The sequence below is a fragment of the Panicum virgatum genome, chromosome 3K (genome assembly GCF_016808335.1).
Source record: "Panicum virgatum strain AP13 chromosome 3K, P.virgatum_v5, whole genome shotgun sequence".
Classification (NCBI taxonomy): domain Eukaryota; kingdom Viridiplantae; phylum Streptophyta; class Magnoliopsida; order Poales; family Poaceae; genus Panicum; species Panicum virgatum.
In genome coordinates, this window is record NC_053138.1 from 18,151,440 (window position 1) to 18,214,362 (window position 62,923).

The following is a 62,923-nucleotide window of genomic DNA, read 5'->3' on the forward strand; positions in this document are numbered from 1 at the left end:
GTGGTGGTCCTGAGCAATTCCGGCAGCCGCAGCGGCTGGGAGTCGGGGCAGCGGGCTCGGGAAAATTCCTGGAGTCGCGGCAGAGCTAAGGCGGGGTCTGCGAGGGTGCAGACATAGCATGGCGTCGGGTCGGCGATGGCGCAGGACCACGGCACGGCGGGGCTACGCAGAGGCGGTGGAGCTGGGGTGCAGGAGCGGCGGCGTGGCGAGGTTCCGGGCACAGAGGTCTCAGGGAAAGGTTTAAAGGCATGCGGGGCGGTGATCGTGGCGTGTGGGCGAGGAAGGGGATCCCGGCGATCTCGCCGGTGATTTCGGGCGTGGGCGGAGCGGATCGCGCCAACTGCTCGGCGTGATCCGGGCTCGGGGGTGGAGCTTCTAGAAGGTCTGGGGTGTGCGCTGGCTGACATGCGGGCCACGGGGCAGAGCTGGTCCATGGTGCAGCGGCGGGGCGAACTGGGCCGGCGTGCTGGGAAACTGGGCCGGTGCGAGGGGAGCGCTCCACGCGGGGCTTGCTGGCTGCCAGGTGGGGTTAGGCCGGCTGGGTGAAGGGCGCGCGGTGGCTAAGCCGCTGGCAGGTGGGCCTGCTCGGTTGGGTGAAGGGTGCGCTCGCTGGTTTCTAGTGCTTGTCGACTGCCGGTGGACCAAGGGTGCGTGGGACACTGAGTTGTGGGGCCAAAAGGGACGCGGGTAGTGAAGTTCGCGTGCGGTTGCTGCTGCGTCCGCGGGGAGGGGCGCTAACAGCTGGAGCCACTCGGTCAGGGAAGCAGGGCGCGCTGCGCGGGGGAAAGAAAGTGAGCTGCTGCAAATGGGACCGGCCGTAGGGAGGAGGGTGCTGCGCGTGCGCTTGCTGGGCTGGCACCAGGGAGCGGAACGGGCCGCGGGGAGAGGGAGTGAGCTGGGCCCGTGTGGAAGAGGGTTGGGCCAGCTGGGCTGCTTTGCTGTTGGGTTTGGGTTTTCTATTTCCTATCCTTTCTTCCTTTCTATTTCTTTCTCCTTTCCTATTTCAAACTAACTCAAACTAAAATTATTTGAATTCAAATTCAAATTTGAATTCAACCCTAGCATTCAAACAAAAAAAACAATACACCAGCATGAATGCAACAACAAAACTTAAACTTAGACAAATTTTAATTACTTGTGAAACAAAAAATAGATTAAATGCAAGACTAAGCAAATTAAATCCTAGAAAATTAAATAAAGCCAATTAAATTTATTATTAAATAGAAAATTTAAATTAGAGTGTTACACCAAATATCTTATTTTTCAATCGGAAGGAGATGCAAGAGCAAGTTCACTTGCAGCGGTGCAGCACACGTACTCTGGTGAAACGGCAATAGCCAACGGGTGTGGTGCCCGTACTGGTAAAACTGCAATAGCCAATGGCTGAGACTACAGAGACAAAAACTAAATCGCCGTTGCCGGGGATCGAACTCGAGTCGCCCGCGTGACAAGCGGGAATACTCACCACTATACTACAACGACTTTGTTGAGCATCTATTCATTTTTAATTTATTTCTATGATTTATTTTAATAAAATTACCTCACATAGATCGTGTTAACCGTGGAACGGGACCCATATCGAGTGCGCGTGCGCGCCATAATCGAAAAGTGTGCCAACCATTTTCTTAGGAGAAGACAAATCTTCTCTTCGATTTTGCTAGAACATTTGCAATTGCAATACGCTCAAAAGAGCCCTTTGTTAGCCCCAGGGGCGAAGCTACGTAAAATTGGAGGGGGGTGCAGCTACCTCGTAGATATATAAATTTGAGCTATTTACATGATAAAAGTTTGTTTCTAATCACTGATTTTGAAAATTTTGGGGGTGCAGTTGCACACCCTAGCTTGAATATAGCTTCGCCACTGGTTAGCCCAAAACATTAAGCACCAACCACTCTTCAATTAAGTTCTTGGTTGGGCATTTACATGTCATATATTCAAACCAGCCTCACGATCCGAACGTAGAGCTACCGAAGTACCCGTATTGAGATTGACGTTAGCCGTTTCTTGACAACATGGTAGGCTTTTGAAATTGATTTGACCTTTGTGCTTCTGCCCGAGTGCCTTCCTACTCAGGTTACTCAACTGTTTCAAAAAGTTGTGCGACTGAGGGCGCGTCTAGTTCCCAAAAATTTTCACCCAAAAATTTTCACCTCCCCTTTAAACATATGTATGAAGCACTAAATGTAATTAAATAACAAAACTAATTACACAGTTTGGATGTACATGACGAGACGAATCTTTTAAGCCTAATTAGTGTATGATTAGCCATAAGTGCTACAGTAACCAACATGTGCTAATGATGCGGTCAAAGGCCTCAAAAGATTCATCTCGCGGTTTCCAAGTGAGTTCTGAAATTAGTTTTTTAATTAGTGTCCGAAAAATCCTCCCAACATCTGGTCAAAAGGGATGATGTGACAACCAAAATTTTTTGATTTTGCAACTAAACGCGCCCTGACTTTTTTTTTCTTTTGCTCCGTAGTATAGTCAACAGAAGGAAGTTCTCGTTTCCTTAGCCTAAAAGACACCAAAATTTACCTTTGATAATAAGAAACAAGGGCCAAAAGAGTCCATTTGCTTGACTACAAAAGCTAAGTAAGATTGGACTTGGCCCGCAAGAACAGGCCAAGAAGCCCACGCCTAGAATCTTCTGCGTGCGATTGGACTTCCCTTCTTCTTGGCCCACGCCCCGACCCCTCCGCTGCGCCCGGATGCCGGCGAAAGTCCTGGCACGCCACGCGTCGTCACGTCGCCGTGTCGCCCTCGCGATCTCCACCCCCGCGGGCCCCACGCAGGACGGCCGCGACCCAGCTCCGTCGCCGTGGACTTGGAGACTCCGGCGGCGTTACGTTGCCACGTAACCGCGCGAATTAATGACGCTAGATTAACGCAGGACGAATCGCACGGCCCGGCGCGACGGAACCGACGGCCGAGATCGCGCCGCGCCGCGCCGCGCATAAAGCACGCCGCCCGAGCACGGCGTGGGGCGGAGAGAGAGAGAGAGGCGAAAAGCAGGCAGGAGCTTGTTGCTGGTGTTGCTCGTACGCGTCCGGAGAGCGAAGGGGAGGGTGCGAGCGAGCGGTGGCCATGGCGGAGCAGCACAAGGAGGAGTCGGTGCTGGAGAAGATCTCGGACAAGCTCCACGGCCGCGGGGGCGGCGGCTCATCGTCGTCGTCGGACTCGGACGACGACCGCTCGTCGGCGACGGCCGCGGTGAAGGCCAAGATCTACCGCCTCTTCGGCCGCGAGAAGCCCGTCCACTCCGTCCTCGGCGGCGGCAAGCGTAAGCCCGGACCTCAGCGCTCTCCCCCGTTCTCCCCCCGTGGGGGTTTTACCCGTCTGGTTTATGTAGATCCAACCGCGTTGGGGGTTTGCTTCACTTGTGGAAAGCGTTGATGGGCTGTTGATCTGTGGCCGCATTAGTTCTTCTGCGCGGAGAAGTTCTTTTTTTGAGGGATCTTTAGCTTGTGGAAAACGTCTGGACTCCCGATCCGCTGGGGTTTGGGTCAAGTTTATGCGGCATTGCCGCATTGTCTCCGCGATGTGATCAGATTACTACTTATAGGATTTGCTTTTAGACCAGAATCGAAGTGATCCTGTAAAGCTTGCATCAGCAGCATGCGTGACGCTTAAACCCTGAGATACTTTGTTTGTTTGCTGGCGAGCATTGTTCCCAATAGTTTATTTTGGGCCCTTGTTCTGATGTGCTTGGGATCATGCTTGCAGCTGCCGATCTGTTTCTATGGAGGAACAAGAAGATTTCTGGTGGTGTGCTTGCTGGCGCAACTGCCATCTGGCTGCTGTTTGAGGTCATGGACTACCACATGCTCACCCTGTTATGCCACTGCCTCATCCTCACCCTGGCCATCCTGTTCCTCTGGTCGAATGCCACCACTTTCATCAACAAGTGAGTAGTGGAATCCCTTAAACTTCTTCTGTTCTTCACCTTAAGATCATAATTTTGCTATTAATGACAGGTTAACACAGCTTACATGTGAACTATCATCTGCACCATTGTTCTGTAGGGCTACAGCCATTATTATTTTCATATGGAATTCATACTTTTAAGAGCATATATCACCTGCTGACCTGTAGTTGATTAGCATAGTACTTGGAAGGTGACATCTTTGCAATGACTGTTTAGGTCTCCTCCTAACATCCCTGAGGTGAAGATCCCAGAGGACCTGGCAGTGAATGTTGCACGTTCACTGAGATACGAGATCAACAGGGGCTTTGCTACCTTGAGGGAGATCGGTCAGGGCCATGACCTGAAGAAGTTTCTGATTGTATGTTGACTGCTGGATTTTGTTCTCTTTAGGCTTTTGTTAATTAAGGGTAATTCTTGCTCAATGCATATAATGTGCTTCTTTTTATTGTCAGGTAATTGCAGGACTGTGGATCCTTTCCGTTCTTGGGACCTGCTGCAATTTCCTCACCTTGTTCTACATAGGTGATTGTTGTTTTTTGTTAACAGTTCTCCCAATGAGTACACATTTCAGCAACGTTCACCCTCTTTCTTGTATTGCAGTCTTTATGGTTTTGTACACTGTGCCGGTCCTGTATGAGAAGTATGAGGATAAGGTTGATGCTTTTGGAGAGAAGGCCATGGTCGAGCTGAAGAAGTACTACGCCATCTTCGACGAGAAATGCCTATCAAAGATTCCGAAGGGTCCGTCAAAAGACAAGAAGCTGCATTAGAAGAGTAGAATCAGAAGATGGTCTGTGCACTGATTTATCATCTGTCAATCACTACATGTCGGTTTTGAAGTATGGTTGTAATTCCATGTCTCCATGTAATGGTAAATATTTAGAGATGAACGCACGTGTTCTAGTGTGGTCAGTAGTTGCGTTGTGCGAAATTATTCCAATCTGAAACTTAATGTTTTAACATCCCGCCTCTCCAAGTGGCTGGTTCCGTTACATGGCCAGACTTAGGGTTATGATGAAATTTTTATTTGGTTATTTACGTCTTTCTGCATTTATGCCTTTTTGGTAGCTTTGGTTTGACTCAATTGCACAATCTTTTTGCATTCATATTGAAAACAGTATGATATTTACTCACAGTAGTATCCATACCAGTTGAAATGAGTGCCAGTGCGAAGGCATTGTGATTATTCACAGGAGCCCACGAATTTAATTTCCCATTTTTGGGGGAAAGTCACCACACACAATGTTATTACATTAAATTTTTCATTTTCACTTACGAGTCAGCTTTGTCTGCTGAAGGCGAAGCTTGCTTGTCTGCACTGAAAGCAGCAATGGATGCTGGGATTTCAAAGGTGATCGACTAACTTGCTCTCGGCCATCCAAACTGCAAAGTTCGATCAAGCACCTGGTGGTGTCATCTTCAGAGAGATCCAGGAGCTTCTGTCGCTGCATTTCGTCTTTGTAAAGTTTAGTTTTATTCCTCGTTCTTGTAATGGAGGAGCACATGAGCTTGCTCAAGCTGGTTTCGTATGGGACCCGGGTCAACCATTTGTCTGGTTTGATCCCCTCCCAAGCTTTGTAAAAACTCTGTTGGACCGTGATCTCGTTGTCCAGACTCCTAAATAAAGTGTGAGCAAGGTTCTCTCAAAAAAAAAGAAAGCTTGTAATTACTACAACAGAAACGGAAATGTAAACAGATAGAAACGGAAATGTAAACAGATCAAATACGGACGGATATTACCGATATAGTATTTGTTTTTATATTTTTGTTCGAATATGGAGTCAGATACGGATAGTGTTAGTTTTTGCCGGATAAGATTGTAATGGATATCGACATCATAAAAATATAACTTTTAGTATACGGATACGAATCGGTTACGGATATTGAATACCCGGAATCAGATACGAACGGATAAAAATCACTCCAAACTAGATTGAATTCAAAATATCCATACCATTTACATCCACATAACCGCCACAGTCCAAATTTAATTTTGTCTTAAAACGTCCAAAATCTTGGGAGCCCATTCTCGTAGTCGGAATCATCTGTGTCATCACTTTCGGGTGATGAAGCTGCTAGGCCGTCATTGTGCAATATGTATTTAGCAACCTGGTCCAGGACAAGGTCAAGCAAGGTTCAGTGTATACTGTATACAACCCCAATTAAACGGCAAACAAGTTATGATGTTACGTGGATAAAATTGTATGGCTGATTCAAACAGACTACAGCTAACAGTGTTGGAATTAGACAAATCTGTGATGTATGTGCAGTGTGTTAGCCTGCTAGGTACAAACCACATAGTAGTTAGACAACTTACTGTATCAGGTAACAGAGGTCGTAATTTTACTTCATCTCTTCCTTTCCTACGGCAATGGTGTGGAGCAGCACATGTCAGGTTGCTCAGCCAAATAACTGATCTGCAATGCCCACATAGTGCTCTATTTGATGCGAACTGCCATGATGCACATTCTGCAATAATATGCAATCCACTCCTGTTTTAGAGGATAACCATGGAATTGTGCAGTCTGGTTGTATTGAATAGTATGCAAAAAGAGGAATACCATTGCTACCTGCATATGTACTGTGGAAGGACTCTTTCCACCTAAAATTTGGATCAATTGACTCTGAGTCGATGCTACTTTGAACAAGCTCACAACTTTTCTGTAGACCAGATACAGGAATGCTGTTGCAACTCAAATGGCAGAGACCGAAGAAAAGGGAGTAATTAATCTTCCACAGGTTGTTGTCATTTGCAGCTGAATTCCAAGACCTAGGGAAGACAAAAATGTGATAACAAGAAACTAGTATGTTTTGAAAGAAGTTGCAGACTAGACAAGAAAAAAAATACCAGCAGACAAGACCCGCTGCCACCAAAGAACGCATGTCAAGAAAAGTGAAGATATGAACAAGTACATCCTGTGGTATGTGTGGTAAACCTGTCAAAGGGATTAAAAATAAGTAAATAACACGTCACAATGACTTGTAGCAGGAAGTACTGAGTAATGACTTGAAAGTTCATCCTCCTAAATCTTCAAAGGAGGCTGCATCTTAAGTCACTAGTTACTTAGTAATGGTCAAGCTCTGATCCTTTTGGTCACAAATGAATAAAGGGCATTTGGACGCCTGAAGGGTGAAGATATGCAAAGACCATTTATAAGCTTTTACTTAAGCTAAAGTAGTTTTACGAATTCAGTTCCACAGTGAGTTCACAGAACATGGAACAATAAATTTCTGAAGTTAGAGCATGGAATAATAAATTAAAACATAGCATGTGAGTATGTCATCTATGGTACTGCAGCAGAGAAGAAAATACACAGCAGGTACAGTAGGTTCCTACTCATCAAATATGTCCAAAAACTAAATGGGGCCAAAATATTAAGTCCGCACCAAATAGGGGGTTCATTAATGCAGTTGCACCATGGAGAATGAACCTATTACGTACCTGAATTTTCTTGAACTCTTGCACGCCTTTTATATGCAATAACAGAGTGCTTGAACTCTGAAACAGCCTGTGCCTTCTTTTGCTTTGGTAGGGCAACTTCTACCACCTGGAGAAGAGCATTAGCTGCACTTAGTGCATATCCTGTCTGCACACTAAGGGAAAAGAACCAGTTAATACAGAGTATTCTGTAGCAATCCCATTGAGAAATGTGGTTAAGTGAAAAATATACATACTAGTGAGAATAAATGGGCATTGGAGCAAGTAATGTAGTTTAACATAAGGAAAAAAACACTAAGTTCTATGCATTTTGTAGCTTTATGAAACATGAAATTAGCCTTACTAACCATCTAACAACTTATTGGAAATTACATGAGTGTGACTTTGGAAGCACAGGCAGCTCCAAATTTTCCAGTGAAAAATGGAGCAAAGAATCAGTGTAAGTACATACCATATATATATAAACATCAAAGGCATTAAAAGCAATGCAAAGCACTGAGCCACTGACAGAAACAATACAAATTAAAACAAGGGAGGGGACACTATTAAATCATGAGTCATGACCTAGAGAACTTGTGCACAAGCACGAAACGATTTTTTTGGTACAGTACTTGGATGGTATTTTTACAATCTCGTTGGCAAGACCCGTAACATAATGGTATGAAGGCAATTTTTCCTTTTGTAAACGCATAAACTGAAATGATAATCTCATCTTATTTATACTTCGTAAAGCCTTCTATGATGACACCCAATGTTTCTCTACATGTACACATTGGCCATCCACATTGGCTTTGTTTAAATTGTTTTCCTTCATAGTTCATGGTTCATACCATTGCTGGTCCATTAACCATCCCAGAACTATGCCTGTCAAAGTTACATATTACATCCTTTACTGGCAGCTATATTTTCAGCAAAAACAACACCAGAACTACTTGAATATCAGCATACAAGTCACAAGTGACCTGTGATAGGTGCTACGAAGTGAAGAACCGAAATAGGGTTATGGTGAAACCATGCGCAACATTGATGAGAGATTCTATTGTAAGGTTGGGGCAGCGTGACGAGCAGATAAAGATCTGCGTGCACACAACCTCTATTGTTCTAACTGCCACAAAAGATACAATGTGTATTCTGCAGATAAAACAAACTAGCTATAAGGATCTCGGACAAGCTAGCATGAAAAGGAACACAATTGGGCAGATCCATCGTCATCATCAACACATATCTACGGGGCTGTTAGCTCTCCATGCGGCAAGCCATCACCAGCGGTCAGTAATCCGACAAAATATGGCAATCCGTAGCACATCGGTGATGCATGATCGGAGGGGAGAGGCTTACTCGGGAAGGAGGCGAAACGCGAGCAGCACGTCTGAGGCAACGAGCGCCTGGGCTGCCTTGGGAAGGTCCGCGTATCCGAGGCGCAGGAGCGCGGCCAGCTCGCCGCAGGCCGTGAGATAGTCCCAGGGCCGCGACAGCGCCGCCGCGATCCCCATCTCCCCGTACCTCTCCGCCGCCCCCGTCTCCTGTCGCCGCGGCTGCCGCCGCCTCACCGGCATCGCTGCCGCGCGGAGACGGAATCGCGAGGTGCGGAGCCGCCCCCTCGCCTCGTGGATCCGCGACGAGCCACGCCCCCCGCCTCTCACCGTCACCGTCGTCGCGTCCCGCCGCCTGTCACCACACGCCGCCAGCGCCACGGGTTGGGCTCGCGGGCTAGGACTATGTGGAATGTGGGTCGGTGCGCACTGGGCCGTTGAATCAGATGCATGATTGGGCTGAATGGTTGTCGTATGCCCAGCCCATTAGTCAGTTTGAGGCAACCCATATTTGATCTGTAGCTGTATTCTTGTTTTTTTTTTGGAATATGCACGGTAACATCAGCACATATAGTCATATGCACCTGTAGTATCTTGCTGCTGGAATCTATGTTAACCTTTTGCACTCTTAAACCAAATGATCCATGGCTCCGCATCCAAAAAAAAATGATCCATGGCTGTTCATTTTTTGGCTTCCTGAGAGCTAAAAAGGATTTTCCCTAAAAAAAGAGCGTTAATAAGGATTTTCCCCCCTAAATGTCTCACAGCTCTGTCTTACAAGGCAAGGCTCTGATACGTCTCACATTTCTGATGCCATCTCAACACTATATCGACAGCAGCAGTGCAACATTACTTTCAACTTGTGCACGTGAGTATATAACTGCAGGGGCGAGCACTGCATTTTCTTTAATTTCTTTTTCTCGAGTACGCGCGAGAGAGATAGGGACACGGTCCATTCGCATATTCGAGGAGTACGCCAGCGCTGAGAGGTCGCGGAGGCCACGGCAAGCGCGTGAGCTAATGCGGCGGCCGGCCTTGCCTGATCCCGGCAAGCGGCACACGCGTGCCGTGTGCCCCGCCCGTGCGCGCGTCCTTACTCCTCCGCACGTGAGATCCCGCGCGCGGCGAGCCTATCCAGTAGGAGTATCCCACCCCGGGCGCGCGTGCTGGACATTTGGCAGGCGGCGAGGTCTTATCCGATCGTCATCGGCGCCGCCGCTGTTTCCTTCCAGTCTGCCGGTCGAATGAACCGGCGGCGCCTGCTGGGAATCGAGCGTCCCGTCGTGTGCGCGGGCGCGGACGCGGCCGGTCGTCCGGCCCTCCTCGAGCGAGCCTCGTCAAGGACGCGCCGCTGAGCGCCTGAGCAAGAGAGCTGCAAAGCACTGGAGTGGGGAGTGGCCGGGGAAACCGCCGCCCCGAACGGATGAGCTCGATCGGTCGGTCACCTGCCGCCGTTCGTTCGCTGCACGCGGGCTGCGGCGGACGCGACAGGCTCTCTCGCCCAGCCACTCCACGCACGCAGCCCCAGCGATGGGGAAAGGGCTCGGGCCGCGGGCGGAAAATGTCCGAATGGAAGGCTCGTAAACTCCCGAGTCAGCTGACGCGCCCGCCTCGGCGAGGAAACTCACGAGTCATGAGTCCTGACGACCCAGCCAGCAGGCAGCAGCATTCAGGGCGCACGGAAGCGCATGCCCTCCTCTTCTGAAAAAAACCAGAGAGATGAGATGACATGCCCAACTGCCCAAGTGCCTCGTCCCTCGGGGCCGAGCCGATCGACCGACAGCGGCCGTGATGCATGCAGCGGTGTACGTGTCCCGTGCCGCGCAGCCGGGGGCCAGACCACGCAGCGGCGGACAGCGCATGCAGTTGCGGCTCGACCTCTCCGCCCTGCCAGAATGGGCGTGGCGAACCCGCCGCGAGTCGGCCGCAAAAGCTTTAAAGAAACCCAGAGAGAGAGAGGGGGGGGGGGGCAGGCGCGCCCACGTCCATCGCCGGGCCGAGAAAACAAACTTCCGTACGAGACCGGCCGGGGCCGCGACGTGTCGGGCAACATGCAGCGGCGGCCTACGCGGCGCTCCACGTAGCCGCCCAGCGCGCCCACGTACCCCCGCCCGCGCCGCGCCAAACCTACCCCCGCGCGGCCACCAGGCCCCCGATAGCTCGGCAGCCAACGGAGCCCGCAATACCGCCCATGCCCCGTGCCATCCTGTCCGTCCCAGGCAGTCAGGCACCACCAGCAACCCAGCGGCGCGGCGTTTCCGCTCTCGCCGACGCGACCTATAAAACCCCGCGCCACCCGAACCCCGCCTGTTACCTCAAGGCACAGCCCCCCCCCCCCCCCCCCCCCCCCCCCCCGCAGTCCGACAGCAGGAAAGATTTGTCTGAAGAGCGCGATCGGCAGTGATGGTGAGCCGTGAGCAGCACAGCCACAGCTACGAGCACCTCGTGCTCGACCCGGCGGCGCTGGGCGGCTCCGCCTGCAGCTGGGCCGAGCCGCCGGCCGGGCTGGAGATCATCCCGCCGCAGCTCCTCGCCGCGCTGGGGGAGTACCTCTCCGCCGGCCGCGGCGGGGGCGGGGACGGGGACGCCGCCGAGGCCGAGGCCGAGGCGGAGGCGGACGACGAGTTCATGATGTACGAGTTCAAGGTGCGGCGGTGCGCGCGCGCGCGGAGCCACGACTGGACGGCGTGCCCCTACGCGCACCCGGGCGAGGCCGCGCGCCGCCGGGACCCGCGCCGCGTCGCCTACGCGGGGGAGCCCTGCCCGGACTTCCGGCGCCGCCCGGGCGCCGCGTGCCCGCGCGGGACCGCCTGCCCCTTCGCGCACGGCACCTTCGAGCTGTGGCTCCACCCGTCCCGGTACCGCACCCGCCCCTGCCGCGCGGGCGCCGCCTGCAGGCGCCGTGTCTGCTTCTTCGCGCACGCCGCGGCCGAGCTCCGCGCCGCGCCCAAGGACGACGGCGGCGCGCTCTCGCTCTCGCCCAAGTCGACGCTGGCGTCGCTCTGGGAGTCGCCGCCGGTGTCGCCCGTCGAGGGGCGGATGAGGTGGCTCGACGCCATCGACGAGCCGTCCGACGCGGACGCGGAGGTGGAGGAGCTCATGCTCGCAATGCGGGAGCTCAGCTTCAGGAAGGCCGCGGCGTCGTCGGCGCCGGTGCTGCCCCCCGTCACGGAGGAGGACGGGCCGGACTTGGGGTGGGTGTCGGAGCTGGTGATGTGAGCATGCATGCCGGCGCCCCTCCCGGCCCAAGGTCGACGCCATCTCTGCCGCCGCCGGCAAGAGGCGCCTCGCGCGCCATTCGGAACAGCTTCATTATTAAGCAATATTATTGTTAATTCTAGCATTTTCTCGAATTGCATCATTCTTCTGTGGATAAACAAAAACATGGTGCAAGTATCCATACAGCGATCTTGTAAGCGTGGCGAGGCCGCGTGTGTTCCCCTCTTCTTTTTGTCGGAGATCTTGGGCGTTAGTGTGCGTGCCCTGCCGCCACCCACGGTTTCTCCGATTACCAAGTGTATGTACTAGTAGATACCTCCAAGTACGAAGTGTAATTGGCTAATCCCTCGCTGTTTTCGTGATGCATCGCTATGGCCATGTTTGGTTTGAGGGACTTTTGTAGAAGTCTCTAGGACTTTAGGGACTTTTAACCCAAATAGGGTGGGACTTTTAGGGATTTTTTTTGGTAAAGATTTTTTTGGAGAAACCCTCTTGAGGAGCTTTTTTGAGACTTTTGGGCTATATTCCCACCTACTGCCCCTACTCTACCCCCGGTCCGCCCCTCCCCCACCCCGACGCGCCCTCCCCCATCCACATCCTCTGGCTCTCTCCCCTCCCCCACCCCGACGCGCCCTCCCCATCCACATCCTCTGGTTCTCTCACCCTCTCCCCTACCCGTGCCCTTCCCCGCCGCCCTAGATCTTCGCCGCCGCCGCCACCCCCGCCGCCCGCTGTAGCCCCCACCGGCGGCGCAGCGCATCCCTCCGCCGCCCGCGCGTTCCTAGGCATCCCCCGCCGGGTCCGACCATGAAGCTGCCGAGCTCGGCGTTGCAGAGGCCCAGTGCCGCGCGGAACACGCCGTTGACGACGTCCTCCTTGCGCCTCTCCACCTCCTGCGCCGCACGCGGCGCTCACGGCAACAAGGACGCGCACGGCGGCGGAGATGTGGCGGCGGAGAGGCGGCCGTGGGGCTGGTCGAATGGGAGGGAAGGGAGCGGGGGCGGAGGGGACGACGAGCTGCGGTCGTCGTGGTCCGCAAGCGCCGCGCGCGCCTGTCAGCCGCCGCCGCCGCCGCCGAGAGCAGGTGCAGCGCGAAAGCGGGCGATTCCCAACATTGTGACGTGCCATTGCGGCTGTCGAGCTGATTCGCAAGTTTCCGTCACCATCAGCGAGGGAAGTACCAGAAACATCTCCCCTGGACCCCTTGGTTGAGTGAAGGGGAGGACATATCGAGATAAGCCCTTTGGTCCCGGGCAAGCTCTCGCACCTTGCAGTAAGCGGCACACAACATAAGACCATCATGCCGTCAGCCAAAGCACCGGAGCACTGACTCTTCTCTCTCTGCTAAAAACAAAGAATTTAACGAACCTGGAAAGCCCACATTGCAAGTGTCAATTCACTACAATTTGGCAAGCTAGCTTGTGTCCGTTGCTTTTGTTCCTTGGGTTAGTATACAGTGACCTGCACAATCCATCGGCACGGGCAGAGGTTTCGAGGACCACAGAGGACAAATCGGAAGCTAATCCTTTGACGAGGCGGACAGCCGGGCCACGAAAGCGAGGCGCCGTCGGATTACAGCAAAAACACCGGGGGCGCGCTTTGACTCCTCTGCGGGGTCGGCCCGCAACTTGCGTTGCCGCGCCCGCCCGGAGCCCAGTTGCCCGGGGGGGCACGCTGGTGCGCCGTGCGCGTCTGCGCAAGTTGCCCCAGCCAGCTTTTCTTCTTCGCAACGGGTTCCTCGCCCGGTCGCCCCCACGCCGCGACCACGGTTTCGCTCGGCCCCCGGAGGCCGCGGGTGCCGTCGCTTTACGTGCTGCCGCGGGTGCGGTGGTGCTCAGGTGGCGGGCTCCCGTTGTTCGGCTGCCAAGTTGAGCTGCGACTTGCGTTTCTTTTCTCTTTTTTTATTTCTTGGGGGGAGTGGTTTCTCTTCTCGGTTTGCTTTCGCTTTCCCCGGTACCGACGCGGCTCGACAGTACTTGGTGGTTGGTGCTTTGGTAGGACGAAAGGTTACCTGGGTGACATGCGAGGATCTGTCGGGGAAATATTGATTGCGAACCCCCTTCTCGGTTTAATAAATTATAGTTGCAAGTATTCAAAAAATTTCAAATGATGTACATCCATAATGCATCATTTGATGTATTTTTTATCAAAATTTGAGATGCAAACTCATTTTGTAAAAATTCAAACAAAAATGACAAATTCCATATGCAAGTGCACTACAAGACAAATTTGTCTTCTAGTGCTCTATGCACTTTGAGTTTTTTCATTTTCGTTTGAATTTTTCTAGATTGAGTTTGCGTCTGAAATTTTGATACAAAGTACATCTAATGATGCACTATAAATGTGCATCGTTTGAAATTTCTTATATACTTGCAACTATAATTTTTAAAAGGGTTTTCACGTTTCCACCGAGAAACTGGTTTGCAGCAAATATTTTCCCGGATCTGAAACTTCTGAAAAGATGCGAGGATCTGTGGGTGCGATGTTTCAGTATCTGTTTTTTTATATATAAATATAAAACAGTGACCGGTTTGTAATTTGACAAGCAAAGGCTGCCTAGAACAGTGCGGGATTCAGATCAATACTAAACTCGGCAAGCAGGTCAGAACACCGAACTGAAATGGACAGGAATAATATCGAACCTAAAGGCCGGGTAACAGACAGAACTTACCCAACAAATTTTAACTCACCACAACTAACACCCAAAGTTCAGTTCGAGTAGCAGGAGGATATATAGCTTTATCCATTCATGATGCGTAAGAGTTAAGACTAACAGATCTTCTCACTGACATCGACCCTTCTTGACATGAAAAATGAAAACATGTCAATTTTTAAGCCTCCATGAGGCCGGGGGCAAGCGAGCTCCTCTTCTAAAAAAAAAAGTCAATTTTTAGATATAGTTCAGTTCTGTTAAGCATAAAGCAAACAAAATTTGATGGCTGCTGTAGACGAAGTGTTATCCTCACCTCTAGAAGAGCGGTGTACTAGTGTGGGCAATTGCAGTAGGAAAAGATGCAAAGAGTTAAAAAGAACTTTCAAGCAATTCATGGACCAAGAAAATACCATGTAAAAGTTCATGAAGAATTACTGCATAAATATTATAAGCTTTAAAACCAACCTCTCCAATTTTCCATCAGCAGCTGCTGCCGGCCTGCAGGTGTACAGTTTCTTGAGTAGCATTCCTGCACAGTCCATGCAAAAAACAAAGATAACTAGCAATTCTTTGTTACCAACCTCTAAGGAACATAATAGTCATGATCTGAAAGATTACTGCTACACAAAGATTGTAGAAAAATACAACCAAGCACCACAATATCTTCGGTAAATGCAACTGGAAGTTTATCTAGGATTTCATTTGTCTCTATGCTAAAAAGATGAAGTTACCTAATTGTTCCAGCAAATATGAAGTTTATGATATACAACTATTTTAAAGTCTGTATCAATGTATGCTAAATTAGGAAAATTTCACATTGGCATACCTAACGAAAATGTAGATGACAAAGTGGCTGGTGGCCACTGAATTTACCAATGAGGTATTGTCAATTTTGATATGATATCCACCTCTATAGCTCGATTACTCCTGCACTGCACCATCAAAGGTGGAAGCATCACTTTGCCTCAATCTGCCTGCACCTGCAAGAAAATAAGCAATAAGAACAATTCACAAATGCAATAACTAAAACCATAAAGCAAGAAGAATATTGCATGGAATGAATAACTAGCATTTGCTTGATTAAAAACTTCCACTCTTATGCCATCCACATATGGAGAGCTGGAGCTTGCATGTCTTAGGTCTAATCAAATTCACGCAACATTGGTTATCAAATTGAAATATATAAAAAAATTTGAATAAAATGATGCAAAAAATCTCAAAACAAGAAAGCAACTTTCTACAGTCTACCTGGCAAATCTGTTAGCACGAGCAAAAGCCATACCCTCAAAGAACATATTTCAAGCTGTTATTGCCTATAAAAAAACTAATATATGTAAGAAAATACATAAACCATTTTGTACATCGACAAGCGAACCTTACAAATCAAATTTTTTTAATACAGATTCATGTGAATCTGCATCATGCTTCATATACCTAGTCAAAGAAACAAAAGTTGCACCTTCAATATTCTCAGGTTGAGATGATCTTTTCTTAAAGCAAAAACACGTGCAGCAGCAGGAAATGCTCTCCTTTCCCTTGTTCTAAAAAAGAATAAAGACAGCTAACAGAGACAATTTTTCATTGAACAAGGCAGATATGCATGTGTATAACACTAACCTGCTCAGCCTTACTGCAATGAAATTGGCCGCCCAGTGCCATCTGGCTCCTGTCATTACTGGTCATCACCGCCAATAAGGTACGGCACGAAACCATGAGACTGCCTTCAAAACCTCCCCTCAGCCGTACAACCAGTGTCTGTGTTGCTCCAGGCTCCAGCCACCTCCATTCCAGATGTAGCCATGGTAGCAGATGGCTTCAACTCCATTCCACAACTGTTGCTCAATACCTCACTGGATTGCCCCAAAGGCATCAGAACAAATAAGATTGTATGCTTGTCTGTGATATGTTGCTACACCAACCAAAATAATTGGCCATTTTCATGTTGAGTATGTAAAATTGTTATCAACAGGAAGAAAGGATGGGCAGATGATCCTAAACAATGGATGAAAATGGCATAAGTGCGTGCATTCAAAAAAATAAAATAGGCTAACAGCTATGTACTAAATTTCTCCATACAAGCATGCCAGATTCTAAATTCTAACAAATCCAGCCTCCTATTAACATCATGACAAACATTTCCTGTGGACAAGCACAAATTTTCTAGTGTACCAACCCATCATTTAAGTCAAGTTTGTGCGACTCATTGAGGATATCACATAGCAAAATCCTCTTTGATATATGGGATAATGTGAAGAAAGATTTATATACAGATTGAAATTAAACAGAAACTAAAACATATGCGAAGAGATTAGGCAACCTGAATGTGAGGGGATAGTGTGAAGGGGACCTGTTGGTGGTGGAATAATTTATCACCAAAAATCACCACATGAACAATTTCCATTCCTAAAATGATGGAATCGATTCCCATCCCTAATGTCAATTTCTCTCTTGGTGACATGGGAAACAAATTTGACGAAAGCATGACAGTCACCACATATTCTAAGGTTCTTCATTATCTGGATGGGCATGCCCTTGGGTGTAACAAGAAGGCCATAAGCAACAGCAAGCTTCTCACTGTGGTACAGAAGTGAGCTCTCCTTCTGCTCTTCATCTATGTCATGGAGAACAAATTCTGTGTCAGGCACATATCCTGTAGCCTTTAATAAAGTGTACAACTCCCAGAGGGTAGCATGTATATCTTGAATTTGTTCATGTTCCTCATCACCAGTGACAAATGAGTGCATTCTGTTCTTTATCTGCATCCAGCTACAACCAGGTTCCTTGTTCACACCTTGTTCTTTCATAAGTTTTCGCACCTTCGCAACTTCATCCCACATCCCCTGGGAGGAGTATATATTTGACAACATTACATAATTGCCAGCATTAAATGGCTCAATAGAGAAAAGTTCCTCAGCTGCCCTTCTCCCAATTTCTACGTTCTTGTGAATCTTGCATGCCCCAAGAAGAGCACTCCAGATCACTGCATCTGGCTCAATAGGCATATCATAAATAAACTGTAAAGCTCCTTGCACATCACCAGCTCGCCCAAGAAGGTCCACCATGCAAGCATAGTGCTCCAGCAGAGGAGTTAGTCCATAATCACTGCTCATGGATTCGAAAAACTGACGCCCTTCATCTACCAAACCAGAATGGCTACATGCATGTAAAAGCCCCACGAAAGTGACCTCATTTGGCAACACTCCTGCAGATTCCATTTGTTGATACATTCTGATGGCTTCTCTTCCAAGGCCATGCTGAGCATAGCCTGTAATAATAGTATTCCATGTAAAAATGTCTTGTTCCTCCATTGAATCAAAAACCTTAAGGGAATCTGCAGAACCACACTTGAAATACATCGAGATGAGAGCATTAGCCACTATAAGTCCTGAATCCATACCAAGTTTGACAGCAATGGTGTGAATTTGCTGTCCGAGTTTGGAAGCACCAAGATTTCCACCAACACCAAGAAGTATCGTTAATATTGGTGAATTGGGTAACTCATGCACCTGAAGCATACTTCTGAACATCTCTACTGCCTCATTCCCCTGGTCAGCCTGTGCGTATGCAGATATTATAGTAGTCCAAGAAACAACATCTCGATCAGGCATGTTGTCAAATGTATCTCTTGCTTGTTCCAACATATTGTTCTGCACAAGTGCAGCAATTAAAGAGTTATATGATACTGTATCTTTAACTGTCATACGATCAAAGATTTGTCTCACAAAACCTATGTTTCTGCACTTGGCATACATAGTAATCAGCGCATTACATACATAGCTATTGTACTGACAGCCAGCCTTTACTGCAAGCGAGTGCACCTGCTTTCCTGTCTCAAGAGCTTCAATATTTGAACAAGCAAATAAGCTACTGGTCAAACTAGACAGGCTAGGTAACATCCCATTCCGGTGGAGCGCCTGGAGCAAAACCAAAGCTTGTTCACTCCTCCCATTTTGTGCATATCCAGCAATCATGCCAGCCCAAGATATTGTGTTCCTAAAGGGCATCCTGTTAAAAAGCTCCTCTGCCTCATCAACCATTTCATTCTGCATGTACCCAGTAATCATGGCATTCCAGGATACAATATTAGGCTCGAGGATCTGGTCGAATAAAATCCTCGCATCGTTAATCCTTCCACATTGAGCAAGGCCTGTGAGCATTGCAGTTCGACTAGGAACAGACTTAATAGGGTCTCTTTGGTAGACAGCAACAGCATCATCTATTCGTCCACCCTGAGATAGTGAAGCGATCATGGTTGACCATGTGTACTCATTCCTCTCTGTCATACCTTCAAAGAATTTTACCGCAGTGTCAAGCATACCCACACCCCTAGTGTATGCATTTAGTATGGCAGTGCTGATTACCACATCCCTCTCAAAGCCAGCCTTATGGACAAAAGCATGGATACTCTCTAGAATGTTGAGATTACCAAGATTACTTATAGCTGAAAGTACAGAGACAAGGTTTGGTTGCTCTGGTGACATTCCTTCATAGTGCATCATTCGAAATATGTCCCAAGCCTTACCATGCTGCTCAATCAGAACATACCCAGAAATCATCACCATCCAAGAAACCATGTTGCGTTCTGGCATCTGTTCAAATAGTTTCCTTGCATCCATCATCTGTCGGCTATGGCAGTACCCAGTAAGCATCGTGTTCCAGGAAGATACATCCCTGCTCGGCATTGAGTCGAACAGCCTCCGCGCAAGGGGGATGTCCCCGTTCTGGACATAGCAGGTGACCATGGCATTCCACGCCACGGTGTTCCGCAGGGGCATTTCATCGAACACCCTGCGAGCGTCGCCCACGCGCCCGGCGCGCGCGTAGCCGGACAGCAGGATGGTGCCCGTGCGCAGGTTCCCGCCGGAGATCGTGTCGGCGAGCGACCTCGCCGCGTCGGGCATCCCGTTGTTGCAGTAGGCGGATATCATGGAGTTCCAGGCGATGATGTCGTGGAAGGGCATGGCGTCGAACACCTCCCTGGCCTCGCTCAAGCGGCCGAGGCGGCCGAGCTCCCGGATTCGGGCGCTTTGCGCGGAGGTGCCGGACGACCGCGGCACGCGCCGCGCGGGGATCGGCGCCGGGGCTCTGACGGTGGCAGATGAGAGGAAACGGCGGAGGTGCTGGCGGTGAGGCATTGGTGTCGTGCTCCATTTGGTCAGAAACACCATAGGAGCGCCGTGTTGTAGGGGTGACCACTGACCAGCAAGGTTCACCAAACCGGTGGGAACCGGTCCGGTACCGGTTTGGTCCGGTACTCAACCGGTCAAAATTCAAAATTTAAATTTAAATTCAAAAAATGAAAATTTTTAAAAAAAATTTCTAAAAATACTTCAAGATGCAATGAATCTAATAGTGTCAAATTTTCTCAAAAAATCGTTCATTTAGTATAGTTTGCGGGGATTTAAAGTTAAATCAAAAAAGAAAAAAGAAAAAATGGGCCGGCCCATTAAAGCCCACCGGTCAAACCGGTCGGTAAACCGGTAAAACCGGCCGGTAAACCGATTGCACGGGAGCTTTTGAATTTGAATTCAAACCGGTCAAACCGACCGGTAAACCGGTAAAACCGGCCGGTAAACCGGTCGGAACTGGTTGCACGGGATTTTTTGAATTTATTTGAATTTGGATTTGAATTCAACCAGTTTCCATCGGTTACCGGTCAAACCGGTCCGGTAAACCGCTACCGGAGGGCGGCGGTTTGACCGGACCGGTCGGTTCGGTTAACCCTGCTGACCAGTGGCTGGCGGGTACGCAGGGCCCCAAACACCGCTACGGCCGCTGAACTTACTCAGAAGCACTATGGGGTATGGGCCATACGGCCGCCGCCGCCGCCGCCGATCGACTCTAGGAAGGAACAATGAGGTTTTACATGTATACCATTATGAAAAAGTTGGCCCTAACATCTATATCACTAAAATATTCAAAGACATCTTTATACTATCACGCTTTTTTTACCTCCATACTATTTTGGACAGAAGAGGTGCTAACAATGGATAACGAAGCTGCAAAAACACCTTTATACCCTTGAGTGCTGAAAAATTGCTTAACTCTCTCCTTTTAATGACGACCACTCGTCATATTTTTCTTCTTCCTTCCACATCGTCGCAAGTTCCCTGACAACGCCCTCGTCGCGGCGGCCCCGCCCGGCCGTCCTCGTGCGCGACCGCCCTCGCCGCGCGGTTGCTCCGCCCCGGCGGTCCTCGCCGCTCTGCCGTCATCGCGGCCGTCCTCGCCGCGCGGTGGCCCCACCCTGGCTGTCCTCCGCGCGCCTCGTTGCGGCCGTCCTCGCCACACCGCCGTCGCCGCGCCCGTCCTCGCCGTGCGGTGGCCCCACCCTGGCTGTCCTCCGCGCGCCTCGTTGCGGCCGTCCTCGCCACACCGCCGTCGCCGCGGACGTCCTCGCCCCGGCGGAGCCCGCGCGGCACCTCAGGCGGCCAGCGCGACGCCCCCACGTGGCTGGCACGGCGCCCCCAGTGCGGCGCCCACCCGCGCGGCGGCACCAGGTGCGGCCGGCGTGGAGCCCGGCCGGCGCTGCGCCCGCGCGGGGGAGATAGCGCGGAGCTGTCGAGTGCGGGAAGGAGAGATTGGGAGAGCAAAACAGTCAATTTACTAGATTAGGTCTATATTTCAGAGCTATAAATCTGTTAATTGCTAATGGATGGTGGATGGAATGGTACATAAGTCAAAATGAAAAAAACGTGATGGTACAAAAATATTATCAATTTTTTTAGTGGTACGGATATCAGTGTCATTTTTTTAATGGGTAAGTATACTCCAAGGAAGCCGCGCGAGCACAGCAGAAAGATTTTAGGGGGGGGGTGGGGGGGGGGGGGGGGGGTGAGAATGCGGCGGCATGCTGGGCTGGTTGCTTGGATCGCTGGCCCAAATCAGCCGGACCAGTCGGCCCAACGTCTTTGATCGCGGTCATATTCCTTGGAAACAAAAAATAAAAATAAGAATTGAAAAATCGCGCAGCCTATTCGTCGATGGACTGAAAGGGAATTCGGTATTCTTTTTTTCTTACCAAACTTGAATATTTGCATTGTGATATGAATCTAAGATAAGTTAAGGGGGGCTAAACAGAACTAGCTTGTAAATAAACCAACAAATAATGAGAAGGGTGAGATGTGTAAACATTTGTATTTTCACCGCATCTTACTAAACACCAAAAGAACTTGAAGAACAACAAATAATGTCTTGAGGCTGGTCTGGGGTGCCGAGTCCCGAAACATGCGCCGCTGCTCCGCCTTCGTCTGCACGAAATGGTCAGCGGCGGCCTTCCTCGAGCTCGAGGCACTCCCGCAGCTGCGCCACGACGTCGGTCATGGTGGGCCGCTGCGCGGGCGCCCGCGCGGTGCACCTGAGCGCGACGTCAGCGGCCTCCCACGCGGCGTTGGCGTCGTAGCCGCCGCGCGGCAGGCCCGCGTCCACCACGTCCTCGATGTCCCCGCGTGCCAGGCGCTGCCGCGCCCACTGCACGACGCTGGTCGGCTCCGGGCACCGCAGGATCGGCGGCCGCCCCGTGATCGCCTCCAGCAGCACCACGCCGAAGCTGTACACGTCGCTCTTCTCCGTCAGCTGCAGCGCCGCCGCGTACTCGGGCGCGAGGTAGCCGTGCGTGCCGACCACCCTGTCCGTGGACACGTGGGTGTCGCCGTCGCGGCGGAAGGCCTTGAGCAGGCCGAAATCGGCGATCTTGGCCTCGAGGTTCGCGTTCAGCAGGATGTTGGACGTCTTCACGTCCCTGTGGACGAAAGCTGGGCTGCACGCCTTGTGCAGATACTCGAGCCCTGCGTTCGTTCATGCAAGATGGCCGGGATCATCGACAGCGAGTCAGCAACTACATGCACCAGAGTCGATGAGATCAATACTAATCTGAATTGATATTTACCTTGTGCAGACTCCAGTGCAATGCGGAGCCTCTGTCTCCTGGTGAGAGATCCAGCTTTGCCATCTTTCCCTGCCGAGGATCGTCAAAAGAGGCTTCTGGAGAGAAACTTCTGACTGAGCTCTGACAAGGGAAATGGCATACAAGTTTGTCTTCCAGGGTTCCTTGACATATGCTCGTAGACAAGTGCCAAATACTCTCCATCCTTGCAGTAACCGATCAAGGAGACAAGATTCTTGTGATGGATCTTTGTTAAGGTCTGAGCCTAGAAACGAGAACTCAAAGTGAGCTACAAATTTTCAGCTACAGTGTGTCTTGGTACACCAGCTGAACCTTATCACACTGTGTTACCTCTGTCAGGAAATCTCTGACACCTTGATTGGAAGACTCAGATCGCAGCTTGACTGCAACCTGGGTGCCATCCTCCAGGAAGCCATCGTAGACAGATCCGAAGCCTCCTCGGCCCAGGACTCGCTTGAAGTTGTCCGTGATGGACTCTAGCTCCTTGTAGGTGAACCGACGGTTCTCCAGCTGGGGCAGCCCGTGTCCATTGCCGCCGTTCTGTGAGCGTGGCCGTGCGTCGGTCACCTCGTTCTGTGGCTTCACGCTGCTCTCTGGCGAAGGTACTAGCTTAAAGGGACTGTTGCTAATAAATGGACAGGTTGAGCATCAAATTCACGAGTGGATGCTGAAATTGACCTTTCTTTCTTCTTAGTAAGCAGAGCAGTAGTACTAGTGTTGCAACCACCACAAATGCCACTATTGGAACAGCAATATATACGGCATTGCTCTTCTTTCTTGTGAGCTGGCAAGAATCGCCGTTGCTGCAAAGGCTTGGATTGTCTCCATACCTATTGAAACCAAGAAGCACTTATTGTTATAGCCCATAAACGAAACAATTGATGTTGACAAAACCATATGGAGGCCAAATAATGAAGGATTAACCTCAGCTTTAGGGAGCCATCTTGTATCTTTTTCAGAAGCCCGGACGGAACCGATTCATTAAGGTGATTGCCTGTCAAATCTCTAAAAAGAAACAAATATATATTCTGAATAGTATTCAATTCAATGCGTTCAACAACAATTTCTATGAGTTTAGTACATACTAAAATATACAGGATCAGCATCGGCTATATTTACTTACATAACCTTTAGAGAGGGTAGTTGTGAAAGGATGTCAGGAATTGAGCCTGTCAAGTTATTGTGGGACAAATCCCTGAAAAAGAAATTACATGCATGTCAAATATCCCTTTCATTCAGTAAAGCTCAATGCTAAAATGGATTTGAAACTTTATACTTACAAGTACTCTATTCTTGTGAGTTTGGAGAAGTACAATGATATAGCACCACTCAAGCCACTGGATGAAAGATTTCTGTAATACATCCACCGTTTCAGAAATCAGATTCCATACGTTCTTTGCTGTAAATTTACACTTCTCGTGCTGTAAATTTGAACTTACACATTTGTGATTCTAGGAGGACCGGAAGTGTCATTGCTGCAGCTCAACCCATCCCACGCAAGTGTCTTCGGAACGCAGGGGTCACCCATCCAATTCTTCTTTAGCTGATAGTTGGCCTTGATCACCGTAATTGCAGAAACTGTTGGAATTTCCAGGAGCAAGACACAGAACAGGTGAGGCCATGCTCTATATCTATGTATTCTCAAGTGTACATCTCTCGAGCGATCATGTACTTTACCATCCTGTGCGTACGTGCCAACGTTTGCTGTAGAGATGACCGAGAAAATCTCGGCGGCGTTGATGACCGGCGACAGCGTCGAGTTCGCCGTGGCGTTCAACGTGACGTTATACTGGTTGAAGCCCCAGTGGGGCTCCTTGTTGTAGACGACATTGGTGAAGAGGTGGTCCGGCGTTATCGGGAGACGGTAAAAGGGCCTGCCATTGATCGTGATGTAGAACTGGCGCGTCGAGTTCGCGTCTAGACTCTGCAACTCCGCGAAATGGAAGATGCAGATGTACCTGCACAAGCACAAATTAAAGAGCTCAGCAATGGAGGAGAACACACTGTGCCCTGCCCTGCCCTGCACTGGAGTAGTTTCCTACCTGGGCGTGGGCTAGGCGTGGTTCGGCACGGCGTCCCACGAGAACTCGATGATCTTGGAGGCGTTGAGGGGCGTGACCGCGGTCTGCATCACGGCAAACGGCGCCGCCATGGGCAAGCCGCCCACCTGCTCCGCCGTCGAGATCTCCGACCAGTCCGCCGGGTCGACCCACGGGGTCCACGCGCGGTCGTATGGGTCGTCCGGGTACCTGACCACCAGCGCCGCGTCGGCCGGCCCGAAGTTGCGCCGGGCGAGCAGGGCCAGCCCCTGCGTCGCGTTCGCTTGCGGGTACAGCGCGCCCGCCAGGGGCCTCAGCTCCAGCCCGGAGATGAACGGCGTCCCGGCGCCGGTGTCCACCAGGCAGACCTGCACGGAGTCGTCGGGGACAACGGCGATGGCCTCGGCCAGCACCGCGGCGCCGGCGCCGGCGGCGGTGGCGTTCACGGTCGTCCAGAAGTTGACGCCGAGGTGGAGGTCGAACACCGGGGGGCGGCCGAGCCCGTCGTAGTTGCCGTACATGAAGACGGCGCGGAGGAGGTACTTGGACCCCGGCGTGAGGGAGCCGAGCGTGTAGCAGCTGCGCACGTTGAGGTAGCGCTTGGAGAAGGACGGGGTGATGTACTCGGCCGAGACGTTGTGGTTGGCGCCGGCGTCGGCAAAGCCGGCGTCGGAAACGTAGGGCAGCCTGGTGCCGCCGTCCACGTAGCTGCTCTTCTCCGGGATGCCGCAGTCGATGCTGATAAACCCTGCGTCGCGCAACGCACGGAGATGGTTTTTCACGGCATTGTACTTGCAAGGTGCGCGCAGTGAGAGCACCAGGACGAGGCTATCAGTGCGAGAGAAATGGTGAGCTCACCTGTGCTGTCGGGCGCGCCCTGGTCGTGAACGAGAAGCACGGCGGCGGCGGCGACGACGAGCAGGTGCAACCACGGCCGGCCCGCCATTGCCCCCAGCGTTGATCGCGCCAATGCACTACGTGCGCGCATGGCACCTATCAGCATCCAGCGACGACGAAGACTTCCATTTCCATAGTTCCATATACGTCCAGCTAACCAAACCTACGGGTCATGAACAATGAACAAAAAGAAAAGGAAACTTATTTATTCTTTGAGTTTGACCAACTTATTTATCGCATGAACCGATCAAATCAACAGTGACGTTCGGTAGCAAGCTTGCACTCATCTAGGCCCTGTTTGGAACATTAGCCCATGACTAATTTTAAGAGCTAATGTTTAACTTTAAATTGGTAGGCTAAGAATTAGTCCAAGATAGATTGTTTGAATTTATAGACTAATACCCACCCTCTCTCTCTCATTCTCATATCTAGTGTGTGTGCATACTCATATTTTTGTGAGGACCATACAAAATTAGCCCCATTATCACCCCTTGGAGGGGCTAAGGATTTTGAGAGGGATAATTCACTTTAGTCCAAAATTATTCCACCTATTTAGATGCATGAGGGGTAATTTATGGCTAAAAGGTGAGGAATGACCATTATATATCTCTGTGCATCCAAACAGGCCCTTAGTCATACAAGTTTTTTTTTTGCCATTATTAGGTCAACCCCAAACCCCAAACAACACAGCATGGACAAATGAGTCGCGGCACTTCTGTCACGTTTGCGTCCACTTTCCATGTGCAGGAGCAGGATGATGTTTTCAGCTGGTAGGAACGACGACATTACCGGATCACTTGATGAATCCTACCACTTGCCATAAAAAGAAATTGAAAGAAAGAAGGAAACAAGCTGTTCACATGGATTGGCTGTGGAGTTGACTTGACTGGAGTTAGTCGACGGCCTTGCATGATCACTCAGTACATTGTACTACAGTTGGTTTTTATCTAAACTTTTGACTTTTCATGTGAAATTGCCATGACAAACTGGAGTTTTTATTTTTTATTTATTCATTTATTATAATAATTTTCTTTGAAAGGAAAAGGAAGAGTATAATAACCGAAAGGCTAGAGTAATTATACTCCATCAGTTCCAAATTATAAGTTTTGACTTTTTTACCCCAAATTTGATTACTGGTCTTAGTAAAAAATTTGTAAAAAGTATTATTTCTTTTATTGTGGCTTGCTTTATTGATAAAGGTCGTTCTTAAAAACTGACTTAAATTTGACTAATCAAATTTGGGTTTGAGAAAGCGAAACGAATTATAACTTGGAATGGAGGGATCCGAGTAGTATCTAATGCACGGAGTCCGATTTGTGAAAACTCCTTTACCAGTGCGAAAACACGATCCTTTCTCTTTTGGTGTGAGCACCCGCACTCTTTGCTTCCCTTTTATCTTTCTTTTTTTTTACAATATCAAAATCCCCTGCCTAATAAAAGTCTACTCCCCTAATCTCCTACTCTTTTCCTTTCTGTTTCTGAAAAGGTTTCCAACTACATGGAGCCATGGAGGTGCAAGAAAAAAATAAACATTTTATAAGAACTCTCAAGACCTCAAATGGCACGGTTAAGTTGTTATTAACACTCAAAAGGAGAAAAAAACATATACAAATGACTGAAAAGGAAATTCAGTATATATATGTTTTTCTGCAACTCAAAAGGATTGACGTATCAGATAGCTTTTTTCCGGCTCTTCAAGTATCCACATAGGTACAGAACTGCTTAGGTAGACCTTTGATATACTGGTACAAATAGGCAGATAGGCGCGCTGCTCCGCTCCGCTGCGCCATGTTCTTTATGCATCATTAGGACTTAGGAGTAGTAGCTATGTGATTTATGTATTATTATAAAAAAAGCTATGTGATTTATGTAGGCAATACAAAGAAACAAAATTACAGGTAGCTGAATTGTTCTGATGAAGTACAAAGAGTTCTAGGAGGGCGCCAACGGATCCTGCTGCACGATGAAGACCTTTTTTGTTGCCCATCTGGTCCGAGTGCCGCTGTCCAGTCCTTGGTTAGCTGTTTAGCTGAAATTTCTTCCTGTCCATGAACCCAATTTTGACATGATGTTGTCAGAACGCACACAATTGCACATGTTGGCAAAATAATAAGCCAGTGAAGGTTCGACGATCAAGTGGAATGCCATTTGCATAATCTAACCTCTCCCGGCAAGGAGCTTCATCGTCAATGCCTCTATGGATCATTCCTGCTGGCACGAGCTGCTCGCAACCACCTCTGCACGATCGCCCTCCAGAATTCCGATCGCAATTTGTGGCGGGGCAAAAAGTCAAAAGTCCACAGGCAGTGGGCCGCCGAAGTCGGGGCGCCGGCGCCCAAGTCGGGCCCCCAGCCAGCAAGGCCGTTTGACCGGACCATAGAAACTCAACTCGCTCCACTTATGTTACCCTCGGTGTTAGACACTGCCGCAGCAATCAACAGTCACTGACGTGCCGGACCCGCAATCACCGTGTTCGGCTGGAGGCTGGTGCCTCCAGCCCTACAGTATTCCTCTATCACATTTCTCCAGTACTAGCATCCAGCCACCAGCTATGTAACAGTATTTTTCTCTCACACCATTCCAGCTCCAGCCTGCCGAACACGGTGAATGAGGTTTGCCAGCGACGGTCCCACTTGGCAGCGACTCGTCGGGATATGTTTTGTCGTATATATGCCAGGCGGCAGGAGCAGGCGGCGCTGGGCCGGATATAGCTTTGCTGACGTTGCTAATCATAGTGGTCTCGATCTCCGAGTGCTCTTTGTATATATGAATAGTTAAAATTATAATATAACTATTATGTAAAATGAAATAACTAGTAAAAAAAGTATGAAATTCAACAACTTCTTCAAAATTCAAAAAAGAATGACTAGCGTTCAGCGTTAGGCAAAGATGTCCAGTGACACCTCTGGATAAAAAATGAGGTAGATAGAATTTCTGTTGGATAAGATTTTTTGTCTTCCTTTTTTTTAACTAACTCACCCAAGATACAAGAGCTTTTGGAGATGCTCGGCGTGCTTCGCTAAGACAATTTCTAAAACAGCCTTTTTTATTTTTAATGTCTAGAACCAGCGCGTAGAGCTGTAGTCTGTAGATATATATCATGCTCCAGTCGCTGCCTGCACATGGAACGCAACACGCCGAGAGCAATGGCGGCGGCACCGGCATCGCGGATGCTGCTCCTCTGCCTCGCCGTCGCCGCCACCGCCGGCGTCCTCCAAGCTCGTGCGCAGCCTGACAGCAACGGTATGCCCAGCAAATCTCTCGGCCTTCTTTTCACCACTAGAGATCGATCCTACTGCATTATTAACGGCATCACAGCGCAAGCAATGCGACGACGCGCACCATGCACGACTGACGAACTGGATCTGCGATCAGGTTTCATCAGCATAGACTGCGGCCTGCCGGGGACGGCGAGCTACGTCGACGACACCACCAAGCTGGCGTACGTCCCGGACGCCGGCTTCACCGGCGCTGGCTCCAACCACAACATCTCGGCCGAGTACATCACGCCGACGCTCGCCGAGCGCTACCACAACGTGCGCAGCTTCCCCGACGGCGCCCGCAACTGCTACACGCTCCGCTCCATCGTTGCTCAAGTACCTCCTCCGCGCCACGCCGCCACCTTCAAGTACGGCAACTACGACGGCCTCGCCCGGCCGCCCATTTTCGACCTCTACATCGGCGTCAACTTCTGGACCATGGTGAACGTCACGGACGCCGACTCCGCCATCATCCTCGAGGCCATCGTCCTCGTGCCGGACGACTTCGTGCAGGTCTGCCTGGTGAACACCGGCACCGGCACGCCCTTCATCTCCGGGCTGGACCTGAGGCCGCTCAAGAGCACGCTCTACCCGCAGGCGAACGCGACGCAGGGCCTGGTCCTGCTCGCCAGGCTCAACTTCGGCCCGACCAATTCCACAGCGATCATCAGGTGTGAGACCAATGCAAAATGATCCCGCGAAGAGATGGGGAAATTCTTGTACTGAATACTGATCAGCCGCGAAAAACAAAAAATAAACTTTGAATTGATGATCAATCAGGTACCCTGACGATCCGCACGACCGAGTTTGGTTTCCTTGGGTCAACACCGCCGCCTGGAACTCGGTGTCGACGACGCTGAGGGTGGAGGACATTGCAGACGACGACATGTTCGAGGTGCCGACCAAGGTCCTGCAGACGGCGATCACGCCGCGGAACGCGTCCGAGAGCATCGAGTTCTCCTGGGACCCGGAGCCGCAGCCCAAGGACCCGACGCCCGGGTACGTCGCCAACATGCACTTCTCCGAGCTGGAGCTCCTGCCCGGGAACGCGACGCGCCAGTTCTACGTCAACCTCAACGGCAAGCCGTGGTTCCCCAAGCCCTACTCGCCGATGTACCTCATCTCCGACACCATCTACAACAGCAACCCCGGCCGGGGCTTCCCCCACTACAACGTCTCCATCAACGCCACGGCCAACTCCACGTTGCCGCCGATGATCAACGCCGTCGAGGTCTTCTCCGTCATCCCCACCACCAATGTTGGCACGGACTCCCAGGACGGTACGCGCATTATTTTCATTTATTTTCAAAACAAAAGGATAGTACGAGCATGACGACAGACACATACATGAGCTGAACACTAACTTGGATGCAATCGACAGTATCTGCCATCACGGCGATCAAGGCCAAGTATGGTGTGAAGAAGAACTGGATGGGTGACCCGTGCGTTCCCAAGACTCTCGCATGGGAGGGGTTGACATGCAGCTATGCCATTTCCAGTCCTCCAAGAATCACCAGCCTGCAAGTAGCTTAAATAAATCTGGAGTAAAATACATGGTCAGTCCTCGAACTTGTCTTAAGGTGCCATCTAGATCTCTAAACTCTCAAAATGCATTTTCAGATCCCTAAACTTGTTTCAAGGTGTCACATAGGTTCCTAATATTTGAAAATGCATTTTTGGGTCCATAAACTTGTCTCGCGGTGTCATGCAGGTCCCTAAACTCTCAAGATGTTATTTTTAATTTAATATAAATATTGTTCTACTTTGAGTTAATAAAAAGTTCTTTTGCTACTTTAAATTTAATAAAAAATTGCTATTTTAATTTTTATTGACAATGAGAACAAATTATCTTAATAAACTTATACAAAGCGCATGCAAAATATAAAATAGTTAGTAGAAAATATTCAGAATTAGCATTGATATCTCCATGTTAAATAGGAAAACTATAATATACATTGTTGATATCAATTGATCTAAATTAACTCACGATGTATGATTAATAAGCAGCTATTTTAGAATTAAAATGGTCTTAGTGGTAAGATTTATAAATGATTTGGCTGGAAAAATAGTTTCATAAACAATCCATTTTGAATACAATTAATTAATGGTAATTTTTAGAGATTTGAAAATTCACCTTCAAAGTTTAGGGACCGAAATGATATATTAAGACAAGTTTGGGGGCCTAAAGATACATCTTGAGAGTTTAGGGACTCGAATGACATCTTCGGACAAGTTTAGGGATCTAAAAATACATTTTGAGAGTTTAGAGACCTAGATGACACTTTGAGACAAGTTCGAGGACCGGCCATGTATTTTACTCATAAATCTGTATACAACATTGGCTCAAAACATGCTAAGGAAGAAGATAATAAAGAAGAGTTTTTTTTACGGTCTTTGAGAGGTGGCTAATCAACGCCCGCAGGTAACATGCATGGTGCCTCTCTGTATCATCTCTTAAACCGAAAAAAAAAAGATCCCGAGAACAAAAATATAAGCTAGGCGTTGTTGTTAAACTAAGCTAGTGGGAGTTTGTATTTTGCAGAAACCTGTCCTTCAGCGGTCTGAACGGCGATGTATCGTCTTCTTTCGCAATTGTCAAGGCCGTCCAGTACATGTACGTGTGGAGTGCTTGACCTATCTTAATCTCGTAGTGGATCTCTGATGCAATCAACTTGACATCTCTTGTTCCACGTCTTGCAGAGATCTGTCACACAAACAACTTGTCAGGCTCAGTTCCTGACTCCCTTTCACAGTTGTCTTCACTGACAGTTCTGTAAGTCTGAAACTTGCCGAATTCTGACTATCGGCCGTGTTTGGTTTTTTACCGGCACGTTTCCGAGAAGAGAATCTCGCATGCATGGAGTACTAAATGAAGTTTATTTGCAAAATTTTTTCAGGGATGAGTGTAATTTTCCGAGACGAATCTAATGACAGTAATTAATCGATGATTTGCTACAGTGATGCTACAGTAACCATCCTCTAATCACGCGGTCAAAGACCTCATTAGATTCGTCTCGCGATTTATGGGGGGGTTGTGGAGGTGGTTTTGTAATTAGACTTCGTTTACTATTATAAATTAGTGGTCAAAGGTGCTACAGTAATTTCATGTTTTTTTAACCAAACACGGCCATTCCTAGGCATCGCGTCGGCTCGTATCAGTAGCATTTGGTTCCTTTCAGAGATTTGACAGGCAACAAGCTCAGTGAATCAATTCCCTCGGGGCTTCTCAAAAGAATTCAAGACGGCTCCCTGAATCTAAGGTCCAAACCCTGATCCTCTCTTTCGGTTCTAGAAAACACGATATCTCATTACTACTTGACACATTGATTAAATTAGTGTGCCGTTATTAACCATCTCATCTGTTTGTAGATATGGCGATAACCCAAACCTCTGTACCAACGGCAAATCATGCCAGACGAAGAAAACGAAGAGCAAGCTCGCCATCACATTGCCGTTCCTGTAGTTCTGGTTGTGGTGATAGTATCAGTAGTAGTGCTGCTGCTCTGCTTCTGTAGACGAAAGAAGCAAGGTGACACATCAACTGATCTACTGATTGATCTAGCTATCTCCCCATCCTGAACACGAATCCGATGCTTTGTATGTGATGATATGCAGGACCCGCGAGCAACTCTGTGAAGCCTCAGAATGAGACGCCGGTGACCCATGAGCCGCCAGCAGGTGGCGGCTCGTACCCGCAGAGCTCGCTGCAGCTGGAGAACCGCTTGTTCACCTACAAGGAGCTGGAGATGATCACGGATAACTTCCAGCGCGTGCTCGGTCGGGGAGGCTTCGGCTACGTCTACGATGGCTTCTTGGAGGATGGCACGCAGGTGGCCGTCAAGCTGCGGTCAGATTCTTCCAACCAGGGCGTCAAGGAGTTCCTCGCCGAGGTAGTAGGACGGTTTTCTTCAGAACCAATTCATGGCTCCAGATTGAGATTCGTGACAAGAAACTTTGCATGAAACGTGACCGCTGGTCGTGATCGCCTTTTTTAGGCCCAGACCTTGACAGAGATCCATCACAAGAATCTTGTGTCGATGATCGGTTACTGCAAGGACGGGGACTACATGGCGCTCGTCTACGAGTAGATGTCGGAAGGAAGCCTGCAAGAGCACATTTCAGGTGTGTTAAGTTGTTTAGCGTCTATGGACTTTATCAGCTTGCATGGTACACTAACACTGCAGCGCCAAAGTTTTCAAACTGCCAAATTGCTGACCCGGCCTACGTGCAGGAAATGGTCGCAACACAGGATTCTTAAACTGGAGACAGAGGCTCAAGATTGCACAGGAATCAGCCCAAGGTACCTGGCTAAGCCTTTGGTTTGCATATAAAGTTTTGATTCTACTAGAATGTTGAACACTGATGTGGTGATGTGCATGCAGGGCTGGAGTATCTACACAAGGGGTGCAGCCCGCCTCTCATTCACAGGGATGTGAAGGCGGCCAACATCCTACTGAATGCAAAACTAGAGGCCAAGATCGCCGACTTTGGCTTGACCAAGGCTTACCGTGAGAACGACACTCACATGTCAAACACACTCGTCGGCACACTCGGATACGTGGACCCAGAGTATGCCAACTCAGCTGCTCTTTACCACAAACTCTTCACGCAACTCCCATACACCCCCAATAATGTTCATTGTTGACAACAGTGATGCAATTCGATTGTGCAGGTACCATGCAACGATGCAGCCAACGACAAAGAGCGACGTGTACAGCTTCGGCGTCGCGCTGCTGGAGCTCGTCACGGGGAGGCCGGCCATCCTGCGCGACCCGGAGCCGACGAGCCTCATCCAGTGGGCGCGGCAGCGCCTGGCGCGGGGCAACATCGAGGGCGTCGCGGACCAGCGGATGCGCGGCGACCACGACGTCAACAGCGTGTGGAAGGCCGCCGACGTCGCGCTCAAGTGCACCGCGCAGGCCTCGGCGCAGCGGCCCACCATGACCGAAGTTGTGGCGCAGCTGCAGAAGTGCCTCGAGCTCGAGGAGGCCCGCGCCGCCGCCACCGGAGGCAGCGGCGACCCGTACTCCGGTTACAGCGCGTATTCCACTGACGTGAGCCAGACCAGCACCGGGTTTGAAGTGGAGCACAACTTTGGGAGGGTGCCAACGATGCCCACGGGTCCTGCTGCTCGGTGAAGATGACTTTGTTGCCGTCTGGACCGAACGCCGCTGTCATTTTTTTCTTTTTCTTTTTCCTTTAAGGAGATCTTCGTGGCCTTTATTTATGAAGCTGTTAAGTATATGCTTCCCCCGTTCTGAAATATAGAGAATTCTAGATTTTCACAGACAGACGTTCAGCTTAACTAGGCGCTCCTTTTATACAACGGCGGCAATGCGGCATTGGGACAGGAGAGAGAGGCTCAATAATCCTCTTGCTAAGCAGATTGCTTACATCAACACCACCATAACCAACCACGTCAGCACGGCTATTCCACCACGACCCCACACTACTAGAAAACAGGCCAAAGATTCAGGCCAAAAGTACCACTTGTTGCATGAATCGGTACTAATGTGAGGCATATGTACCGGTTGTAACAATAGTCGGTACCTTAGGCCTGCGCCGAGCGCTGGCAAGGCGTAACACAGCACAAACCGGTGCCAATATACAAACAAAGACACCAGTTAATTCCATGAACCGGTACTAAATTAGCCATGCATTAATGGCACCGGGTGGTGGCATGACCCGGTGCTTATGGAGCAGACATTAGCACCGGGTCATGCCATGACCCGGTGCCTATGCTAGCCCTCGACATAGGCACCGGTGCATCACCCGGTACCCCAAGCCGGCCTCCGCTTCTCGATATTTCCAAGTCCCTGGCGACTCCTCACTCTTATCTCTACCCCTCTTATTTCTCCATCTCTCATCTCTCTCTGCCTTATCCTCTCTCGCTGAAGAAACCGGGCGTGGATAGGATTCCGAGCGGCGGGGCGCCATTGACGCGGAGCGCGAGGAGCTCCGTGGTGTGCCGGCTGCCACCGCCGCCGCAGAGCGCGCGGGCTCCGCTTGCCGCTTTCCTCACGCGGCCGTTGTTTTTCATGCTTGCTTGCTTGGAGTTCGGCACCGCTGGTTGTTCTTCTTGCTTGCTTGCTTTCCTTACGCGGCCGTTGTTCTTACTTGCTTTCCTCTTCGTGGCAAAATTAATTGGTTTAATTTGTGACTGCAGCTCCGCGCGGGAGACGGCCGTGGGAGCTAGCCCCGTGGGGCGAGCAACTCTACCCGGCGGCAAGCGGGTCCACTCGGCGGCGAGCAACGGCGAGCGGATCCGCGTGGCTGGCGCCGCGCGGCCGGCGAGAAGCTCTGCGCGGGAGCCGGCCGTGGGAGCTAGCCCCCGTGGGGCGAGCAGCTCTACCCAGCGGCGAGCGGGTCCACCTGGTGGCGTGGCCGGCGAGGAGCTCCGTGGCGGGCGAGCAACTCTCGGCCGTGAAGTGTGGGCGGCCGCCGAGGAGTCCCAGTGGGCGAGCGAGAAGCCGCCGCCATGGATGATTTTTTTTCTTTTTTTCTTATTTTTCTGAAATAGAGATGCACGTGGAATTGTATGAATTAATTGTATCTATCTTGTGATCGATTCTTTGAATGATTTGCGAAATCTATGGATTATATCTATATTTTGTGGTTGATTGTGAGGGGAACGGGAGAGGATGCGAGGGAACGGAAGAGGACACGATGGAACGGGCATGGTGGACTTTGGTACTGGTTGTTATTTCCAACCGGTATCAAAGAAGAGCTTAGGCACCGGTTGAAAAATCCGGTGTCTTAGACCGATGCTTTTGGTCCCGGTTTCGGGGTACCGGTTCGAAATCCGGTACCTAAAGCCTTTTGGAACCGGTGCCCATGGCTCTTTTTCTAGTAGTGCAACGACGTTGCCGCACAAGCGAGTCACTGGCGAGTGGGCCCGTGATGTCAGTGACCGTGTACGATACAGGCCCCGAGAAACAGATGGTTAATTAGCCAAGGATCTCGTATGGATATATTGCACATGTTGGAGGGTTGACTTGGGTGCTGGTCAACTGCCTTGCTGGGGGGCAGGACTTTGGGGTGGTGGTGGGCCTGTGAGCGCCAGCGGAGTGCTGACTTTTTCGCGGCGCCGGAAACTGCGATGGGAATTTTGGAGGGGGCTCGGGCAGAGGTTGATGTGGACAGTTCCTACGGTCCTGCCGGAACCCGAAAGATATCACTTAGGCCTTGTTTAGTTGCGTAAAGATTTGGTTGTAAAATACTGTAGCACTTTCGTTTGTATTTGATAATTATTATCCCGCCATGGGTTAACTAGGCTCAAAAGATTCGTCTCGCAAATTACAATATAACTGTGTAATTAGTTATTTTATTTAGCTACATTTAATAATTCATGCATGCGTTGAAACATTCGATGTGATGGAGAATCTTGTAAAGTTTTGGAATTTTGAAGAGAACTAAACAGGGCCTTAAACAAAAACTGTAAGGGGCTCGACGTCCAGACAAAATTAGATGCTCCGACGACAAGTGGTGGAGCCAGCAAAAATTCCAAGAGGGCCGGAAGACCAAGGAAGGTGAGTCGATAGCCACGGCCGCAACAGTCCCTGCCTCCACATGCGGCAGGACTGGAATCGCCCTCCGCGACTCTCCAGCTCCCATCCCCATCCCCATCCCCATCCCGTGGCCTTCTTCAATTTTTGATGGATTTACTTGTTCACAATCAGCTTTGGACTGGAGTGGAAAATACATTGTCTGTTGGACCTGCAACACTGTCTAATTGTGGGCTGTGTCTGAGTGACTGCTCAATAGATGAAGAGATCTCAAAAAAAAAAATTGCGGTGTTGGGGGTGTCGTGGCCCCCTGCTAGCGCCCCCCCCCCCTCCCTCCCCAGCTTTGCCGTTGCCGACGACTCACCATGCTCATGCTGCGGTCGGAATTTTTAGGCATAATTTTGTTAGATAGATATGAACTAATGCTGTAGTGGGAAAGACACTCCAACCTCAATAGGAGATGCTATGGTGAACTTTTTATACATGATTTTTGCTGCGATAGGCATACGATGACGTTACGGTGAAGTTTCAATTGATTATTGATGTTGTAATAGTTGTTTTAAGATTGTTCTATAGGTCGATATGTGGTCATTGTAGTTGTCAATTTTCAGTATGTTTGAGATGTGAGAAGATGTTGCAATAACTATTTCACATGTTGCAAATTTTTAATCTAATTGAGTAATTCTATATTATTATTATTATTTGAAAAACTATTTTTTTGAAAATGTTACAGTTGTAGTTCAATAATATTGCAATTACAATTTTAAATGTTGCAAATGGTAAGTTACGTAACTTTATTTCTACATATTGTCATTTTGTTAAATGTTGCATGAAATATAGTTTTATATTGCGACGGAAATTTTCTATTATTGAATTGGATGATAGAGTTATTTTTATATTTTTTCATAATGTTGCCGGTAGTGATTTTAAATGTTGCAGTAGTTAATTTTAATGTTGCGATGGAACATCTAATAAAAAATTTCTTATGGGACGTAGCGATAGCGGCTCCGTAAAAAAATATAAAAAAAACATTTGGCAAAGAAGATTGCAGCAGCGTACGTACCATTGAAGTCGTACATTTCGGCATTCGACGCGACCGGCGAAGCTGCACTCACCGGTACTGCTGATTTTGTGGGCAGGATGATTTTGCGCAAGAAAGCGAGACTTCGGTTCACGCAGCGCGTCACGGAATGTCATGGCAAATGTCGGTACCCAGGACTGGGGTACCCTCTTGCTGTGTGTTTAGATAAGAGTCTCGTAGTTATCATTAATTATGCCCTAACAACCGAGCAGCCGGACCCTGTGGTCCGGAGCCCTACTCTCCCGGCAAACGGCTCTGGACACGCTCCCCGCTTGGAAAAGGGTCCGGTGGCGCCACGTATCCCGGGGAGGTAGCCCTCAGCCAAAGCAGCTGGGGGCCCGGACCTCCCGCGGAGTCCCGGACCTCCCAGGAGTACCGGACCCCTGCCGGGTCCCGGACCCCAGGCCCACCTCGGGAGAGGTACGAACCCGCGGGTGGGGCCACTACCGTGATGTGTTTCAATACAACTTGGCTGTGTCGGTGTGCTCATGTCGAGAGTGGGTGCTCCGGACCCCTTAGAGGCCGGAACACCTGCTGCCAGGTCCAGGTACTAGAGCGCTCTCCATAGGGCGGCGAAGGTGTAGACTTGGGGTACGGCACCAAGCCAAACGACTATACGGATCTTGGACCGCTCAGGGAGCGAGAATCATTTCCTCAGACCTGACTCCTGAAGACCCTGGCTGTGGCCCCGTTGTCGGAGGCCTTCTCCTTACCAGGCCTCTGGCGAGGAGGGGGTGAGCCGTCCTTGGAAGACTGCTCACGCCGCCCACTAACCCGCTTCGCGAGCTTCTGGATTTCGCGGCAGTTAGCGGCGCTGTGGCGAGCGGTGGGATGCACTGGGCATGAACCTCCGCTACCACCCTGCGGGCGAGGGCGTTTGCCATGCGCGTTCTGGCCCCCAGCCGCTGCCGCAGCTGCTGGCGCCGCTGCTGCAACTGGTCCGCCAGGATGTGGCTCCCCGCAACTCCGGTTCTTGTTCTTCTTCTTGCCACCGCCATGAGCGGTAGCACCGGAGCCACCTGCTTTGGTGTCTCCGTCTTGGGGGGCTGAGTGCCATGCGCGGCCCTCAGCGGCCTTGGCACACTTGTCTGCCAAGGAGAAAAGCGTGGTAACGCTTTCCACCTCGTGCGTCGCCAGCTTCTCGAGCATCTTCTCGTCACGTACCCCCTGTCGGAAAGCAGTGATAATAGATGCATCGGAGATACGAGGAATGGTACCCCGTACCTTGGAGAAGCGCGAGATAAAGGCCCGTAGCGTCTCTCCGGGTTTCTGCCTCACAGCGTGGAGGTGAGCCTCCACACCATGCTGCTGGTATGCACTGGCGAAGTTCGCAGTGAACCTCGCACAGAGCTCCTCCCAGGACTGGATTGTCCCAGGAGTAAGGTTCATGAGCCAAGTCCGGGCTGGCCCAGACAAGGCTACATGAAAGTAGCTTGCCATGACGGCGTCGTTACCACAAGCTGCCGTGATAGCGGTAACGTACACCTGCAGGAATTCTGACGGGTTAGTAGTACCGTCGTACTTCTCCGGTAGGTGCGGGCGGAACTTGGACGGCCATGCCACCGCGCGGAGATGATCCGCGAGCGCAGCACAGCCTACCCCGGCCACCGGGGCGCCCGACTGTATCCGGGCATTCACCGGAGGCTTGGGTGCCACCACGTCCAAGTCAGCGTTGAGGTTGCGACCCTCAATGTTGAGACGGCGCTCTCGCGCCCTCTCCACGGAGATGCGGGCGTCCTCACCCGCGCGCCTGCGGTTGAGCTCCGCCCGCAGGTCCTCTGTCTGTGCACCCCTCACTGTGGGGGAGCGCACAGATGCCGACGCGCCGCCCTGGCGCCGGTGGTAGGGTACCACCGCATTGCCAGGCGGAGGTCGTTGCCCAGTCTTTGCAGAACTGGGGGAGGCCTGAGCCAGATGGAGGAGACGGTCAACGTCGTCCCGCCACTGCCTCAGGGCGTCTGGCGAGGCTGCAGCAGCCGGAGGGTTGCGAAGCAACTCCCTAGCCGCCGCTAGCGCTCCGCCGCTCGCAGCTTGTGAGGGGGCCCTCAACGGGCGCCCTGACTCTTGCCGTCAAGCAGCACGCGCCGCCGCCGACGGTGGCTGCTCCACAGGCACGGTTGCCCCTGGAGCAGGAACGCGAGAGGCGTGTGGCGTGGAGGACGCCACACCCTCCGTCATCTCCACGTCGTCCACCTGAACCATGGAGACGAGCAAGAGATGAACCGAAACCAACCACCCCTACCTGGCGCGCCAAATGTCGTGGTGTGGCAAACCACAGTCGGGTGGCGGAATGCACCTGTCTAAGCCCAGAGAGTGAGTATTCGGGGGTTAGTTAGCGACTAGTTCGATCTTGCTCAAGAACACGAAGAACACAGCAGGTTTAGAGTGGTTCGGGCCGCCAGAGCGTAATACCCTACGTCCACTGTGCGTTGTATTGCCTTGCCTCGAGAGAGTCTGCGAGAGCTTGTGTGTTCTGTGTGTGCCGCGAGCGCTACCCTTTTATATCTCAAGGGAGGTGCGTACATGGCCGTTGGGTCCCCGACAGGTGGGCCCAACGATGTAGTATAAAATAACGTACTGTTCATACATTATGGCGTCGCAGGCGAAGGAGATCTCTCCCGGATTTCCTTGCCTGCTCCTGGAATCCCCCGTTCAGTGTGTCCAGGCGCTGTCTTGTCGGAACGGCGCCAGGCGTAGCTAGCGGCGTCGCCTGCCACGTAGCTGAACAGCCGTGTAGCTTGCGGCGTAGGCGGCATGATGGAAAAGTGTCGTGCCGTCGTATCCAATTAATGCGGCAGACGGGCTCTGCGCGGGTGCGGCGCAGGCGGCTCACTGTATACCTTGGTAATACGCGGTCCACAGTGAGGCCTGACAAAGGCTGCCCCGCGTGCCGTGGCAGCAGAGCACGCCTCAACCACCCGCATTGAATGCGGTGGGTGGACGAGCCTTCCAGTGGAAGACCCGCGCCAGCGCCCGCACCTGCGGGACACGTGGAGCCTTCGGACCCCCCTGGCGGTATGCTAGCTCTACGCACCTGGGAGGTCCGGACAGGCGCCGGGAGGTCCCGGACCCCTACGGGGGGTCCGGGCCCCCGGCCGTCGATTCGGGGCTTCCCCTCCTCTTGGGACACGTGGCGTCACCGGACCCGTCCCAGAGCTGGGGACGGGTCCGGGGCCGTTAGCCCGATGAGGTAGGAGCCTGGCCCGTGAGACCCGGCAGCTCCGCCCCTTATGGCGTTAGTCGAGGATGACTATGCGAGTCCTGACTTACTGCAGTATGAGTGAGTATCCCATGGCGTTAGTCGAGGATGACTATGCGAGTCCTGACTTACTGCAGTATGAGTGAGTATCCCTGCTACAGGGTACCGACAGCAAAAACGCGTACTTTAGTTGCACTAGCACTTTGGAGAAATTAAAATGTCGAAATGGAATCACACTCACACCATGTAACTTCTATGCCATACCCATTTGTTCATGTAACCCAGCAGGTCTAACATCGTTGGGCTGCAATGAACTTGCCAGCAAGCCGGAGCCGGATGGGCCATAGTAGCCATCATCAACTGATGAAATTGCATTGAATATTACCCAGCGAGCACAAGATAGTGCTTGTACAGGTTCACTGATCACCGCACCGGTGTTCATTTTATTGCTCTGGGTATCAGGATAGTATCCATGCGTCCTCATACGCAAGGCATATGCACATAAAAAGCAAAATTTATAAGCGTGGCAAAGCTTAACAGCTCATGTACACATTCCCGGGGCGCCAGCAATCACTTAGATCTCTCCGTTGGAAGAAGTAGAAGAGGACTGCTCGAAGGAGCTCGCCACACGATGGTTGGCGCCCATCGGCAGTGGTGGCCTGTTGGCAAGCCTATCATCCTCCATCGCTTCATCGATGTCCTTCTGACTTAAGAAACTTGGCTGGTTAGTCGACGATAGCAGCCTGGCCCACATCCTGTCGGTGATCTTAACCTTGTTCCTTGTGGATGTCACCCTCTGCCATCAAAAGAGAAGTTCAGTGCTTATCTGTTTTGTAAAATTGCAAATGCAGTGGAACTCTTGCTGACTCTAGGCAGGGTTTAACAAAGCTATGCAGCAGATGTGTTGACAAACATGCATTCAACAAACAAAATAATACTGTAGTGCCTGTGTAAATGAATGAGGGGTTATTACTCACATAGAAAGGTATATAGGTATGTCTACCGTTGACCATTCCAACGGTGAAGCTGTACCCTGCCATTGCACCATGGATAGCGCTGTGAGCCAGAAGTGTGCAGTACACGTTGTCTGATGCATTGCTTGGAATGGCACGGATCATGTATGTAGGATCTGCCAATTTAGATGGAATATTGTTAATAATAGACCGATTAATTGTTTTACAACCATATACATAGCTAACATGATTAGTTTTAAGTGGCTACCTATGTATTTAATCGTCATCTCCATCTTTTTAGTCTTGAAGTAATCCTGCAAGGAATTGACACATGGGTTATCAACTGAAACTTTCAAGAAAAAACATATGGCAGTATTATAGTCTCTGAGACAGTGAAAGACCAAATACAAGACAGAGAATTGACTTGAGTCCTATAAGAAAGATCTTGGCTATGTAATATGTACCTTTATCTTGTGAGTCAACCAAAGACCAATATCAAGCAGCAGCTTATTTCCGGATGCATCTTGTTGATCTGATTTGGCTATACTTTTTGCGATAAGATCCTGCCCTGCTCCCTCGGCAACAACGATAACCATGTGCTTGTTCTCTTTCAGCCTCCTTTCTATATATTCAAGCAGCCCACCTTCTCCATCCATATAAAATGGAGACTCCGGAATCAAACAACAGTCCTAGGGAAATTGGAAGTGAGGTAATAATTATACCGCTGTTTGAAATAAAGACACTCCAAGAACCCAGAAGGACAGAACCAGAAAGAATGGACCGCAGAACATAACATCCTGCAGGTACAGAAAGGCATCAACTTACCACATCTCGACTAGCAAGAGTAGCACACATCGCAATGAACCCTGCAACAGTTGGGCAAGATTCAGAATTCAATGACCAGAACATGAGCGAAAACAACAGATAAGTTGGTAAAGTCCTGATGCTTGAAAAAAAGAAGAGTGCACTTTGCTCTGAATTCAAAATGCAAATGTGCTGTGTGAACTAAGAGTGCCTGGTTATTACTGTTTTTTCTTCTTTTCTATGCCAGTATATATGGTAAATGCTTTCAACAACTTAAGGTTACTGTGCAACGAGATAGAAGAAATATGTATGGAATCTGTTAGAAAACTAACCACTATAGCGCCCCATCAGTTTTACTAAGCCTATTCCATTCTCAGCACTGCAAGCTTCGACATGAGCTGAATCAATGGCACGCTGGGCCTCTTCCACAGCCGTATCAAAACCAAAGGACTTGTCGATAATCTAAGAACCAATAGATTTGGATATCACAACCTCACTCAAGCGGTCACTTTAAAAGGCAATGTCGTGAAGGATTTTTGCATTAAAAAATAAATATATCTTGTGAAATATTACCGCAATGTCATTATCAATTGTCTTGGGGACTCCAGCCACAGAAACTTTCAGGCTACGTTTTCGGATTTCCTGCCAACAATTTGTAACATATCAGGGTAAAGAATATCTTAAGTAAAACCACTATTTAATTTCCACATCATTTCCTGCAGAATAAAGCATATAGGTAGACAATGCTGTTTCTATAGTAGTATATGTTAATCATGCTGGAAAGAATATATGTCAAGAGTCCACGTGTCCAGTGATAATTACCTTGAATATATCGTATGCTCCCTTCTGAGTTCCATCTCCTCCAATGATATACACCTGGATACAGTGTGCTAGTATATGAGTCAACCTCCAATCAGAAGAGGTATGGTGATGGGTACAATTGTAAAATCGTGTTTACCTGATTAATCCCACGATCTTGAATGTTATCAACAATCTTCTTTGTATCATGACCACCTCGTGATGTCCCAAGAATTGTACCACCCCTTTTGTGGATGTCGTTGACACTCTTCGGTGTCAGGGGAAGGTAGTTGCTAGAATAAAACCCTTTGTATCCATTCTGCAATTAGTATAACATGTTAAGGCAGTAGACATTAATCAAAATTTTATGAATGATCAAAACTGATTATCCTAGACCCGCTGCATCCTACTGTTTATGGAAGGATTACCATATTAAACCTACCAGTCAGCATTCATATTGGTCGCTGTCATATACAATACCTTACTTTAAATGGACATTTGACTAAAGCATCAGCCTTCACTTAAAATAGGAGAGCAAAGCCTTTTTTTAGCCGCCTTAATTGATATATCAGGGTCCCTCTGATTGGCTCAAATATATGGCTTACATGGAACGGAAAGTGATTCATTCAAACACAATCTATTTTTTTTTCTACACGACACACTAAAAAATATGATATAATATCAACAATCAAACAAACTGGCCATTCCTTCATTTAGCAACAGCAAGTTATAGCGGAGGGGGCAAGTTGTGATAAAGCATGTGTCAGATGCAGGATTAAAGTTTTAACAATTCATTTGGGTCATATATGGCAATTAACAAAAGGACGCATACCTGTATTCCAAAGATGCTGTTGACGTTGTACATGTGTGACAAGCCACACACAAGTTCTCTGATAACAGTGTTAAGCCCTGGGCAGAGGCCTCCACAAGTTACAATGCAGGCTTTTACTTCATCGGGACCAAAATAAATCTATAAAGGCTCAAGTACAAGGATTTCTGTCAGCCTAGAAACAAGTAGTGTGTTCCCATAACTTGAAGGTGACTAATGTACCCTACCCTCTGACGAGGCCCAGCACGACGGAAGTGGACGCCACGCCGGCTGTTCTTCTGAACAACCACCTGTAACAACAGAAGATGCAACTGCTAGTAAATTCACTGTCAACCACAATATCCCAATGCAAAGCATCCTAAATTTTACTTTTCTCTTGTTTTACCTTTTGCGGTACAGTATCATCTTCATTGACGAAGTACTGCCTGGCATAAGAAAAGTTTCATGTTAGCATATTGCAGAGCAACCAATGCACAGAACTGAACAAAACAACTGAAAGCAGCAAACAATTTAGGATAGGCAAGACAGGCCATACTTGACAGTTGAATAGGCTGGATGGTCTTGTAACGGATTAGGATAAGTCTGCCACCAAGAACAAAAAAGCAAACCATCAGAACAACTATCACAGTTTGACCTTCTTAGGTGAATCAAAGTAAGCACCCCCTCATCAATTGAAATAGAGTAATAGACAAATATCACTGCTATACCGTTTACTATAAATTTCCATGATCTGTTGTATTATCTGTAGAAGAATGTAACAGTTTTTGGCAGGGAGCATGAACCAGCCAATTACAGTAATACCTTGCTTCCTATGCTGAGCATATCCTCCACTCACCCAGTGAAGCCCCCAATCGAACGAATTGAGCAATGAATCCACATAATCCCCATAACTTTGACAGTACATATAATACAGTTTATTTGTTCTATTTAACCTGTTTTGATCTTATAACTGTTTAAAAAGCTAAATGAAAGCATAACTGTTACACCATCTGAATATCCAAAAAGGGATCTCCGTAACAGAAATCACCCAAAAAAAATCAGCTACCCGCCACCAAAATCACTTCGCAGTTCATACTTCGCTAGAGCCGCACCTCACCGCCCAGAAGCCGACATCAGAAATACCATCAGGCATCAGCGGACCGGAACGCGACCGTACCCCTACAGCCGCGGGGCGGGAGGCGGAAGGCGAGAGGCGGGATGTGGGGACGGATCGGTGGATGGGCGCTCACCGGGATATCGGGGACGTAGTCGGTGAGGTGCGGCACGTCGTCGAGCACGTACCCGAAGTCGCCCTCGGAGATCTTGACGTAGGCGGCGTCGGCGAGGCTGACGGAGGAGGCGTTGCGCAGGGCGCGGAGGTTCGGGTACGAGTCGCGCGAGATCCGCACGCACGTGGCCGAGAACGGCAGCGCCGCCTTGGGCGGCTGCTCCGGGGGCGCGCGCTCCCCGCCGTCGTGCCCCAGCTCCTCCCGCTCCTCCTCCTCCTCCCCATCCTCCTCCCGGTGGTGGTTCTCGTCGGCGTCCTCCGGCGGCAGGATGATGTGCGACGCCATGGGGGGGGGGGATTGCGAGGCTGCGATCGGAGGAGGCCTCGAGGGTGTCTCGCTCGCGGGGGGGATGGCTCCGAGGTTTAGCTAGCTCTAGTAGTTCGCCTGATTGCTCTGCTGTGCCAGAAGCGGACGAGGCGGCGCTTCCGGTGGTTTTAATAATAAACGAGCCGAGCGCCGCTGGGGAGAGGGGGAGGCGGGGTCCGGTCAGCGGGGGTCGTCTCCGGTTCCAGGCGCTGGTTTTGAGCGGAAAAGATGTGTGCGCGCGCGCGCGGTTTCGCCACCTGTTTGGCGCGGCGGATACGTGGAGCTGCGTCGCGGTTTCGGGGAGACGGCGGCGATGGCCTTTGGCTGGGCTGGGCGGTCGGCGGCCTGCATCCGGAGGCCGTAGCGACGCCCGTGGAGCCTGCGTTTTCTGCCGGTTAGTTTGGGCTTGTGGTGCGGCGGCGAATGGCAAGGCAACTCGTCGGAAACTCGGGACCAGATGCCCGCGGAGCCTGTCGTGTCGCCCAACGCCGCGCGGTCGCGGTCGCTGTCGCTGGTTTCAGGTTCGGCGACGCGGTGGCGGCCGGTCCCAGCCACACGAGAGATCCGGCAGGCAAACCGTATGCCGCGCCGCCGCCACGGTGCGCGCGGGTCAATTCCCGGCGTCGCGTCGCGACCGCGTCATTCCTTGCGCCGCTGGAAAAAGGGCGCAGCGGGATTGGAATGGAGAGCTGGAAGCACAGCTTCGATTTTGCCAGCCGTCTGTAATTTTGTAATCGGAACAGTAACGTGATGACAACACCACCCATAAGTTCTCTGTACAAGTCTGGTCTGTTCTGGTCATTTGGTCGGCCCAGAACTAATGACGTTGGGATAACAAAAGGTCCAAATTACCCTTCTTAACTATGAGATAAGTTCAAATGACACTCTAAACTATTTTCTAGTTCAAAATACTCTCACAATTACGTCAATTCATCCAAATTATTGATTAGTAAGGTTTATCTTTTTGTTTCTTCGAGCATACTGTGTGTGGAGTCTTTTTTAAGTTAACATTTTAGAGTGTTAGTAGACATCGTAAGTTTAAAAAAATAACTATATTTTTTTCGTTATTATTTTGATAAGCAATAAGGTACGCTTATGCGGGCCCGCAACCTTGTACTGGAAACCAGCGGGAGTGCGGGACTTGTTTGTAGTGGGCCTGACGCCGATGATGCAGCCTTCTCAGTTCGGCCCGTCTGTCTATGGGCCTCGTCAGTATTTTCTTCGTCGCGATCCGTAGCAAACAGCAAATTTGACTTTTAAGAAAAGAAAACTTGACAGCTTCTGTATGGAGGCTCGGCGCAGGCCCACTGCCTCACTTGCTGCATGTTACATATCATAAATCAGGATTTGCAGCATCCTGCATTAGACATCCACCGATGCAAGGTCCATGGCTGCACGAGTGCTCCAGCTTCTACACGGGCATCCACAGCTCGGGTTACAATGCTGCCGCCGCTGGTGGCCACTCCATCGACATGAGCCTGAGGTACACCTCATTTGAGATGGAGAATAGCTACGGCAGGGGGGCAACAGTGGGCTCAGCTTTGAAATATGAGAAGGCATGACAATTTTGATTTCGGTAAGTTCCAATACGAATGGACAATCTCAGATAACTCGAAGACCTTGCTGCTCTCCAATCTCCATCATCCCTGGTTTTGAATGGGTGGCCGTGCAAACATTAATTTCCCAAGAAATCAACCTGAACTCCAACGGTTACATTCAAACCCGTGCTAGTCATTGACCTTCGCACACAGAAAAAAAAATGCAGGGAATAGATAATTCTAATTTCTATGGTTAGGGCTTGTGGTTTCACACTAATAAACATGATAAACAATGGCAAATCTTACAGCCAAAATTGCAAAAGATGTACGCCATAAATCCAAAAGGCAGGCTGATAGGCTCATCTTTCTGAACGGAATTGCAAAAGATGTGTCTTTCTGTCCAGAAGGCTCACTTATCCATATCAAACCTAGTGCAGCCAGGATACTCGGGAAAGAGCTGCACTGAAGCTTGCAGATTTTCATCAAAGCCACGATGGGCGTACGAGTGCAGAGAAGGGGCACTTGAAACTGCATGATTATTATTCTATTTGAGTAACTTTCCATTAAGCATAGGCAAGTTATTCCAGCTGAGGGCCGCTGCAGGCTTCACCTTCACATGTTGGGGTCATGAAAGCCCAATGCTGAGTGCTCACTTTGAGTGAAACTTGCGGCTGACAGACTCGTAGCTAGGAACATGAATAACTGCAATAAAAGCATATCAGTCAGTCGCTATACTATACCTTATAGCACACAATGACTCGGCTTCAAGATACTGAACATACCATCACCCCATGATGCCATTGTAAGCGGTGATGACAACATCTTCTTTGCAGTTGACGAAATGTCATTCAATGTGATCTCCTCAACAGTTTTCAGGAAATATTCAATGGGTTTCCTGCAATTAAGAAACATGAAACCAAATGAAGATGGTAACAGCTCTACTGGCCTTTGTGTATAGTTACATTGTAACATAATGCCCTACACTTCTGGACTCGGAAGAAACGTTAGCTTGCTCACAAATGGACAACTGCATGCAATACAGTATACTAAGAAACTACTCCTATGTCCTCAATCGGCTTGGACTTGTTGGGGAGCCAAATATATCTGAAGTAATATCATAGAAAAAATCATCTAATGCAGCCATACTAGTACTTTGGTGAGGACAAAGTACATAAATATAGCAGAAAATAGACTTGATTTATGTACTAGTATAGCAATACTCCTCATACCTTTCCCCATAAGTCAGAACCTGCCTTCCAATATCTTCAGATGCTATGGACTGCAGAAAGGGAAAAACATGTAGTGTAAAGAACACTTAAGGGAAACAAATCATATGGTTGGGGTTTGATCAGGAGCAAGAACAGTGTACCCTTGATTCCAGGTTCATCAGAACGGCAGATTTGGTTGCCTCTTTAGCACGATCAAGCTGTTCTTGTGAAACTATACGGGGTACAAAAAAAAGAAGAGAAAGGAATGTGACTGATAACGGTCAACCCAATGTGGAAATAGATTGAGATGATAGTGAAGAAGGAGACCTTTTCCAGGAGTTGCAATCTCAAGGAGTTCACCTGCTGCCAAATCCACAGCCTTTGTCGAGAAGTCTGGGCTCTGTTGAATGATAATAATATTTTTTTGTAAAAAACAATCAGTCAACTGCATTTATTGCTTGAATACAAGGGCACACACAATTTAGACTATGCCATGAGACACTTACAGTGACTGCATAAATTCCAAAAAGACCCGAATTGTTATAGACACTGTTGAAAGCAGAGAATGATTCGATCTGTTGGTAGTTGCTCAAGACACGGAGATCTGTAGGTACAGGATCAAAGATTGTGTTAGGATACTACCTCTGTTCTTAAATATGACGTTTAGGACAAGATGATTAGTTCATTTTAAATTACCCTAAACATCATATATTTAAGAAAAGGAGGGAGTACATTACAAAGGTTCGCTTGTATAGCTCTAAGAAAATAATGATTTGAAAAGAGGCATACATAATCGAGAATGCATTCCCTTTCCAGGCCCACCAGCAGAGAAGGACCCTCCTCCTCCCATGAGCATCTGCAAATCAATAAATTGATTAACCTATCTTTGAGGCCTTAGATTTAAATATGCATCCAGAACATGTGATAAGATGTAAAAAAAAGTTATAAAAATATTAAAAAGCAATAACTTATATAAGAACAGGCATAACCACTAGTATCCATAGATATTTATATCACTTCAACAGTTGTTAGGCATACCTGAAGCACTGTGACAACCATTGCAGTTTTCTCTTGATTCCAGCCACCAGGAACCTCAAAAGCAAGTGCAATATGTGTGCTCTGTTTCCATGAAATCCAATTTTAAGCAACATGGAAGTAAATTATAAATCATAACAATGCTGCAATGCCAACAACTTACTGGAGAATCTGCTTGGCAACGATAGTCCCCTCCAACATAAACTGATTTTGGCTCTTCAGGACGTTTCACACTGGGAAGGTCAGATAGAAGTGGTTCTACAACTGAAACTAAAGTATCATGCTCAACTCCTGATGCTGCAAGAACCATCCTGGGAGCAGTATAGTGTTCCTATGTTTATCAGAGCAAGAAAAAACATCACAGATATGCCCTTGTGACTGTATATTAAATTGAGAAATAAATCACGAATCTTACAGCTACAAATTCCTCCAAGATGCTAACATCCAACCGGTTTACAGCAGATTCTGAAGCCATCAAAGGTTTTGCAAGTGCCCCAGAATATCCAGCTGAATGAAGTGCCTCCAGAAGTAGACCTTGAGGATTAGCAGACACTTCAGATATTTCAGATTTGATCTTCTGGAGCTGCAGAAACGAATGGCACACCATTATTAGTACAAAAGAAAGGGATAAAAATCTTAAGCTTGCTTTAGTTGATCAAGTACCTGCTCTTTGACCTCCCATTCGAGAAATGCTGGATTCCTCACACTGTCAATGAGAACTTCAACCATTTCTGGTGTATAGTTCTTCAATGCATCATAGGTATAGCTCATTTGCTCACGGGAAGCTGATGCGGAGACATTTCCTCCAATGGCTTCTACCTCACGAACTAGCCGTAAGTGACTTCGATTTACTGTGCTCTTGAAGGCCATTCTCTCCAATAGATGGGAGACTCCAGATGAAACGGGTGTTTCATAAATGGAACCACAGTCAATGTACAGACCCACTGAGACTGCTGGGCTCTGAAATTAAGTCCACAAGAAAACAAGATTGTCATGGAAAAGAAAGAAAGAAACGTAACATAAGTGAATGATGAGCAATACCGGTGATGTTTCCGAGGCAATCTTGACGCCATTTGGAAGAGTAGTGATTTTTGTCTTAGATGGTTCAACGTAGTCTGGTAGAGGTGGGGGAATAGTAATGCCTGTTAACGGAACATCTAGGGGAGGAAGTTGGCTTGATTTTCCCCTAAGAAGCCAGCCAAAAAGACCACCTTGGGACTGCTTCACAACACTTGTACTAGCAAGCCTGGTAGCACCATGATGCTGAAAATTAAAAACAATACAGATAAGAAATATGCCTTCATGTTACAGAATGTTTCAACATCAAGCAAGGGACAACCACGATTCCAAGGGCACAAGACATGGATGGGATTCATCTAACGCAACGAGATAAATATGAGAATTAAAAACCACCATGGCCGCATGCCAAATTCCATCCACATTCGATTCGTAACTAATAAGAAAAAAAAGAATATCACAAATTGGAATTCCATTCATTTGTGCCCCTACACGGAAACAGGACCAAAAGAACCCCATTCGGACCCATCGCCACTTGAGCATATGAACCTGTGCGATCCGTTTGGATCTAATCAAAGTGTGCTCATCGGCCAAGAGGCGGTTGTGACAATTGTTATCAGAGCTCACAATCCTTGGCTTCTTCTTTGTGTGTGCCATTGGGTGACATGGCGCTGCAGTCGGAGGAGTGGTGGGTGGCAGAGAGGAGCCCAGACTGGCTGCTCAGCACGGGTTGGAGCAAACCAGCGACATCTAATGAAGCAGATGGAGTTCATGGCTGCAAAAAGAGTTCAGATCACATGTGGCCAAGTCATGGACAGAGAGAGGAGATCGTGGTTGGGTGCTCTCATCCTCCACAGGTACCTATAAAGGTGATTTCGAGTGAGAGTGGCATTAATTTCCTGCACGAAGCACCTGCCCAGTGTTTTGCCTCCAAGGTGTTTGTTGGAATGCCACAACAGGGGAGCATGCACTCAATGTTCGATGCAATGCCTCTTGAGGTTACATGGGATGAGGAGATGCAAGATGACATTAATACACATGAAGGCCTATTGCAGCAACTAGCCTTGGGTGTGGATGCGGAACTATTGCAACACATTGACTCCCAGGATGGTCTGCTGCAGCAGCTAGCTTATGGGGTGGACGACCAAAATGCAGTGCAAGAAGGTTCACCCAATGGTGTCCGAGAGCGATGCAGGACTGGATTTTGATAAAATGTCTCACAAGGATCTTGTTTGGAATGAGGACATGTCATCTGACCTTGACACGCATGAGGAGTTGTGGCAGGAATTAGCACTTGGCAGTGATTATCTGATCAAAGAGAATACAAAGCCAATTGTTATACAGGATCTGGATGAGATGCTTGAGCTCAAGGTGGTTGATGGTGACAAATCCAATGGATACTTGCAGCTGGGAGAACATGGAGCTGGTTTTTGGTACGGTGCTGCTCTCTGTAGGGTCAGGGTATGGTGCTGATGCCTTGTCTTCACAATGTCTTGACCAGCACGGCAAGGACAAGGATAATTTATTCCTTGTTCTTTATGAAGCATGTGTTGGCCAAGAGATGAATTGCGACCATCAGAACCTGGTAATCCTTGATGAGAGGCAAGAAAAAGGTAATGCTCAATATGTGATAGCGGAAATGCCACCATGGAGGCAAAATGCTTTCAGACCAGGAAATCATGATATGGAAGTTGCTCATTTGGTTTTTGACAAAATTCCTTCATGGAGAAGAAATGGTTTTAGTCCAGGGAGCTATGAGGTGAAAAGGACTTTAAGTGATATTTCTAACACGCAGCTCAGTGATCAAGCTTTCAAGTCTGAATTATTTGTGGATGCTTTTTTTGCTGGATGTGGAGTACCAGGGACGCATTTCTGTTTGGCAATGGCATACTGGTATTTGGAGCTATCTTATCATGGGATTATCCTTGAGGAGTGAAATATCAGTCCCAATTCAGTTCATTCAGAAGGCATCAGAAATATTCAGTTTACAAATAATAACTCATACTGTTGGCATGAAGAAGTGTGATCCTGAGTTAGATGACTGTGGCATTGCTTCTAGTATCTAGGAGCTAGCTACTGTGCTGCTCAGTTTGCAATACTACCTTGTCCTTGGAATGAAACACTCTCAACATGGGAAACAAGGCCATCCGTAAAGTGTAAATCTCAGGAAGGCAATGGTTTCTATACAAAACTTAACGTTGCAAAGCTTATGTATGTCCCTCCATATCAGTTGCGTGAGGCTGTTGCTGGGTGGGCGATGTTCCCAAATAGCTGTGCATTCAAGAAAACAAGGGATGAACTCACTTGATACTGCATACATCGCACCTAATGCTAAAGAGTTGCTACTGGTTATCTTGTTGATAATCAGGACATGGGATCGAGGCATATATAAATTCAACATCAACAAGTCTAGTTATGACTGCCGACCTGCACAAATGTTCAGAAAAGTTGGACAGCAAAGATTGAGCAAAGAGTAGGCCATCCAGGATATGGTGTAGGGACAGGCAATATTTTAGGGCGGCGGAAGTGCAACACCTGTGCTATCTGTATGCAGGCATCGAACAGAACTGAAAAGGAGAAACTGGATCGGGGTTTTCCCCTTCCGTGTTCGTCCTCGGCGGAGATCCGATCTCACGTCCCGGCGTCCACCGTCGGTGGCCTCTATCGGTGAGCTCTAGTCCATCTTCCTCACGTCCCGGTCTTCACCACCGGCGGCCAAGCGGCGGCTGTGACAGAATCGAGATGCGCATGCAGCAGGGAAGGGGAGGAAGGGGACGGGAGGGCCGAACCTTGAGGGAGCGGAGGTGGCTCCCCGCGGCGCGGTACATGATCTCCGGCGAGGCGAGCGTCTCTAACTGCGGGGCGGCGGCAGGAGAGGGGGCGGAGGAGGAGGGGCAGAAGCCGGCGGTGAGGGGCGGCGCGCGCTTGGGAGAAGCTGGATCGGAGGAGAACTAGTGCGGCGGAGAGAAAAGGTCAGGGGGCTCCGCCTCGCACGCGGAGGGTATGTGGGCATGTGGGCTTGTTATGTGGGCTTGTTAGAGCAACTGCAGCGGAGAGACTAAATTTGAGCCTCTATATTGCTTTTAGGAGCCAGCCTATAAAAATTTAGGGGCTTCAAACTCTAGCAGAGTGACTAAATTTAGAGGGCCTCCAGTTCTAGGGACTCTGGACCAAAATTTAGTGGTCTCCCCAAAATGGGGGCTCGTATAGGGCCCGGTTGGAGATGTTTTTTCTACTGGGAGACTAAAACAAGAGATAGAGTCCCATTTAAGAGCCCGGCTGGAGTTGCTCTTAGGCCCCTATTGAGTAATGGGCTTTGGTAGGCCGCTGATGGATCGGTGGGCTCTGCTAGGCCGCTCAGTATTTTGGGCGTGCAGCTGAAAAGTAATGTCCGCTTTGATCACATTCTGCACCTTGGAGCGAGGAATTTCGATATTTGACGTCAAATACGTGGACCTCACCTGTTTTGATATTAAAGTTATAAGTTTTTTAAAATATAACACTGGACGTGTGAATTCTTTCAAAATAAGGGATTTAAACTCATACCAAGCAAGCATGCAGAGGCAATGGCATAATGGAATACTTCGTGAGAAGACGTAACGACAGCCGCATGCCCTTGGCAGTGATGAAGATGAACACAAGACGATCCAACTTAATTTTATTAAAATATTATTCTTGCATGAACACCTTAACAGATTTGGATGCATGCTAGAAACTAAAGTTCACCCCAAAAAAACCATCTAGATTACTAAATACAATACAACACAACCATGAAGATTCGATGGACGTCCTAAAGAACTAGAACAAGAATTCAATATCAATTGCATATGCCAGCAGATCTTCGGATGTTGCTGAAAGAGTACCAACAATTAATAGATCAAAATGTTCTTTGCTTTCAACAATGCCTGCAATGCCTCTTATGTAGCATGATCATTATTTTGTATTTCCTTCTAACTCTCTAAGATTCCAAGATCTCAATAGAAAAGAAAAGATAACAACATACAGACACACTTCCTTTTAGAGCAAAACAACGCACACGTATAACATCTTAATCTTTGTACATCCATCCTTTCTTTAGTTTGGTGAAATAACTTCATTGAAAGACACATGAATAGGCTTATCGTGCAACAGGACCTCTGCCCATTCTTGGCACCTTCCCAAAATTATGCTCCATCTCAAATGCAGTTCTGGTCTGGCTCACATCAGTTGACTGGTTATCAACTGTGTACGCATTGTAGCCCGAGTCGAAGTCGCTACTACTTCCGGTGTAGAAGCTACCCCTTGTACCACTGGTGCGGTTCCCCTCCTCTAGCTCAAGGCATTCCTGCAACTGTGCCACCACGTCGGTCATTGTAGGTCGTTGCACTGATGCTTGCACGGTGCACTTAAGTGCAATATCCGCAACCTTCCATGCACTATTGACATCATACTCGCCACGCATTCGCTTGTCAAAAACATCCTCAATGTTGCCTCGTGCCAAGCGTCGTCTCACCCATTGGATGATGCTGGTAGGCTCTGGGTCAGATAGAATGGCCTGCCTCCCTGTGACCAGCTCCAGCAGCACAACACCGAAGCTGTAAACATCACTCTTGGTTGTTGGCTGCATAGTTGCCTGGTACCTGAAAGTTTAGGTTCAGGGCCGGCCCTGGGCCAGTGCCAGCGGTGCGACCGCATTGGGCCTCCGGAAGTAGGGGGCCTCCAAAAATTAGTGTGCTAATAGGCTTCACAAATATCAACAAAACTCAGTTAGTCACAAGTCATAGATAGCAGGCATGTTAAAAAGAAGACCAATCGATCGACTCGACGACTCCGCCGTCTGTCTGGCTGCCCGTCTCGTTGCGCCTCCTGCCCTCCTCGACTTCTTTGCATCGCGACTCGCGAGACGCCGGGTCGCCGGCCGGCCGCCACGCAATCTGTAGATCACCGCCGCTGCTAGCTTGTGCCCGATTGCCAATTTGCCATTACCGATCAAGGTTCAAAATCTTCCTCAGTTACATTCCCTTGTCTATTTTTTCCTAACACTAAGGTTAGATATACTCAAACTAATTTTGATTTTTGTATCAATGATAGTTTTCTTTTCAGTTTTTAGGGTCACCCAATCAAATCACATGTCTATTGCTTATCGAATCTTGTTTACTATGCCGGTGACTGTCGCATCAGCTGAAAGAAGCTTTTCATAGTTGAAGTTATTGAGGAACTATTTGAGGTCAGTGATGTCTCAGAAAATGTTAAACAGTTTGGCTACTTTGTGCATTGAGAAGGGGCTGCTGGATGAGATTGATATTGACACTATCATCACTGATTTTGCATCTAGAACTGTTAGAAGAAATTGTTTTAAATGATCTAGAGACATTTCTCTTTTGTATTTTAAACTTGTTAGTGTGAGATTGGTTAATGACACTGAATTTTTCAATATTATCTTGTATTTTTATGATGAAGGGGGCCTCCATTTTTTTTTTCCGCACCGGGCCACAAAAATGTCAGGGCCGGCCCTGTTTAGGTTGTATGCATGTATAGCTTATCAAGAGGGGAAGAGAGCATAATAAAAACTTTAAGAGATTTTATTGTGGGCTCTTGATTGACATACTCTGGATCAACGTATCCAGGTGTACCAACGAGCGCATTAGTTGATATATGAGCCTCATTATCGGTACTGAAAGCCTTGGACAAGCCGAAGTCAGCAATCTTGGCCTCCAATTTTGCATTTAATAGGATATTAGTCGCCTTCACATCCCTATGAATGAGAGGTGGGTTGCACCCCTTGTGCAGATACTCCAACCCTACAAGCACATTAGTGTTCACACTTCCAGCAGAGCCGAAACTTATATATAAATTAACCTATAAATTAATATAAATACATAAAGAGTAAAATGCACCATCAACCCCTAAATTGTTCAGTGTTTGTCATCTAGGTTGCTAAACAAATTTTTAGTTTCATGTCGCTAGAATTGCAAAGTGGTTTCACCCAAGATTCAAAAACCCATTGTAAGCACTTTGGTTGTTGACACAAAAACTAAGGCATCTTATACAAATGATGAAGTTCTTTAATTAGGACATTGATGAAATTTCAGTCATATTTAATACTGATTGGAATGGTTTGGACTAAGGTGAACTAATTAGCAAGTTGAAGACAAAAAATGTGAAGTAATAGTTTGAGATTTTGAGGACATAAGTGACAATAATGAATTTAAGGAACGTTTATGTATGTTTTATATTACCTTGAGCTGAGTCCAGTGCAATTCGAAGCCTTTGCCTCCATGTTAAGCGTTTTCCATTACGACCGTTTCCTGAAAAAGAATCGATGGAACAAGAAACTAATATCAATAGAAGCACTTCAGAAATAACCATATGGAACACTAAAATCTTGGCTATTTGAAGTATAACGGTGTGCTGTGCAAAAGCTGAACTCCTATAAGCTTGCATATGCGCTATAGCCTGTGGCATACCTGCAATCTGCTCTTGTAGGGTGCCTTCGGACATGTACTCATACACAAGTGCCATGTACTGGCCATCCTTGCAGTAACCGATCATGGAAACGAGATTCTTGTGATGAATTCGTGTTAAGATCTGAGCCTGACCAGATGATCACGAGCGATCAAGTTCTGCAGTAATGTTGCTAAAAAGGTCCTTATTTTCAAACTATGAAAAGTTCTAGCTTACCTCCATGAGGAACTCCTTCACACCCTGATTGGAAGACTGAGACCGCAGCTTGACGGCCACTTGAGTGCCATCCTCCAAGAATCCGTCGTAGACTTTCCCAAACCCTCCTCGGCCGAGCACGTGCCGGAAGTTATTCGTGACCATTTCCAACTCCTTGTACGTGAACCGGCGATTCTCAAGGTGCAGTGAGCTCTGTGCATACACGTCACTTGGTGCTAGGGACGTGGGTGCATAGCTCATCGGCGTCGATCCTGAGTGGCACATACAATATATAGTCATAAGTTTTGTGTTCAGGGTGTGAAAAAAATGCTAGAGCAGGGCAGTGTGATGCGTGCATGTCACCTTGTCTTTTTTGCCTCAGGAAGAGAAAGAGTACGGCTATCACTGGTATTCACTGTGTTCGGCTGGTGGGGTGGGGGCTGGTATCGCCACAACCAGAACTACAGGGACGGCAATGTAGACAGCAAGCTTGCTTTTCCCCTCTGCATTTGGCGGCTTACATGAATCGGCGTTGTTGCAAAGGTTTGGGTTATTGTCATGTCTACACACCACGTACACGAATGAAATTCAAACTGTTTCAACACAGTGTAGGTATTAAAATTGTTCCAAATAAATCAAATCGACAATATACTTTGCAAAACCAAAATAGAACAATGATCAGATAATCGACCGTAGACTTAGGGAGCCGTCTTTAATTCTTTTCAGAAGTCCATCGGGTATCGATCCACTCAGCTGGTTGCTTGTCAGATCTCTAAAAGAAACGAAATGCTGCTGGTGTGAGAACGTGGGGGCCGGGGGTCAACCGAAAAGGTATTGGAAATCATCAGCAACTTACAGAACTGTCAGTGATGATAATTGTGAAAGTGCGTCTGGAATTGAGCCGGTCAAGTTGTTATGTGATAAATCCCTGCAACATAAATATATGTGACATGTATGCTTCACTTATTACATACAGTAGGTCCTTTAATGGGGAGATTGAAACAGATCAATTATATTACTACATACGTACAAATATTGGACGGCCTTGAGGTTTGCAAAAGAAGATGATATATCGCCGTCCAAGCCACTGGAAGATATATTTCTGCAAGATGTCTGACAATTCAGCTTAACCATAGCTTCTCGCTCCCAAAAACATGACGTCTTGGACAAGATCCCATCAAAGTTTTCAAACTTATTTGACTTTAAGTAACCTTTTGCTTAAATCTGATATTGGAATAAATTTATTTAATGGAATTTGATATTGCATAAAGATCCTATTTGAATAAATTTTAAATTAATTTTTTAATGGAATTTGATATTGGAAAAGAACAGGTCCCTTTGACTCCCTCAAACATTCAGTTTGTCAAAATCTGACCCTGGACTTTAGATGGGCAAAAACAAAGATAGAGTAAAATAGACTATTTTATTATTTAAAAATGATATTTATCTCCAAAGGTAGTTTCTTAAAAAAAGTCATTGTCAAAGTTTTTTTTTTTTTGAAAAGCAAGTCATTGTCAAAGTTAGTTTCAATGACTAGTATCAAAATGTCCGAACCATCACTTATTATTAGCGAGCACTTACACGCCCGTGATTCTCGAACGACTGGATATGGCATAACTGCAAGTCAACCCGTCCCAGGCAAAATTCTTCGGACTGCACGGGTCACCGGCCCAGTTCTTCTTCACCCCATACTTCACCTTGACGTCGGTGATGGCAGATACTGTTAATTGCGTCTAATTAGTTTCCATTAACACCCCAATTAAGCCTATCTACTTTGCGTCCACATGTCCGTACCATCTGAGGAGTGCGTTCCGACGCCGGTGGTGGAGATGACGGAGTAGACCTCGATGGCGTTGATGAACGGCGGCAGCGTGGAGTTGGCGGTGGCGTTGATGCTGACGTTGTACCGATCGGAGGCCGGCAAGGGATCGTCTCTGTAGCTGTAGTCAGAGTAAAGGTAGTCTGGCCTCCACCGCGGCCACACCTCGCCGTTGATCCCGAGTAAGAACTCGCGCACGGCGTTGCTGGACAGGCGCTGCAGCTCGGAGAAGTACACGATGGGTATGTACCCCGGGGACGGGTCCCTCGGCTGCGGCTGGGACTCCCAGTTGAACGTGATGTTGTTCGATGTGTTGCGCGTGGTGATCGCCATCTGCATCACCTTGGACGGCGCCTCGAACTCGTCGCTCCTCAGGTTCTGCACCTTCTCCGTCGTCGACATCACGTCCCAGACGATGGCGTCGGCATAAGGCGGGAGCCATACTCTGTCGTGTGGATCATCAGGGTACCTGCAGACCAATCGATCGATCGCTTTAAATTCGGGGTCAAGAACAAGAATCCTGCTGTGCACCTCGTTGTCAGGTGACTGGCATCTTAATTTTTTGCTCACCTGACAATAGCTTCGGCCTGCCCGAAGTTGATCCTCCCGAACAGGACCAGACCCTGCATCGCTTTCGCTTGCGGGTAGAGCGAGCTCTTGAGCGGCCTCAGCTCCAGCGCGGAGATGAACGGCGTCCCGGAGCCGGTGTTCACCAGGCAGACGTCCACGTAGTCGTCCGGCACGACGACTATCGCCTCCAGCATCTTCACGTCGTCCGGGCTCGAGACGTTCACCATGGTCCAGAAGTTGACGCCGGCGTAGAGGTCGAAGACGGGCGGCCGGTTGAGGCCGTCGTAGTTGCCGTACTTGAACTCCGCGCGCAGGAGGTACTTGAGCCCCGCAACAGTGGAGCGGAGCGTGTAGCAGTTGCGCGCGCCGTCGGGGAAGCTGCGCACGTTGAGGTAGCGCTTGGCGAGCGTCGGCGTGATGTACTCGGCCGAGATGTTGCTGTTGGAGCCGGCGTTGGTGAAGGCGGCGTCCGGGGCGTACGACAGATTGGTGTCGCCGTCCACGGAGTTCGCTGTCCCCAGCAGGCCGCAGTCTATGCTGATGAAACCTGCAACAGCGAAGCCCATCACGTTCTTCCATCCATACATGCAGTAAGAAGGATCTGAAACTTTTGTGAAACCATTGAGATGTTAATATGTTATAAGCATACTACCAAAGCTGTCGGGCTGAGCACGAGCTTGAAGTACCCCGGCGGTGGAGGCGGCGGCGAGGTCGAGGAGCAGCAACCACGACGGTGCCACCATTCTTTTTTGCATTGTCATCATTGCTCAATTTCGCAAGCTACCAGGCGTAAGAAACAGTTTGTGCTTTCAAATCTATGTACTAGGTACCCCTTATATATATGCGTAGGAAATCGTAGTCTAGATGGTGAGCAAGCAAGTACCATTTAATTTATCCCAGCGGCCTCTACCTTCACTGTGTTCGGCTGGCTGGTGCTGGTGGCTGGTGCTGATTTTTTGTGAGAGAAAAATACTGCTAGCTAGCTGGTGCTGGTGGCTAATACTGGTTTTGTGTGAGGGAAAAATAATGTTAGCTGGATGCAGTAAAGATGAAACGAACAGAGTGCTTGATGGCGGGAAATACCAGTTGCTTAGCACATTAAGGACATCAGAATTACAGAAAAATCAATCAGGTCAGCACATTTTTATGCAGTACAAAGCTTAAATCCAACATCACTTTTTTTGATATGATGGCCCAGATTGAAGTTTCCATAGTTTGCACGGGGAGATTAGTTTGCACCTAATATGTTTCCTAAAAAATAACTAATTACACAATATGACTGTTGTATATGTATCGTGGTGCTGTAACCACAGCCGGGTGGCGGAATGCACCCGCCCTAGCCCAGAGGGTGTGTACTCGGGGGTTAGCTAGTCCTAGTTCGATCTCTCTCAAGAACACGATGAACACAGCGGGATTAGAGTGATTCGGGCCGCCAGAGCGTAATCCCCTACGTCCACTGTGTGCTGTATTGCTTGAGTCTGGGTGAGCTTGTGTGTATCCTCAGCTGAGTCTCGAGAGAGTCTCAGGATCTGTGTCCGTATTCTAGCGGGCGTGCTATCCCTTTTATATGTCTAAGGGGGCATGTACACTGAGCGGGGCCCCGACATGTGGACCCGGCGATGTATTATAAACTACATTTTGGCCTTCAATGCCTCAGATCCGGAGATCTTGTCGTCGGCTTCCATGCGTAGCTTCTGACCAGGGATGGTCTTGAGCTGTCCTGTCAGAGTAGAGTCTAGCCTCTGCAGCCGCGCGTCGAGGTCATGATGAAGTGCCCAACTACTGACTCAGTCCACTGTAGTAGTGTGCACTGTTGCTCCAGTCAGTAGCTGGTCATCATGACTTGTCGCCCATGCGCACGGCGCTGAGTCTTTAATGCTTGTCTTGGTAACTGATGAGCCACCTCGGTAACTGGCGATCCACAGTGTGGACTGACAAAAGCTGCCCCGTGCCCAGAGGCAGCAGATCCCGCCTCAACCACTCGCACTTAATGCGGGTGGGTGAGGGAGCTTCCAGCGTAAGTCTTGCGCCCGCGCCCACGTCTGCGTGACACGTGGCGGCTCCGGACCCCTCTCGAGCAGCTAGCTGAGCCGAGAGCTCACGGGGGTCCGGATAGGCACGTGGTCCCGGACCCATCTACGGAAGTCCGGATGGCACGTGTAGGTCCCGGGCCCACCTGCGGGGGTCCGGGTCTGCGGTCACCGGTGTTGAGCATTTCCACCTCTTGGACACGTGGTGACACCGGACCCGCTTCTCGAGCGGAAAGCGGGTCCGGGACCGTTGGTCCGGTGAGATGGAGTCGTACCCCAGGGGTCCGGCTGCTCAGCTCCTTAGGGCGTAGTTACGGATAACTACGCGAGTCTTGGCACAGTAGGAGTGGGTACCCCAGTTGCAGGGTACCGACAGAGGCCCCCCGGCCCGCCTCGGGAGAGGCAACGAACCCGCAGGTGGGGCCACTACTGTGAGCAACTTGGCTGCTTCTGGCGCCCAGCGGTGCGCGCCGCAAGGGTCTTGTCCTGCATCGTCCATCCTTTGGGTCACCTGCTGCATCATCACGTTTGGACCTGCACATGACTCAAGGTAGATGCTTAGTAGCGTGCCCACGGGTTCTAAATCCTGTTGGCTGTAATCCTTTGAGATAGACAGCTAGGTTCAGTGAACGGAGCTCAAGGGGCCGGCCTTTAGGTTAAGAGAAAGTCCGGACCTCCAGGTTCCCAGTCCTAGGTACTACGGCCCTCATTCACAGGAGGTGGTGCGTGCAGGCTTAGGGTACGGAACCAGGCTAAGCGGCTACACGGCTCCGGACCTCCCCGGAGAATGAGTGCGCTTCTCTGAACCTGCAGGTTCTTAGGGATCCGAACCCCTCTCTTCCATGAGGGGTCTCGAGCTAAGTCACTAACTAGCCAACTCAATTCGGACTACAATCACCGCACAAGAGTAAGAAGCCACGTTGGGGTTAGCGCAAACAGAATGCGTAGATTGAAATTAGAATGTAACATCCTTAGAGGCGAACTGAGAATAAACTTTTTCCTTTATAACTAGATGTACATGAGATGTGCGATGTAAGCTAAAATACGGGTTTATGAGGTCGGAGCTGTCCGGACCTCCGGGCCCCCAGTCTTAGGTACTACGGTACTCGCCCTAGGGAGGTAGAGCATTCAGGCTTAGGGTACGGAACCAGACTAAGTGGCTACACGGCTCCGGACCTCCCAGGAGGGTGAGTACGCTTCCCTGAACCTGGTTCGCAGAGGTCCGGACCCCTCCACGGGGGAGGCTCACCTTACTGGACCACACGGAAGTACTACCTAGTTACAAAGGAAAATACTTTATTCCCTGCTGGGCCTCTAAGGGTAGGACTTACAGAGATATAGAGTCGGGGGTGCGATCGGAATCGGCTTTCCGCCGGAGAGCCACCAGAGTCGTCTTAGCGCGACCGGAGTGGGCTTTTCGCCGGAGCGGGCTTGGTGCGACCGGAGTCGGCTTTCCGCCGGAGCGGGCTTGGTGCGACCGGAGTCGGCTTTCCGCCGGAGCGGGCTTGGTGCGACCGGAGTCGGCTTTCCGCCGGAGCGGGCTTCCTCACATGAGTGAGGTATGCTGCGAGCTGGGATTTGTCACTCCGCCGCTCGCAGCTTGTGAGGGGGCCCTTGACTCTTGCCGACGTGCAGCGCGCGCCGCTGCCGACGGTGGCTGCTCCACGGGCACG

General features: G+C 49.1%; 7 protein-coding genes, 1 long non-coding RNA gene and 2 pseudogenes across 20 annotated transcripts; 4 read left to right on the top strand and 6 right to left on the bottom strand.

The window, feature by feature from the left end:
* Positions 1-2,965: 2,965 nt before the first annotated feature.
* LOC120698063 (reticulon-like protein B1) lies at positions 2,966-4,963 on the top strand. The gene is made up of 5 exons (XM_039981531.1): positions 2,966-3,280; positions 3,724-3,904; positions 4,142-4,283; positions 4,378-4,447; positions 4,526-4,963. Exons 1-5 carry the CDS (start codon positions 3,085-3,087, stop codon positions 4,693-4,695), a joined length of 759 nt encoding a protein of 252 aa, XP_039837465.1. The 5' UTR covers positions 2,966-3,084; the 3' UTR covers positions 4,696-4,963.
* Positions 4,964-5,057: 94 nt separating this feature from the next.
* LOC120698061 (F-box protein At5g52880-like) lies at positions 5,058-9,051 on the bottom strand. Of its 5 annotated transcripts, none has more exons than XM_039981528.1 (7): positions 8,703-9,051; positions 7,368-7,519; positions 6,774-6,861; positions 6,487-6,695; positions 6,243-6,394; positions 5,880-6,034; positions 5,058-5,542 (listed from the first exon to the last, which is right to left on the bottom strand). In XM_039981528.1, exons 1-6 carry the CDS (start codon positions 8,918-8,920, stop codon positions 5,924-5,926), a joined length of 930 nt encoding a protein of 309 aa, XP_039837462.1. In that variant the 5' UTR covers positions 8,921-9,051; the 3' UTR covers positions 5,058-5,542; positions 5,880-5,923. The 5 variants fall into 5 exon arrangements, with proteins under 5 accessions (XP_039837462.1, XP_039837461.1, XP_039837463.1 ...); XM_039981527.1 differs by having other exon boundaries at positions 5,071-5,562; positions 8,703-9,048; XM_039981529.1 differs by having other exon boundaries at positions 5,071-5,542; positions 6,496-6,695; positions 8,703-9,044.
* A 1,992-nt stretch (positions 9,052-11,043) lies between these two features.
* LOC120698064 (zinc finger CCCH domain-containing protein 37-like) lies at positions 11,044-12,269 on the top strand. The gene has a single exon (XM_039981532.1). The coding sequence runs from the start codon at positions 11,081-11,083 to the stop codon at positions 11,894-11,896; it is 816 nt and encodes a 271-aa protein (XP_039837466.1). The 5' UTR covers positions 11,044-11,080; the 3' UTR covers positions 11,897-12,269.
* Positions 12,270-14,368: 2,099 nt separating this feature from the next.
* On the bottom strand, positions 14,369-19,746 carry LOC120698065 (pentatricopeptide repeat-containing protein At5g66520-like). 8 transcript variants are annotated; one of them, XM_039981540.1, is made up of 6 exons: positions 16,867-19,746; positions 16,167-16,458; positions 16,009-16,090; positions 15,798-15,862; positions 15,376-15,529; positions 14,380-15,078 (listed from the first exon to the last, which is right to left on the bottom strand). In XM_039981540.1, the coding sequence occupies exon 1, from the start codon at positions 19,715-19,717 to the stop codon at positions 16,919-16,921; it is 2,799 nt and encodes a 932-aa protein (XP_039837474.1). In that variant the 5' UTR covers positions 19,718-19,746; the 3' UTR covers positions 14,380-15,078; positions 15,376-15,529; positions 15,798-15,862; positions 16,009-16,090; positions 16,167-16,458; positions 16,867-16,918. The 8 variants fall into 8 exon arrangements, with proteins under 8 accessions (XP_039837470.1, XP_039837469.1, XP_039837474.1 ...); XM_039981538.1 differs by having other exon boundaries at positions 15,984-16,090; XM_039981536.1 differs by lacking the exons at positions 15,798-15,862; positions 16,009-16,090 and having other exon boundaries at positions 14,369-14,693; positions 15,015-15,078.
* A 2,029-nt stretch (positions 19,747-21,775) lies between these two features.
* On the bottom strand, positions 21,776-25,024 carry LOC120698068 (annotated as a pseudogene).
* A 3,489-nt stretch (positions 25,025-28,513) lies between these two features.
* LOC120698067 lies at positions 28,514-33,938 on the top strand (annotated as a pseudogene).
* A 556-nt stretch (positions 33,939-34,494) lies between these two features.
* LOC120698071 lies at positions 34,495-35,273 on the top strand. The gene is made up of 2 exons (XR_005684706.1): positions 34,495-34,720; positions 34,818-35,273. It is a non-coding gene; the product is annotated as an uncharacterized LOC120698071 (long non-coding RNA).
* Positions 35,274-40,783: 5,510 nt separating this feature from the next.
* Positions 40,784-45,574, bottom strand: LOC120698069 (ATP-dependent 6-phosphofructokinase 6-like). The gene is made up of 14 exons (XM_039981541.1): positions 45,050-45,574; positions 44,356-44,402; positions 44,206-44,245; positions 44,048-44,110; positions 43,824-43,961; positions 43,152-43,310; positions 43,016-43,069; positions 42,767-42,835; positions 42,526-42,655; positions 42,215-42,255; positions 41,854-42,078; positions 41,658-41,703; positions 41,414-41,565; positions 40,784-41,232 (listed from the first exon to the last, which is right to left on the bottom strand). Exons 1-14 carry the CDS (start codon positions 45,371-45,373, stop codon positions 41,011-41,013), a joined length of 1,710 nt encoding a protein of 569 aa, XP_039837475.1. The 5' UTR covers positions 45,374-45,574; the 3' UTR covers positions 40,784-41,010.
* A 1,511-nt stretch (positions 45,575-47,085) lies between these two features.
* On the bottom strand, positions 47,086-53,186 carry LOC120698070 (mitochondrial-processing peptidase subunit alpha-like). Of its 2 annotated transcripts, XM_039981544.1 has the most exons (14): positions 52,982-53,146; positions 50,217-50,438; positions 49,839-50,135; positions 49,591-49,758; positions 49,339-49,506; positions 49,179-49,259; positions 48,930-48,996; positions 48,647-48,744; positions 48,468-48,540; positions 48,302-48,372; positions 48,162-48,211; positions 47,715-47,827; positions 47,543-47,634; positions 47,086-47,460 (listed from the first exon to the last, which is right to left on the bottom strand). In XM_039981544.1, exons 1-13 carry the CDS (start codon positions 53,018-53,020, stop codon positions 47,582-47,584), a joined length of 1,500 nt encoding a protein of 499 aa, XP_039837478.1. In that variant the 5' UTR covers positions 53,021-53,146; the 3' UTR covers positions 47,086-47,460; positions 47,543-47,581. The 2 variants fall into 2 exon arrangements, with proteins under 2 accessions (XP_039837478.1, XP_039837477.1); XM_039981543.1 differs by having other exon boundaries at positions 47,086-47,634; positions 52,982-53,186.
* Positions 53,187-54,309: 1,123 nt separating this feature from the next.
* LOC120700674 (putative leucine-rich repeat receptor-like protein kinase At2g19210) lies at positions 54,310-59,963 on the bottom strand. Its single transcript, XM_039984920.1, has 13 exons — positions 59,873-59,963; positions 59,221-59,767; positions 58,626-59,119; positions 58,413-58,551; positions 57,862-57,933; positions 57,688-57,759; positions 57,523-57,603; positions 57,279-57,393; positions 56,853-57,140; positions 56,639-56,765; positions 56,411-56,479; positions 55,780-55,972; positions 54,310-54,811 (listed from the first exon to the last, which is right to left on the bottom strand). Exons 1-13 carry the CDS (start codon positions 59,961-59,963, stop codon positions 54,310-54,312), a joined length of 2,790 nt encoding a protein of 929 aa, XP_039840854.1.
* Between the last annotated feature and the right edge of the window lie 2,960 nt (positions 59,964-62,923).

Bases quoted from the DNA above. Each gene is read 5' to 3' on its own strand.
- LOC120698063 (XM_039981531.1), top strand. From the start codon at position 3,085: ATGGCGGAGCAGCACAAGGAGGAGTCGGTGCTGGAGAAGATCTCGGAC. The intron at 3,281-3,723 runs GTAAGCCCGGAC...TCATGCTTGCAG, and splicing joins CGTCCTCGGCGGCGGCAAGC to CTGCCGATCTGTTTCTATGG. The intron at 4,448-4,525 runs GTGATTGTTGTT...CTTGTATTGCAG, and splicing joins CCTCACCTTGTTCTACATAG to TCTTTATGGTTTTGTACACT.
- LOC120698061 (XM_039981528.1), bottom strand. From the start codon at position 8,920: ATGCCGGTGAGGCGGCGGCAGCCGCGGCGACAGGAGACGGGGGCGGCG. The intron at 6,395-6,486 runs GTATTCCTCTTT...ATATTATTGCAG, and splicing joins TACATATGCAGGTAGCAATG to AATGTGCATCATGGCAGTTC. The intron at 6,035-6,242 runs GTAAGTTGTCTA...GTCCTGGACCAG, and splicing joins GACCTCTGTTACCTGATACA to GTTGCTAAATACATATTGCA.
- LOC120698064 (XM_039981532.1), top strand. From the start codon at position 11,081: ATGGTGAGCCGTGAGCAGCACAGCCACAGCTACGAGCACCTCGTGCTC.
- LOC120698065 (XM_039981536.1), bottom strand. From the start codon at position 19,717: ATGGTGTTTCTGACCAAATGGAGCACGACACCAATGCCTCACCGCCAG.
- LOC120698069 (XM_039981541.1), bottom strand. From the start codon at position 45,373: ATGGCGTCGCACATCATCCTGCCGCCGGAGGACGCCGACGAGAACCAC. The intron at 41,566-41,657 runs GTAGCCACTTAA...CTAAATTGGCAG, and splicing joins GATGACGATTAAATACATAG to ATCCTACATACATGATCCGT. The intron at 41,233-41,413 runs GTGAGTAATAAC...TTTTGATGGCAG, and splicing joins ATACCTATATACCTTTCTAT to AGGGTGACATCCACAAGGAA.
- LOC120698070 (XM_039981543.1), bottom strand. From the start codon at position 53,020: ATGTACCGCGCCGCGGGGAGCCACCTCCGCTCCCTCAAG. The intron at 49,507-49,590 runs GTAAGATTCGTG...TGATAAACATAG, and splicing joins TCTTGGAGGAATTTGTAGCT to GAACACTATACTGCTCCCAG. The intron at 48,541-48,646 runs GTAAGTGTCTCA...ATCATTCAACAG, and splicing joins TTGGAATTTATGCAGTCACT to AGCCCAGACTTCTCGACAAA.
- LOC120700674 (XM_039984920.1), bottom strand. From the start codon at position 59,963: ATGGTGGCACCGTCGTGGTTGCTGCTCCTCGACCTCGCCGCCGCCTCC. The intron at 57,760-57,861 runs GTACGTATGTAG...TTTATGTTGCAG, and splicing joins CTCAAGGCCGTCCAATATTT to GGATTTATCACATAACAACT. The intron at 54,812-55,779 runs GTATGTCAATCA...CTAAACTTTCAG, and splicing joins CCTGGATACGTTGATCCAGA to GTACCAGGCAACTATGCAGC.